Here is a 72,089-nt window from a genome sequence, read left to right as displayed (position 1 = left end):
TGTTACATAAGGTTAATTCAATGCCATTTAATTGAATCATTAACATTCTTAATTTTGTCCAAAACTATTATGTTTAATAATCCTAAAATGAAAGAAAAGTAATCAAGTTTAATTGATTAGTTTATTTATAGTGAATGCGTTCAAGAACTATTTTTACAACCTTTACAAATGTTATCTAACAAGAAAACCATTTACAAAATCTTTACTCTATAAAGACTCTTGCCCAAAGTAGTTGTTTTTTATTATTAAAACAACTTTAATTGTTGTTAGCAGGTCCTCACCCCAAGCACTTGCGCTCTACTCAACACAATGGTAACCTCCAAAAACACTAACATACCAGAAACTCTTTTAAATATAAAAATAAAAGAACATTAAACATTAACAACACTTTATTTCATAACATTTTATTTTAATACTTACTCTCACTATCCAGCCCTGTGCAAAGCATGATCGGAAGGGGAAATCCTGTTCTTAGTTTCTATACTGCTATTTTAACTAAAATAATTTATGTACTCTCAACTCAAATTAATTCTATAAAGTGGTTGAAAAGAATCATGTTGGGTTAATTTTAATTTACTTAAGTAAATTGAAAAAGCATCAAATGTTATTTTTGGCTTACTTAAAGCTGCAGTCCGCAACTTTTTTTGGTTAAAAATGATCCAAAATGAACTTTTGAACAAGTACATAAACAGCCAGTGTTCAAAACTATTGAATTATCTTGTCTCGATTCACGACGGTTAGCTTGTAATAATATTTTATAATAAGAGCGAACTGGCCGATTTGGGAAATTCAAACATGCAGCAGTTCCTCTGTGCGTCATTACGTCACGTCCGTAAACAGAAAGGAGTCCCATCGAGAGGCTCAGTTAAATCAAGTGAGGAAGCTGCCCGTAGCGGCACGTTTATAGCCTTTTCTCACAGCAGCTGAAATAATTAAACTTATCATTTTGATGGCGGATTGTAATCCAGAAAGGGTCAAAATGACAATCATCAGTGACAACTGGAAATTCACCTGTATTCAAAAAGCAAAAGACTTTGGACTGTGGAGTGGATACAGAAATTGAAATCTAACGCTAATACACACTAAATACACATAGTCACGCAGTGCTGATGTTGTTAACATTAACAATTTGAGAACAATATAACAGTAATAATAATTTGCACGGTTTGACGTGATCAGAGCTAAGCGATCGTTAGATTTAATCATCACTGGCAGCGCAATTTATTTTAGGCCTAATGCTTTTTTCCTCAGTTGGTCAGAACAAAAGCGGCAGACGTTACTTACTTGTTCAGATTATATTTTACAGTGAAAATTCTTATATTGGTCATACTTTCAAGACGTAGAATCTGTGATTCTGAAGTACAGTATCCACCGGTGCGATGACTGACAGCAAGCATTAGATTCATCCGTGCTGACAAGCTGTGCCGATGCACAACACACGTACAGATAACTGTTCCGCATATGACTGCAATTGCAGGTTTCAAACAAGAGATGGCGACAAAGAAGAAAAACTGCGGACAGCAGCTTTAATTGAAACGTTCTTTCAAAATGAAAATATTGAGTTGAGCCAAAACGCAACTGTTTTAAGTCAGTTTAACACAATGCAATTGTGTTTGAATGAGAAACCTAATACAATGATATTAAATGAAAAGGATATGAACAGTATCGTAAAATCATTGCCTTTTTTGGAGTGTCTATTTACACTAAGTGCAAATAGTGTCCCTTGTTGGCAAACGCTATTTACACTAGCTCCGCCCAGCAATGTCTGGTTGGGCCACTCATGTTTTAAAAAAGACGCACAGAATTCAATGTCTTCAGTGGTGCAACAGTAGCAAGTATACACTCTAAAAAATGCTGGGTTAAAAACAACCCAAGTTGGGTTGAAAATGGACAAACCCAGCGATTAGGTTGTTTTAACCCAGCGGTTGGGTTAAATGTTTGCCCAACCTGCTGGGTAGTTTTTATTTAAACCAACTATTATTTAAAAATTGCTATATGGCTAGCTTAAAATGAACCCAAAATAGTTGGGAAATTAAAAACCAGATGCAATTAGAGACAACAATAATAGAAAAAGGTGAATGTTTATTAATAAGCTTTAATGTTTTATTAATATAAATTTAATAGTTTAATAGTTTATTAATATAAATTTATTAATAAGCGATTTAATAAATGTTTATTGTTTAATAATTATTCATTGAACATTAATAAATGTTCATTTCCAACATACTTTGGGTTAATTTTAATTAAGCAATACAGTAATTTTTAAACAATAGTTGGTTTAAATAAAACTACCCAGCAGGTTGGGCAAACATTTAACCCAACCGCTGGGTTAAAACAACCCAATTGCTTTTGTTTTTAACCCAGCATTTTTTAGAGTGTACCTCACAGACCTGGCTTTTAACACGATCGACACGGGTTCAAATCCGCCTTTCGCCGAGCTCGTTCTTCTCCATTTTCCCATCACATATCACATCAGAAATGCATTTATTTTCAATAAAAATACTGCTTAATGAGTGTTTAATGATAGTAAAAGTATTTATTGGGTAGGGTTATGGGAAGGTGTAGGAAAGGTTTTTACTCTCCCAATAAGGCATATAATAATATAATCATTTACACTCTATGATATTTTTGAATCCTGTTAATGTACAAAAATATTGACGTGCAAACATTGCCAATATAAAGTATAGATAGCATCTAATTACTATTTACTCTTATTGCAAAGAACTGATACTTTTTACATGGTGTAAATAGAATCTAGCGCTATTTTCACCTAGTGTAAATAGAATATCGCTAAGAAAATGCAGCTATTGTCACTATGTGTAAATAGAATATATTTCTATTTTCACTTTTGCATAAATAGCATTTATCACTATTTGCACTCAGCTGCTGCCATTTTTTCTGAGTGTAGTCCAGGTTTAATGCAAGTTAAATGCAACTGACAGCATTTATGGTATAATGCCTATTACCAAATAATAAATAATTTCAAAGGTCAATTTTTGAAGGATTTTAAAAGCAGTATTCAGTAAAAGAAGTAGTATTTGAGCTGTATTGCTGCTTAAATAGGTGGCCATGGCAATGCATTGTTATGGAGGCAAAGTTGTGAAATTGAATTTGACTTGACACAGAAAATGTAATGTACTGTCACACAGTAACCCTTTTTTTTTTTTTTCAAATAAAATGAGGGAGAAGTGGAAATTAATTTTTGTGGTAATCAACATTATGCCACAAAAACTGTCAATTGGCAGCTTAACTTGTATTGAATCCATAATGTTTCTTTCATACACTGAGATTCTGTCCAAAACTACATAAAAACAGGATTTTATCTGATACACTGCAATTTCCATTCTTATTCCATTTGCTGTGCTCTAAATATGCTCTAACACATTCCTCAACTAAGCTGTTGCCAAGCTGCTTAGGGAACAGTACAAAACCATATACAATGTGTTATTTAACTTAAATATCATGGAAAGAATAATCTTTTCCAGATAAAGATCCAGTACATCTCAAATATAGATTAGGGAGTGTTTTTTTTATGATGAAACTAGAGATATATCCAGTGTTCTGGATTCATCCCATCTTAACAGCTTTTGGAACAAGCCGGTTGCCCCCACCCCCCCCCCACCCCCCCCATACATGCAGCATCCAGATCCCTTCTTTTTTCCCTGAACTTAAGTCTCAATCAAACTTGCTCTGTGCCTTATTTTTTTAATACAGAGTCTCAGCGGATTAATCGGGTTGCTGAACTGAGCATCAGCAGCTGCTCCTTATCCTTATCATCGCCGTAACGACCGGCCAGCCGTTGCCTCCGACAGAATCCTGCAGGGACCTGAATTAATACTCGGTATAATTCCACACAATCCCAAGAAAAATCTCGTCCTGCTGCCAGGCCACTTGACCCGTGTGTTCCAGTGGGCTCTGGGTGGCACCAGCAATCTCTGTAATCATTCAGTAAGCCTCTGTGCTGCTCAGTTCAGCCGCTTCTTCAGAGCATTTAAAAAAAGAGCAGAGCTGGGGTGCACTGTGTGTCAAACATGTATGTTTATCCTGTCCAGTAATTAAAATGGGGTTGCTTAACATGGCTCCCATATGTAAATACATGAATAGACATGCAAACAAACACACATATGGACCATGATCACCCCACACAAAATGAGTTATGGACACCATGTCTTTCAAAACCAGTTAAAGAATTAAACTAATTCATTAAGATCAGTGTGTTTTCAGTCATGTCAAAGAAAGTGTAAGGAAGGAAAATATCTTTTCATTTATTTGCATTTATTACAAGACAATAATATAGTTTTGAATGAACAGAAAATGTTATATTATTTAATAAAAAATTATATTTCTGCTGTTTATGATGTAGTTTAGAAATTTTATTTAAAATATATCATTTTATTTTAAATGTTTTGCTTGTGATTTCTTTCTTCAAAATGAATTTAAGGATGTAAGGAAATAATTCATACACTTTTAAGTGTGGGTTAACACTTTTTGGGGCTACAGTATATTATGCCGTATTCAAACACATAACATACACAATCCATCTTAGGTACAACATACAAAATCAGGGCAAAATGAAGACTTTTTGGCTGCTTTCAAAACAATTTGCAGACATAAGCCCATCCATCAAGATGATTCTGTTTCCAAATTAAACAATTTTAAAGGAAGTGTGGGAAAATGTTAGATTTGAAAAGTATTTTCTGCTCATTTACTTGACATTGTCCTTTTAAAACAATATTATACCGAACAGAAGCTGTATGAATGTGCCATCATCAAGAAACTGCTGTCAGATTTCCTAGGGCCTGTTTACACCTGGTATTAAGATGCGTTTTAGTCGATCGAATCATGAGTAGACGAGACATGCTGCGTCCCATTTTTTATACTACGCCTTAAAAGTACCTTGTCTTTTTGTGAAGAAAAAGCAGTATACTACTATTGTGTAGCGGTATACTGTCACGTCATAAAATTGCATCTTTAACGGACTTAAACTGGTCACCGTAAACAGTTAACATCGTCCACATTTTAATTAATTTATTTTTTATTTCCTTCCGTATTGGAGAGAAATGTAGTAGCATGTTGATCTGTCAGTCGTGGGTCTTTCATGCGGAGAACGCTTTGGGACACACTCATTCTAATCTCTCATACTATTTAGGATGGATAGTATGCACACTGGGATTTAGGGACATTCCCATTTACACCTGGTGTTTTAATCTGTCTCTTTTGTCCACTTTCAACCTGTCCTGATTTTTTTGAGGGGAGGGGTCTGTGGATGGGCTTTTTCAGATCTTTAGATCTGGACGAAATGATTCCTATCTAATGACCAGCAGCTTTTGTTTCTGCTCTGACAGCCGCAAGACCACACCGAACTTGGTTAGTGTGTGTTAGAAATCAGGAATGGAGAGAACACTGTGATTGGTACATTTTTTTGTCTTCAAACCAAACTTGGGTCTTGAGCTGAAAAAGTTTAAATAGGCACTAGGAGGTGGAGGTGGAGAGTAGGTGGTCTTTTGTGGCTGTTCAACCACATGAGCGTTTACACTACGAAAGCAACCCGGTTGATTGCATTTTCAGCCACCTCTGGAAGTGGAAGTGGACAAGCTCAACACATTTTAGGGTGCATTTACACAACAACAGATTTTTCATGTACAGGTGACAAGTTTTCAAAAACTAGCACTTTGAAACCCATTTTCAAAAATTTGCATTTTTTGGGCACCGTTGTTGTGTACATGTACAGCCAAAAAGTTAGTTAAAAACAGTGTTGTGTAAAGACTTAGACCCTGTTTACACCTAGTGTCATCCACTTGTGATCCAATCAACCAAAACAAATCTTAAGGTGTAAACAGTGCCCAAGTCTCCATAATGTCATCTAATGATATAGAACCATTTCAAGTGAGCTTAAGAGATAATTAAGTAAATGTTTAAATACTTATTTCTCATTATAAATTTAAAAAATGTTATGCAAACATTGGATTATTTTTGGCCATGATTTGGTGGTATTGATACAGACATGATTTTGATACAGTATTTCTTCCTCTTCTTCAGGTTTCTTTAAATAGTAATTTTTCTAGTATGTAACATCAAAACTATACAAAACCTTGATTTTTCTCCCTCCCTTTTTACATTTTTTTTTTTTTTTTTCAAATAGTTCCATGCAGTTTTATTCTGTTTGAATAGCTTCAGTGAGTGTATATATGCATTAGACAGCAGTATATAGTCACATATGTACAGGGGCAAACAGGCTATATATCTGACCTAAATGTATGTCTCCTGGTCAGGAGGAAGTGAAAATGAGAGTGTGGCTTTGTGTCTCGTCTCCGCTGTGACATAATCAAAGCCCCAGATTTATGAGCAACCAGATCCCTCCTAAGGCTTAGCACTGTAAACAACTTGGATCAGGCCACAGATTTAAGAACATGTACCACTTGCACTTGGTACTTTTGGTCAAAGAAGATTAGACATGACAATTTTTAATTTGTTTCTGAATCCGTTTTATAAGACGATAATGCCTCCACTGTCTTTTTATAGCATGGGGTCTGATATTCTTATAAGAAGAAGCCAAATCAGGGTTTGAGCAATCAGAGATGAGAACCACAAGAGAAGAGGATCATGGGAATCACTGGCACTTTACAAATTAAACTGGTGTAAATTAAGAATCCCTCAACAATGCTGTTGTTGCTCAAATTAAACTGTAAATCTGTACCACACATAAATAAAAAGACCATCACACCCGTTTAAGGCACACACACACACACACACACACACACACACACACACACACACACACACACACACACACACACACACACACACACACACACACACACATAATATAATACTTTTTAGTATTGATATTTATAATGATATTTAATATATACAATTATAAAATATATTAAAACATACTATTTCAGAGAATTATTACAATTAATATTTTACAATTTTATCTTTATAATTTATATACATACATACACACATACACACACACACACACACACACACACACATTAAATTATATATATATATATATATATATATATATATATATACAATATAATATAGATTAATGATACATAAAACATATAGAAATGTTTTTATGATTGTATCTTTATAATTAAAACATGTAAATTATATATTTTTGAAATATATATGTTGCCTCTACACACACACACATACATTACAAATTCAAATTTAAGTATTACTTAAATGTCTAAAAACTTGTGAATAATATTATTATAGTTTTATATTACATATAAAATAATATTTAATATATAAGATATTATATATAATATAAATATATATAGCTAATTATATGAAATGTATTGTACATAAATAATAGTACTATACGTATAAGTATACTTTTTTAATTATATATATATATATATATATATATATATATATATATATATATACTGTATATATAGATAATATATTTTTCAAATTATATATTGTAACGAAGGTTCTTTGTGTAATGGGAAGGAAGAGGACAGGAATCGGCTTTAGGGCTGCTGACAGTCTTTATTCTCACCAGAGAAAAAATATCCAACACATAAACAAAAAGACGGTGCAACGCACACTCAATAATTCCACATCCAAGGACGGGCTTCACTCCACGACACGAGCACAGCTCACTTAGTCCGACTGTCAGCAGTCCCTCTCTCTCTCACACGCTCCTGCTTCTCCTGGCGTTTTATCCTGTCTCCACGCCAGTTACTGGAACGAGAAACAGGTGTTCGTGATTTACATTCAACCCGTTCAATCACCGCACATCCCCAGACACTCCCTCCTGCCGCAGACCCCGCTAAACCACGCCCCCTCGCCACATACCCCCACCGCCCGACTCAGGCCGGGGAGCCGTCCGGCCTGCAGCCCCCCCCCCCCATTTCTGGAGAGGAAGTCGGCCACAGCCATCTGAACACCCGGCCTGTGGATCACTTTGAATTTAAAAGGCTGTAAAGCAAGATACCAACGAGTGATCCGCGCGTTGGTGTCCTTCATGCGGTGGAGCCACTGCAGAGGGGCATGGTCCGAACAGAGGGTGAATTCCCGCCCCAGGAGATAATAGCGGAGGGTGAGGACGGCCCACCTGATGGCTAAACACTCTTTCTCCACGGTGCTGTACTTAGCCTCTCTCTTAGAGAGCTTGCGGCTAATGTACAGCACCGGCCGCTCCTCACCCTCTATCTCCTGGGACAGGACCGCACCCAGCCCTCTGTCCGACGCGTCTGTCTGCAACAAAAAGGGGAGAGAGAAATCAGGGGAATGAAGTAACGGCCCGCCACATAAAGCAGCCTTCACCTGGGTGAAGGCCTGCTGGCACAGCTCCGTCCACTGGACCGTATCTGGTGCATCCTTTTTAGTCAGATCAGTCAACGGGCTGGTGAGGTCCGAATAATTAGGAACAAACCTTCTGTAATATCCCGCCAGCCCGAGGAACTGTCTTACCTCCTTTTTGGTCTTGGGACGCGGACAGGTTGCAACCGCTGCTGTCTTATCAATTTGGGGACGCACCTGTCCATATCCCAAGTGGAAGCCCAGATACCTTACTTCCACGCGCCCAATTGCGCACTTCTTCGGGTTGGCCGTGAGCCCAGCCCCTCTCAGCGATCTCAGGACAGCCCTCAAATGCTGCATATGCCGCTGCCAATCATTACTAAAAATAATAATGTCATCCAGATAGGCAGCCGCATACGCAGCATGGGGCCGTAAGATCTTGTCCATGAGTCGCTGAAAGGTAGCCGGTGCCCCGAACAGCCCGAACGGAAGGGTCACGAATTGGTGTAATCCAAACGGCGTCGTGAAAGCGGTCTTTTCTTTGGATAATGGAGACAAGGGGATCTGCCAATACCCTTTTGTTAAGTCCAGTGTCGAATAAAAGCGAGCTGTACCGAGCCGGTCAAGCAATTCGTCCACACGCGGCATTGGATACGCGTCGAATTTCGACACTGCATTCACCTTGCGATAATCCACACAGAACCGTACTGAGCCGTCTGTTTTGGGGACCAAAACTATCGGGCTCGCCCAGTTACTGCTGGATTCCTCTATTACCCCCATTTCAAGCATTGCCTCTAATTCTGCCTGAACCACTTTTTTTGTGTTCAGGTAACCTATACGGCCGGCTGCGAATCACCACGCCCGGCTCTGTCTCGATGTGGTGCTGAATGAGGTCAGTACGGCCCGGTAGGGGAGAGAACACGTCGGCAAATTCAGCCTGTAATTTGGAAACATCAGTGAGCTGTGAGGGCGAAAGGTGATCTCCCCCGGGGCCAGAGCGAGGGATTGGTTTTTACATTCGCCTCTGGCCCGAGATCATCCTCCCCGCTAATCACCGTCGCCAGCATCACTGATTCCGCCTCACTCCACTTTTTCAGGAGGTTGAGGTGATAAATTTGACGTGCCCCTCTCCTATCGGACCGTATTACTTCATAATCGAGATCACCAACTCGCCGTGTGACCTCAAATGGTCCTTGCCACTTCGCCAGTAATTTTGAGCTTGATGTGGGGAGTAATACGAGCACTTTCTCTCCCGGTGCAAATTTACGCAGATTAGTTCCCCTGTTATACAACCGGCACTGTCTGTCCTGGGCTTGTAACAAATTCTCCATAGATAGCCGCCCCAAAGTGTGGAGTTTTGTTCTCAAGTCCAGCACATACTGAATTTCATTTTTTGATTGAGACGGTCCGTCCTCCCAAGATTCTCTTAGGACATCCAACACCCCGCGGGGGTGGCGCCCAAAGAGAAGCTCGAAGGGGGAAAACCCCGTGGAGGCTTGCGGGACCTCTCGCACAGCGAACAACAGGGGTTCCAACCATTTATCCCAATTTTTGGCGTCTTCTTGAACGAACTTACGAATCATGGATTTAAGCGTGCGATTAAAACGTTCGACCAGCCCGTCCGTTTGTGGGTGAAAGACGCTGGTTCGAATCGAGTTAATGCCCAACAATTCGTACAGTTCGCGTAGCGTACGTGACATAAACGCCGTGCCTTGATCAGTGAGGATTTCTTTCGGAATCCCCACTCGGGAGATTAAACTGAAGAGGGCGTCCGCAACACTCTTAGCGGAAATGTTGCGGAGAGCCACTGCTTCTGGATATCGTGTTGCATAATCCACAATGACCAATGCAAAACGATGCCCTCTCGCTGATCGCTCTAATGGCCCGATGAGGTCCATGCCAATTCGTTCGAAGGGGACCTGCATTAATGGAAGGGGGCGCAAAGGCGCTTTTGGAGTGGCCGGAGGATTTACCCAGCTGACATTCACGACAAGACGCGCACCACCTGCGCACGTTCTCGTGAATGCCCGGCCAAAAGAATCGGGTCATGAGGCGATTTAGTGTCGCTGTTTGTCCTAAGTGTCCAGCCATTGGGTTGGAGTGAGCCGCATGGAAAAGCATTTCCCTGCGGCTCTTTGGTACTAACAACTGGGTTGTATCTTCCTTTGATTGAGTGTCTTGGGTCACTCGATACAACCTATCTTTAATAATCGCAAAATAGGGATAAGTTAGTGGTCGTCCAGGCTGGAGAGGCTGACCGTCAATCGTACTGACCCTCTCAAACGCATTTTTCAGCGTCTCATCGTGAGACTGCTCCAGGGGAAAATCATCACGGTCCGAGAGAATCAGTCTCCCGATCCCGCTCGGTTCCCCTGAGGCAGTCACCACTGGTCCCCGGTCAGTCTCCCCCGCCTGCACTCGCACTTCCCTTCCCCGCGTACACTTACTCCAAGAGGCACCCGAGCATAAATGCCCCAATAATTTATTAAATGCGGGCCAATTCGTCCCCAAAATTAACGGGTGCCGGAGGTGCGGATTAACTGCCACCTCCACACTATGCTTTTGACCCCTAAATAGAATCCCGACTGACACCAACGGATAACTCGCGATATCCCCGTGCACACACCGTACCTTAACCACGCGGCCTGTATCCAATGCCCCGGATGAAATCAGGCTTTGATGCACGGAGGTTTGGTTACAACCCGAGTCCACCAAAGCCTGATATGTACCCCCCCTTGATACTCACTGGTATCTGGTACTGACCAGCCTGACCGGGGGCGACCTGCAGGTCGTCCGGGACCCGGATCAATGTCCCCACCTCCATCACTGGACACCGGTCTATGAAGTGATCCGGGTCCCCGCAACGCCAACAGGCCGGCCCAGACCTGCCCGCCGCTCCAGTGGCGGAGAACGGGCCGAATGATTGGCGTGGAGAGAGGGGAGAAGCAGGCGCGGGGTCCAGCCCGGCGGTGGCCAGTCCCGCCCCTGGGCGGGGCTCTTGGCGCCACGAACTGCCGAGAATCCGTTCCACCCCGCCCTCGGGGGCGGAACACGAGGCGGGCCGGGCGGACGGGACCTAGGTAGAGGGACAGGTTTAGAGAGAGAGAGGGAAGAAGAGAGGGAGAGAGAGAGACAGATGGCAGGGATTCGCCGACCCCTGGGCACGCCACCAAGTGGTCCTCCGCCAATTGGATGGCCGAATCCAGCGACGTGGGCCGGTGGCACTGGACCCACTCGGCGGTCTTCTTTGGGAGCCGAGTGGTGAACTGTTCCAGCACCACGCGATCGATCATTTGCTCCGCGTCGCCTCCGTCGGCCATCAGCCATTTGCGGCACGAGTCCCGGAGCTGTTGGGCCAACACGAAGGGTCGGCCCGCCTCCCCCAGCTCCAGAGACCGGAAGCGCTGACGGTGCTGCTCGGGGGAGCGGCCGACCCGCTGCAGGATGGCCCTCTTGAGGTCGTTGAAGACCAGGAGGTTCTGGACGGGCAGCTGCTGTGCTGCCACCTGCGACTCGCCCGAGAGCAGCGGGACGAGCCGCATGGGCCACTGGTCCCGGGGCCAACCTGAGACCTCAGCAGCCTTTTCGAACAGGTCCAGGAAGGCCTCCGGGTCATCTTGCGGGCCCATCTTCTGCAGTGGCAGCTGGAAGGGGCCAGCAGCTTCCGCGCTGGTCGCCGTGGGAACCTCCCGGTCTATCCAGCTCCGGAACCTCTCACGGTCCTCGTGCTGGCCCTGGATGATCGCCTCGAAGCGGCGTTCCTGGTCACTCCGAAGATCCATCAGGGCCCGATGTTGTTCTTGATGCAGGACCGCGAGGGATGCAATGATGTCCGCAAACGGCTTTCCAGCGGCGGGGGATGCCTGCATGGCGGCGGCTTCCGTCTTCCTTCCCGGGTTTCGGCACCAGTGTAACGAAGGTTCTTTGTGTAATGGGAAGGAAGAGGACAGGAATCGGCTTTAGGGCTGCTGACAGTCTTTATTCTCACCAGAGAAAAAATATCCAACACATAAACAAAAAGACGGTGCAACGCACACTCAATAATTCCACATCCAAGGACGGGCTTCACTCCACGACACGAGCACAGCTCACTTAGTCCGACTGTCAGCAGTCCCTCTCTCTCTCACACGCTCCTGCTTCTCCTGGCGTTTTATCCTGTCTCCACGCCAGTTACTGGAACGAGAAACAGGTGTTCGTGATTTACATTCAACCCGTTCAATCACCGCACATCCCCAGACACTCCCTCCTGCCGCAGACCCCGCTAAACCACGCCCCCTCGCCACATATATATTATATTATATATATATATATATATATATACACACACACAATATAACATAATATATATAATTTTAAAAAAATACATACATACACACTAAATTATATATATATATATATATATATATATATATATATATATACACCGTAGTAATATATATACTGTAGTGTGTATATGTATGTACTGTATGTATGTATGTATGTTTGGCCATTGCTATACCATGTCTGATTCATATTCAAACAATATAAACACACAGACTCTTTGGATATGACCGCACTGTTCAGCTTTCTGACACGAAAGAACAGACCACTGTGAGTGTAAGTACAGAGAGCATGTGCTGCAGAAGTGAGACTTCAGTCTGTGCAACCCTGTCCTGAGACGCCCGTGATAGCTTATCTTGTAAACTTGAATCTCTGATCCATGCAGACAGAATTATTCAGCCCTGGCATGTATTTAAATGTCGCAAATCTCTCAGGGACCTTTCCCAGCTTTGCCCTCTGTCTCATAAACATTTTCTTATCCTGCATGAGCAGGAGCTGACATCCGATGAGTTTTTCATTAATAAGACCGGACTTAATCGCACTATAAACAGGAATAACACAAAATGACAATGACAATAATAATCATATTTCTGCAAGGATAAGGCAAGGAGAATAATCTTGGCGTGACACGAATGTAATCCCAGCTCTAGCACATTGTCTGTGAGGATCTAAAGCCCACACATGCACACAAAACCATCTAAATGCTGTGCAACAATTAAACTCTGCTAATGAGGGAAAAGTGTATGTCAGCGCCATTCAAATATGTGTTTCCATTAAAAATATTGGTTTCAAAATAAATATCCTTAATTAGTCTCCAGCTGAATAAAAGGAATGTTTTCTCTTTAACTGACCAAACTGATGTTATAATTCAAACATCAAATAAAAGACCCCAATCTGACACGACATCTCGTCACAAGCCCTAATATCCCGAGTACTTCTGAATGGCTGTTGTCAGGTATGTTTTTGACCACTGCCTGGCAACCTAATACAACTGATGAGACGTTTAACCTTGCCATCTTGCACCAGAAATTGTGCAGCTGACAAAGACGTGACTGCAGCTCCAGTCCAGATTTCCATTTTGGGTTAAATTAGAAAGGAGAGAGCCTTAAAGAAGAGAGGTTTCACGAAAACAAAATGGAAAATGTGAGACATGCATGTTCTGTCTTTATGGAAGGTAATTTTTCATTATAGCTGATTCTTAAAGGGATAGTTCACCCAAAAATGAAAATTCTGTCATCATTTATTCCCCCTCAAGTTGTTCCAAACCTGTATACATTTCTTTGTTCTGCTGAGAAGATATTTGGAAGACCAAGCATTGATTGCCATAGTATTTTTTTCCTACTATGGTAGTCAATGGGGGGGCGAGATCTGCACAAACATTCTTCCAAGTATCTTCCTTTGTGTTCAACAGGAGAAAAAAAAAAAGAAATTTATGCAGATTTGGAACAACTTGAGGGTGATTAAATGATGACAGAATTTTCATTTTTGGGTGAACACTTTAAGTTTCTGAACATATGGATCATTTCTCATTTCATTTGTGTATGTGTATATGTAGTTCCCATCAACTCAAGCGAATCCTTGAATGATGATGGGATTATGATGGAGATCATTTGCATGGTGTTGTAATAGGTACTGTTTTACGGTGAGGAGCGGCACACTCTCTTGCTGTTGCATTCCCATTTATTATGCAAATGAAGCACCGCTTCTTTCTCCTGTCAGGACAATGAGAACGGGCACAGAGGGAGGCATCATCTGGGTCATGCTGGGTTTAAAAGCTCTTGCTTTTGTTTGCTTTTTGGCACGGTCTTGATCTATCAGAGGGTCATTAAACAGTAAAGTAGGACATGCCGGAGCTCCGCCGCCGAGGAAGATGAACGGACCACTGGAGCTCTGCCCAGGTGGCTGAGTGGATGGTTAGAGATCACTCAATTAGCACATGCAGAAATTCATTTAAATCGGTGCTGACATTGTCAAAGAGCCGCATCGAGCGCTCTGTACGCGGCCTTCTGAGCTGAGTGGGTGACGGTGCATGTTCCTGACGTCTGGAGGTGGCAGAATAGGCGCAGATGCTATTAACCCTGAGCCTGTGGGTTCACAAGCCGCATCAGCCCGGACTCCTCCTCAGAAATGCCCATCGCCGTGTCTGCACACAAACTCCCCCACACAAACACGCCCAGTGAGGCACATTAAACAAGGGTGACAGGTCTGCTGGTCGGCAGCCAGGCTAATGGCTACACCGCCTGAGAATGCAATGCTTTGGCTCATATGCGGACTCTGAGTGTGTGAAATGCTCAAAACATTCTCCCATTACCATCTGAGTCGCAGTCACACAGAAGTGTTAGGACGGCCGAGCAGAAGGGATACGGCAGGCTGGAACATGAGAAATTAGCAGTGTAGGCCTATATGTTCATTTATCCGCTAATACTGCTTTTCGTTGAGGTTACATCTCAGTTCGTTTTTCTGAAACAGCTTATTTTATGTGATTACTAGCGAAAAATTTGCAATGGCGTTTATAGTGACTCAAAAAAATTCTAAAAATTGTATGTAGGTAAAGGGATAGTCTACCGAATGAAAATTCGTACCTAATTTTCTCACCCTCATCTCGTTCCAAACCTGTATGACTTTTTCTTCTGTGGAACGCAAAAGAAGATATTTTGAAGAATTTTGCTAACCAAACCGTTTCAGTCCCAATTGCTTCTGTTGTATATTTTTTGACATTACAGTGCAAGTGAATGTGAACCAAAAATTTGAACCATCATTCTTCAAAATATATTGTTTGTGTTCCAGAGAGGATGTCATACAGGTTTGGAAAGACATGAGGGTGAGTTAATGATGACAGAATTTTAATGTTTGGGTGGATTATCCCTAACATTAATTATATATGATTCGTTAATTATGAATAATTTGGTTTATTATTGAAATAGAAGGACTATCCAGCTTCTTTTTCAACGCGGAAGTAATGTTCGAGACTATTTATTAGCCGCGGAAATAACGAGAAGAATATCAAAGTGCAGTAAAACTGTTTGCGCTAGTACAAACCAGCGTGTTTATAATTAAGACAATACAATAAAATAATACGGTATGAAATACCAGTTTGCAATATCAAGCAGCATAACAAGCTGTTTTGTACAGCTAAAAATAACTGGAAGCGAATGACACCGGAAGCCAGACACATTAAAATTACAAATGGCCGCGCCCGGTCTTACCTGAAAAATAAGGTGTATATATATATGTGCTTTTGTGAGGTGAAATCCACAGATGAGAATGACTCCACATAATGGTTGCTATTCAGACATACTCCTGCAGGGGGCAGAAGTGAACAAAAAACACTTTGTGGAGAACATGAAAACAAATAGGTCTTCACATCCCATTACACTAAATGAGAAAGCATCACTAGAGCTGGCTTTTCAGCTAATGATCAGTGAAAGGGGGTGCCTGACATTTAGAAAATGCTGTTCGTCAGCCTGAGCTAGAAAGCAAAATATGGGACCTTTCTGAAAACATTTCAAATATGTGATTTACTTAAATTAAGTAAAATGTATACAAATAATACTTAAAAATGACAACCCACGTATAAATGGTTTAGTCTAAATTTAGCTATAGTGCAGTGAAGGACAGCTTTGTTTTGGATTAAATGTTGGTTTACAGGTATGGATGAAATTATAGGCTAATTAAAACATGTTTTTGACCATTATATCATATACTTTTCCTATAATGTGTAAAAACTGAGAAAATGGATTGAGATAATTTAATAAAATGAAGTTATGTCACAATATTTAAAAATGTTATCATTTACACATCTTACATGAACAGGAGCAAAAGGTGGACCACAACTCAAAATGACATATTTACATAAAAATGTAAATAAATAGCCTAAATAATTATGAATAACTCCAATTTATATTCAGCAGTGTCACTGATGTATGATTTTAACTGTTGATTAAATTGAGGAAAGTGCCTATTTGCACCAAATCCTTGCTGTACTTTGCAGGAGGCCTGGTTCCATCAGTAAGGTGGGCCATGGGACCCTCAGGGTGGGCTGAACAATTGGGGCAATGGGTGGTTGGTGGTTGCCAGGGTGGGCCAAGATCATAATTAGGCAGGCCAGTCCCACCCAGGCCTTACTGGAGCCAGGCCTGCTTGAAAAATCTGATGACACACAGTAAAACATTTCCAGCTGGTTAAACTTAGAAATGAAAGTTCACCTGCTGACTTAGAAAGTGAGTGAACTCAACTAAACATATATATATATATATATATTATTCAAATTATATTATAGAGATCTATTAAACTCTTTTACAGTGTCCCTTTTAAGAGTTTAAATGGCAACAGCTAAACTTACTGTTAATTGTTTCATCAGTATTAAGGGGTAAAATATTCATAATACACATCCCATGGAGACTGGAGATGCTAAAGGGTAAGGAGTGAGATCAACCATACACTCATCACATCAGAGGTCCACTGATTCACACCATTAAGCGCATCTGGGCCCCACCAGCACACCCGAGATCAAGGCCTTCACACCGAGGGCCTCGCCTGAAGACAATCCATAGGGTGGTAAATAAGTGCCCCTGGCCTTTGTAGCACAGAACCTAATGCATATGCAGCAGGGTCTATAGGCTATAGCTTTGGTCCACTTCTTGCTCAAAATGCGAAACATTTTAATGTGCTTCCATGAACCTTGGTTCAAGCAAGTGCATACTCTGTTTCAGCACTTCAGAGAGAGAGAGAGAGAAGCCAGCTAAACACTGACCTCCGCTGCTTTAACATCTCCCAGTCTGAATATTCAGCCCGTGGTGAATAAAAGATGAATTCGCTTTTATACTCTATGGTGCCGCTAAAATGTTTGGGGGGGAAAGGGGATCCAGAAAGCATGTGTATTAAAGAACCAGCAGTTATACACAACATGCCCCTTCCATATCTCAATAGACTGCCATCCATTCATTCACATTAACCTATGAAAGGGAAAGTAGACTGACCTGGACCTCTACAGCCCAGAATCAAGTTGTTGATTTTTTATCCTGCCACTCCACAAAGCATTTCTTTCTCAGTTTGGCACAGTGCACTCTAAAAAATTATTTTTTTACTCAGTATTTTTTACTTGTTTTGCAGTATACTAATATCTAAACATTCTTAAATGAAGATACACTCTAAAAAATGCTGGGTTAAAAACAACCCAAGTTGGGTTGAAAATGGACAAACCCAGCAATTGGGTTTTTTTAACCCAGTGGTTGGGTTAAATGTTTGCCCAACGTGCTGGGTAGTTTTATTTAACTCAACTGTTGTATAAAAATTACTGTATTGCTTGCTTAAAATGAACCCAAAATATGCTGGAAATTAACATTTATTAATATGTTTAATAAATGAGCATTTATTAATAAGATAATGAATAATAAACAATAAACATTTATTAAATTGCTTATTAATAAATGTACACCTTTTGATTATTATTGTTGCCTCTAGTAATTATGTGTCTGATTTTTAATTTCTCATTTTGGATTCATTTTAAGCCAGCCATATAGTCATTTTTAATCAGTAGTTGGGTTAAATAAAACTACCCAGCAGGTTGGGCAAACATTTAACCCAACCACTGGGTTAAAACAACCCAATTGCTGGGTTTGTCCATTTTCAACCCAACTTGGGTTGTTTTTAACCAAACATTTTTTAGAGTGTACATTTACCTAAACAGCAATCTTTTTTCTGAAAAAAGTGAGCTTATACTACAGCATGAAACGGAAGTTGCGATAGTCTTTTCTTCCCTATTGTGACTTATATAGAGTAAAATGGCTTATTGAACAAGAAAAAATGTAGGGTGGGACTTGACTTTGTCTATTGGAAATTGATTGGATCGTTGGGTCATTGTCATTTGCTGTTGCTGTGATGTCATATGACGTGAGTGACAGGTCCTTGTGCCAGTAAAGACAACATCAGAGAAGAGAAGCCATTGCAAGAGGGAGGGGAAGTTATTTTGATTAGTGCTGGGCAGGTACAGACAGGTTAGGATGCCTCCAGGGTGGATCAGGCAGTTCAGGGCGCCATGGCGGTGCGGACCCAAGGCTCGGCCACTATGGCTACAGGTAAATTTTCTTGGGAGGATCTATGGGTTTTTGGACTGGAGTGGAATCTTGAGTGGGCTCGGGGGCTGGAGCCATCACTGGAGCAGATTCAGGGGCTAGAGAAGACACTGTAGTTGGCCAAAGTGCTGGAACCATCTCTGTGCTCCAGGACATACCCTCCACCAAAATGCCTAAGGGCACAAGTGTGGTGGCCATGGCTCAGGAGTGGCAGCGGCCATCTTGACTGAGGGCTCAGGTGTGACGGCGGCCATCTTGAGGGTGGCAGCGGCCATCTTGACCGATGGGAGAGCTTGAGAAACTCCTCCACATACCTCTCCAAAGGATGACGACTCTGCCTCAATCCCCACAGGCGGTCCTCACCCAGGATCATTTCCTTTCTGTTACAGTTCATGGTGGTAGACAAAGCGCACAATGAAGGAGAATTCAATAAACAGACTTAATGAAAATGATCAGGAGTACAGGAGAAAACCAACCATAAACACAAATGCAAACAAGAACCAAGCAAGACTATATATATATATATATATATACACAAAGGAAACAGAGGAGCAAACGAGTAATTAACAAGACACACCTGAACTAAAGACAATAATCAGTCAGTAACTATGACAACAACATAATGGTGGAAAAAAACAGAACAAAGAAGGACATGTGACAAAGTGAACAGAAACCAAAATAGACAGACATGTGACAATGCATATATTTATATAATTTATACTTAAAGCTGCTGTCCGCGATGTTTGGCCCTCTAGCGGTTAATAAACAGAACTGCACTCATCTTGTGGAGGAAGGAACATTGTAGCCGGAGCTACTTTTCTCCATGTATGTCTATGGCGAGTCACGCAGTTACTGTGATACCCTGCGGCGAGTCCTACCAGTCTGGTCTGAAATAGTCCGAATATAAACACTTATTATAAGTGTACCATAATGATTCAGGGTAAGACAAAAACATGGTTTGGAAAATGGATTCATGTTGTATATTCTCATTATATAATTTTTGTAAATCTTTAACACAAAAAAAGTTGCGGACTGCAAATATTTTACATATAAATATACCAAATTTTTCTTACATGGATGTGTGTGTATTTATATATAGTGCATAATTATACAAAGTACACACACATATATTATGTAAACACAAACTTTTATTTTGGATGTGATTAATTGCGATTAATCATTTGCCTGGCATTAATTTTGATTAAAGATTACAAGGGCACGTGAATTGATGTGCATGGATAATAAATACGGCAATATTATATAAAAACAAGAAATGTTCATTTTGATTTCATGGTTTCATGACTTTAAAGGGTTAGTTCACCAAAAAAAAAAAATAATAATTCTGTCATTAATTACTCATCCTCATGTCGTTCCAAACCCATAAGACCTTTGTTCATCTTCGGAACACAACTGAAGACATTTTTGATGAAATCCATGAGGTTTCTTATCCCCCATAGAAAGCAACACAATTACCACGTTCAAGGTCCAGAAAGTTAGTAAAGACATTGTTAAAATAGTCCATGTGACTATAGGTTCAACCTTAATGTTATGAAGCAACAAGAATACCTAAAATCAAATCAAAAATAATGACTTTATTCAACAATTTCTTCTCTTCCTGGTCACTCTACTATGATGTTTACAATGTAGACACGGTTGCCAGGTCTTCACAACAAAACGCAGCCAATTGCTACTTAAAACCATTCTAAAACTATCCCAATTGCATTTAGGGTGCGTTCCAGGGGGATAAACTCCATGTTTCTGTTAAAATTTGCATGCAGGGGATAAATATCATGTTATTTGGGGTCGCTCCAACACGCGGACATGAAAAACAACCGTGTTAAAGTAGCACAATTTTGAGGTAAAACCGCAGACTTGGCAACACTGGTTGTAGACACAGTGCAGCGCTTCAGTGCACTACATCAGAACGCTGAGTCATTATTGGCCGGCTCCTTCGTCAGCATCACACACATACATCCTGCTGCTCACATGAACATGAACGCTACTCTGCGTTCTGACGTAGACTGTTTTAAAACGTAAAGAGTGTAATGACAGAGAAGAGAAGAAATTGTTGAAAAAAGTTATTTTTGCTTTGTTTTTTGCACAAAAAGTATTCTCATCGCTTCATAAGGTCATCACGTAAATGATGACCTTATACATTTACATAACGTAAATATTGCTTCATTAAGGTTGAACCACTGTTCACTATTTTAACGATGTCTTAGGGCTGTACGATCAAGGGCGTAGATTTGGTGTCAACATTGGGGGGGTTGAATGTATGCTGCCTGTTTGTTTTTTTGTTTTGTTTTTTATATTAAAAAATAATAACCTGTTTTATGTGTAGTGTTATTGGATAATCTATCTATCTATCTATCTATCTATCTATCTATCTATCTATCTATCTATCTATCTATCTATCTATCTATCTATCTATCTATCTATCTATCTATCTATCTATCTATCTATCAGAACTTTATGAAATGTATGTATAATCATTCATCAAATTCTAACATAACGGTGATTCTAAAAAGAAAGAAATTATGTTAAATATTGAAACCGCCAGTAGGCGGCAGCGATTCGCTTTTTTATTGAGTGAGTGAGTCACTTAAATCGTTCATTCAGCCAATTCGTTCAAAAGTCAGATTAATTTAGGAAGAAAACAAACACCGATGTGAATATTTTTGTCATTGATCATTACAGACACTATTGAAAAATGAACAAACAAAACAGACGGCTGTTTTGGTAACTGGTTACAGTTACACTGATAGTTATGGCTACATTGTAATGGATTAGCTAGCTAAAATATGAGTGTATTACAAAACATTCTCATACCTCCTTCTCAGTACATGATTTATTCTTTTTAACGGACCAGCGGTTTAATATAGTTGGCTGGGCAGCGGTTCTCTTCATTTTTGGTGCTACCCGCGCTGTCTCATTCAAACAGTACAGCTCCACTCCGTTGTTTTGGTGAAAGAGCGAGGCGCGTTGGTTGGGCGTTACCAATCGGTTCAATGGAGGGGGAGAATATTTTTGTCTAATTTATTATGACAAACTCATATTTGAATACAAACAAAATTATTGTTACAAAATAAATGAATTCTACATGTTTTTCATTTGATCTGCTGTGATTTTCATGTTGAAATATTGGGGGGGTTGTAACTGAAGCATTTGAATATTGGGGGGTGACCTCCCCCCCCCATCCCCCCCATCCCCCCCACAAACTACGCCCCTGTGTACGATTATGGCCTAAAATCAAAACCTCGATTAATTGAACATTTTACCTCGATTACGATTAATGAACGATTTATTTTTTTTTATTTTTTTGCCCTCATAGTTCACTGACAAGGTTTGTACTGTAAATATGATTGACTTTTAAAAGGTGGGATATTTTTTTCCTATTGAAAATGTGATCTTACATAACAGCTCACTTTCCGCAGTTATTTTATCTATGCTCGTAACATTTCTTACAGATTTCTGCTCGTTGTAAATCAGATAAAGATAAATTAGCACAGTACCAGTACAAGTGATTGCGTGTGAATTAGTCATACCGTCTCTCTGTTCATTGTGAAGCTGTGGGTTGTAAATGGTTACTTCAAAAGTAGAAAATATATGCTATAAGAAGTTGAGTTTCTAAGCTCCTTTAGTGATAAATCACAGGACAGCGCTGACTAGTTTCTGTGTTCCTCTCTGTGCGCGCGATCTTCACGTTTTGCGTAGCTACTGTTTGTATGAGTGTTCCTGCCACTATGCAGCTGCGCGAGCACGGTAGCTCGGAATAATAATACATCTCGTCTAATCGCTTGAATGTACAAACCTTAAAACAAACACAACTGACAAAAGACGCAAGGCTGACCGCTCACGCGCCATCACTGTGTTAAACCGGCGTTTATCTCCGTGTTTTGCTTTTATGCCACTGACTGTACGGGGCGGAGTCGTGGCTACGCACACGCGGTAACGTTTTTAAGGGGATAGTATTAACAGGATTAAAAAAAACGAAATAACCGACATGGGAAAATTACGTCGGTTAGAGGTTCTGAATTTCGGTTTCGGTTACTTTTCGATTAATCGTCCAGCCCTACGATGTCTTTACTACCTCTCTGGGCCATGAATGTGGTACTTATGCAGCTTTGGGGGATCAGAAACCTTTCAGATTTCATCAAAAATATCTTCATTTGTGCTCTGAAGATTAACGAAGGTCTTACGTGTGTGGAACGACATGAGTGTGAGTAATTAATGTCAGAAATTAAATTTTTGGGTGAACTAACCCTTTAAAATAGGAAAAAAGTACTTGCCATTGGGGTAAGGCAGAATATTTGTTATTGTTTTAAGCATAAAGGTCACTTGATTTTGATAAATATTATCAAGTAAATTTTTCTTTAGACTGTTTGCATATTTTACTGAAAAACAAGACAAAAATCATCTTGTGCAGTGTGGAGAGAACAAATGGTACAAGGGTGAATGAGAAAGACGCTTTCACAAGGCCAAGGCATGCAAGAGCTTGAAAAAACATTTCAGACGTGGCCGGAAACAAAGGCAGGCTGGGAAGTGTTGACTATCTGTGTGCATGCTCTGTGTCACAAGCGATGAAATAAACTAGCCTGCCTGAATAAAGCCTCCAGCCTGCTTTGTGCACTCATTTGACGGCTCATCAAAATGCAGTTACCTCTCGAGGTCTCCAAGCTAGGGCTGCCAACAGCACCTGTGGCAAGAGAAATTATAAAAACAAAACGACACGCTCGCTCAATATTTAACGCTGTGTGGACAGCGTGCTTAATGCGAAGTGAATCCCCTCAAAGCCTTCAAAATTCACAAAGAATTAAATCAGACTTTATCTATGAAGGAAGAGTGAGGGTCAAATGGAGTGTATGAGGTATAGTGTACTGTATAGTGACAAAATCAGAAAGGGGTTTGACTGCCTGTATGTATCGCACCATCTCCTCTGTACGCACACACACGGTAATTCATAATTAACCATGCATACTAGATACATTAATGCAGACATTCACAAATATTTAAACATGATGTTGCTTCCAGGCAAGACTGTCCAGTCAGCAACAGCTGCATGATGTCACCAGTAATAATGATCTAACTCTGCCTCAGAGCAGCACTTCCTTCAGAGGAATGGGAGTGTTGGAATGTTCTCTCGGCTTTTATTACTCCTAGTAATCGGTCTGTGCAACTTGCTATGTTTAGTTATTTGTTTCATCATTTGCAGTTACTGACAACTTAAGTTTTGACTCATATAGACATTGCAAGGCTTGGGGTATTTCCGTCTGTACAGAGTACTAATGCTGTAAAAAATGATTTTCTTCCACAGTATTTTTGTCATTTTTCAGTACAAATACCTGAACACGCTTAAATCAAAATGCAATTACTTGAGAAGCAAAAGACATAAGATAACAAGTCTTGTTTTCCGAAAAAAAGTATTAAAATTAAAGGTGCCCTAGAACTTTTTAAAAAAAGATGTAATATAAGTCTAAGGTGTCCCCTGAATGTGTCTGAAGTTTCAGCTCAAAATACCCCATAGATTTTTTTTTATTCATTTTTTTAACTGCCTACTTTGGGGCATCATTAAATGAGCCAATTCAGGGCTATTGGCCCTTTAATTCTCGTGCTCCACGCCCCAAGAACTCGCGCTTGCCTTGAACAGTGCATAAACAAAGTTTACACAGCTAACATAACCCTAAAATGGATCTTTACAAAGTGTTCGTCATGCATGCGGCATGCATGCGTCGGATTATGTGAGTATAGTATACTGTTATATTGTTTGTTTCTGAACGGATTTGAGGCTGTGCACCGTGGCTAACGGCTAATGCTACACTGTTGGAGAGATTTATAAAGAATGAAGTTGTGTTTATGAATTATACAGACTGCAAGTGTTTAAAAATGAAAATAGCGACGCTCTCATCTCCGTGAATACAGTAAGAAACAATGTTAACTTTAACCACATTTAACAGTTCATTAGCAACATGCTAACGAAACATTTAGAAAGACAATTTACAAATATCACTAAAAATATCATGATATCATTAACGTTAAAACAAGAAAAAATGTCTTCCAATGGGGTAAGAAAAATGAACTTTTTATGAAATAAAGTTTACTTTATTTTTCCCCTTTGTTTTAAGCATAAAGTCACCAAAGCTTGATCATTTTCTTTTCAGAAAACAAGACTTAAAGGGTTAGTTCACCCAAAAATGAAAATTCTGTCATTTATTATGTACCCTCATGTCGTTTCACGCCTGTAAGACCTTCGTTAATCTTCAGAACACAAATTAAGATATTTTAGTTGAAATCCGATGGCTCTGTGAGGCTTCCATAGGAGCAATGACACTTCCTCTCTCAAGATCCATAAGGGTACTAAAAACATAAGTCGATTTAAGTCGGTTCATGTGAGTACAGTGGTTCAATATTAATATTATAAAGTGATGAGAATATTTTTGGTGTGCCAAAAAAACAAAATAACGACTTATTTAGTGATGGCCGATTTCAAAACACTGCTTCAGGAAGATTCGGAGCACAAATGAATCAGTGTGTCGAATCATGATTCAGATCGCGTGTCAAACTGCCAACGGCTGAAATCATGTGACTTTGGCGCTCTGAACAGAAGATTCGATACACTGACTAATTTGTGCTCCGAGTCTTCCTGAAGCAGTGTTTTGAAATCAGCCATCACTAATAAGTCGTTATTTAGTTTTTTTTTTTTTTTGGCACTCCAAAAACATTCTCGTCGCTTTATAATATTAATATTGAGCCACTGTACTCACATGAACTGATTCAAATATGTTTTAGTACTGTTATGGATCTTGAGAGAGGAAGTGTCATTGATCCCTATGCAGGCCTCACGGAGCCATCGGATTTCAAATAAAATATCTTAAGTTTTGTTCCGAAGATTAATGAAGGTCTTACGGGTGTGAAACGACATGAGGGTACGTAATAAATGACAGAATTTTCATTTTTGAGTTAACTAACCCTTTAATATCTTCATAATTAAGTATTTTTTCTTCTCAAGTAAAAAAGTAAATCTTGATTTAAGAATGTTTAGATATTTGTATTGGGAAAACAAGACTGGGGAACAAAAACTCTCTCTTTCTCTCTTTTAATATAATTTATTTATTTTCAGAGAAAGAGAACGGCTGCTGTTGACCACTTGATGGTGCTGTCAAGCAGCCAATAGTGCTCTGTACTTTCAGAACTTGATAAAAGATTCATAAAACAGCATAGGGAAACCTAACCATTCAACTCTCAAGACATGAATGTGTTTGTGTTTCTGTGTCTCTGGACGGGTAACCACAGCATGATGTGGTGGATACAGTAGGAAAAGAATTGGACGATTGCTCACTGAGGCAGCAGAAGTGTTTCATGAAGTTTGAAAGAGAATGCATGGGTTCTGGAGCAAGATCAATGGAAAATACTGTATTTGGTTATACCTTGGACTCTTTATTGACCTACAGCAATCTGACTCTTGCACCATATGACATTCATCTTGCTCAAAAGCTGCTATTTATTTGCCAGAAAAGCATTTTATTTAGTTGGATCAAGAATAAACGCTCTTTGATTCGTTTGAGAAGACCTTCAAATTGTTTCCATTTGAATCAGTGCTTCACTTAAAACTAAAGGGAATGACTGTATCTTTAGACATATTTGGCCACCTTTTGTTTCCTAAACGTGTATCTGAAAGGTCTAAGAAACCTGTGAAAAACACAAATGTGAGGGTGGTTTGCTTGTTTTGATTTGATCTAAGTCTGCACCAATGTTTACTGTTGAAAACAATAAAGATTCATTAAAAAAGAAAGACAATGCATCCATTGTTCTCTACTTTCTAATGATAATTTACTCCTAGCTAAATTTAATTTACCCATACATTTGAAGCATTGAAGTCTTTGTTTAGAGGGCTTTGTAAAGAATGATACAATCAACAATTAAAAGCGAAAGAGGTCTGGTACAAAACATTTAAATGAACAATCAAAAGCCCATGACTACTAATAAAAAGAATAAGGTACGGATATATGTGTTGGGGTTAAAATAAAATAAAATAAAACAAATAAAAAGTCTCTTATGCTCACCGTGACTGCATTTATTTAATAATAATAATAGAAAAATACAGTAAAAAAAAGTAATATTGTGAAATATTATTACAATTTAAAATAACTGTTTTCTATTTTTATATATTTTAAATGTAATTTATTGATGACAAAGCTTAATTTTCAGCATCATTACTCCAGTCTTCAGTGTCACATGATCCTTCAGATATAACTCTAAAATGCTGATTTGGTGCTCAAGAAACCTTTATTATTATTATCAATTCTTTTTTCAGGATTCTTTGATGAATAGAAAGTTCAAAAGAGGAGTATTTATTAAAAAATAAATCTTTACTATAACTTCTGATCAATTTAATGCATGGCATACTGAAAAAACAGTTTACGCAAAATTATTAAGCATACAAATAGATAATATAACAGGAAGATAATAAGAATAAAGAGCAGCAAATCAGTTTAGAATGATTTCTGAAGGATCATGTGACCCTGAGGACTGCTGAAAATTCAGCTTTGCCATCACAAGAATAAATTACGTTTTAAAATATATTTAAATAGGAAACAGTTATTTTTAATTTGTAATATTTCACAATATTACTGTTTATACTGTATTTTTATCCAATAAATGCAGCCGTGGTGAACATAATAGACTTCTTTCAAAAACATAAAAAACAAACTTTTTAACTGTAGTGTATATTAAATAATATTATATTTAATATTTAATAATATCGAGATATTATCGATGACAAACTAAGCGATGCGTTTTGTGCGTAATGTAAACTACTGTTCAAGCGTCACGACGGTAAATGACAAGACGAAAGCCAATCAAATTGTGGGATTGTCTATCTGTAGTCTTTGCTGTCAGCAAAATAATCCAATTAGCAAACACGCCTTGTGGAGTTTTGGCCAATCATCGAGCCACTTGAAGAAACTATCCCTCCCCTCCATCAAGACGCACAAGACTCTGAACCAAAGGATATCTTGGCCTCCCTACAGAAGCTGATTATTCGGATCTATGTAATGATTTATCCCACACCATGATCCCATATTGATACGAAACTTAGAAAGATTTAGTCAATAAGTGGATAGATTTGTTCAGGGACATCTGCGTTGGCGTCAAACATGCGCAAAAATTCACGCTATCAAAGCAGAGAATCACCGTAAACGGAATGATCGTTTCTCACGTGAAGTCACCCTGATTGTTTGTTTTTAAAGGAAGCGACAAGCATACCGACTCCGAAAATATCCGCAACCAAGAGACCGAAGTGGAAACGAACGCTGACATCCTCAGTATATCTGGAAATGTAAGTATGGGGACGTGTGGGCCTCGGGTTTGTTCGACGAGAGCTCGTGCTAAGCTAACCAGCGCGAGCCTGCGCGTGATTTCATTGCTAAGTATGAGGCTTGTTGTGTAACGAGCGAGCTGACACACAAGCGCAGCTATAACGATATTAGACTGACATTACCGCCCACTTTCCGTTTGTACACAACAAAGAACCACTGTTGTTGTTATTGTGTGTAGGTTCCGAGTTTTATTGCTTTTGTTTGTCCAGCAGCAGCGGCAGACAAACAAGCTCGCGTCAGAAATAATCCTATCGGCTCGTGCTCACTGTTAGGAAGAATTCAGTGCATTATGTAATCACCTCGACTCTTGTCAGCTTTCCTTCTCTTTCTCTCATATGTTTGAAGCTTTTCTCACTCAAACTTGACGCTTCGTTTGTCCTTTAAACCTACAAAATGTGTTGGCTCACATTTCTCGTTGGTTTCAAGCTTAACGTGGTTACTTTGCAAGGATGGCCTGATTTATGCTGAAATCTTTGCAGTTTAGCTCTTGCAAGGCCTCTTTATTTATATTATTAACTTAAGTAATTGGTAACTGACATTAGGAAATAGCTAATGCTTGAATGGATGGATAGAATAAATTTGGTTCAACAATTTTACATTATATATCTGGCTTAATGTTGAATGGTGGCAAAAAGTTACTGTCTTGTTTTCCCATTACCTCAGTTTTGTGGCGCATGTACATTCATCTTTGTTTCTCTGATACAAGGGCACTTTCTGATTAGAAATTTGTCAGAGCATAATTGCATAATAGTACATAAATCTTAATTAATAATAAAGCAAACATCACTCAGGTCGAAGCATTGTGCATACATGCTTCAAAATGTATAGTTTAGTGGCCTCTTGCTAACTTTCTCAAGTGCCGTTTCATCTCACGTGTTACGACTTAGATTTGTTATCTTTTGCTTGACTAAATTTAACTGCATTGGTCATAACTTTTAAAGTTTCAGAATGTGTTCTCCGATACAAAGGTTTGGGCTCAGTAAGATTTATTTATTTATTTATTTTTTAAATAAGTTTTTATTCAGCAAGGATGCATTAAATTGATCAAAAGTGACAGTAAAGCCATAATGTTAGAGTAACTGAAACTTTGACACACAGCTCATCTGCAGAGAGATTAAAGGTCTGATTATAACTGTAGATAAAGGGCTTAGGTCATCACTTGTTAACCCAATCGGTACAACTGTGGACTGTAGACATGATGACAGCAGTTAACGTATTTTCTTTATCATGATTTAACACTGTGAAACTTTGACCAAGCCTGCTGTTCAGAGAGAGTGCTGAGTTTGCGGTTGTTCATCTGATGCTGATTGCTACAGGATGGATCAGCATGAGTCGGGAGGACAGCGTAAGAAAAGCAGATGAGGGGACCCCTTTCTTTGCTCAGTGGCTTCCTTTAAGTCCGTCCAGTTCTGTGACAGTCACAGAAGTACTGGCAGGAACGGAAGCACGAGTCTGCCATGCAGATCTCTTGTGATGGAGATGGAATGGCAAGCTCTGTGGGAAAATACTAGGGCACTGAGGGTGCACGCTTGTGAAACATTTATCACTTACTGGGTTTGTTAATGGGGTAGTTGATGTGAAAACGAAAATTGTCATCATTCACACTCCCTTTGTCGTTACAAAACGGTGTGATTGATTTTTTTTTCTGTGGAATACAAAACAAGATTTTAACAGTTTGTCACAATATCAATATCATAAGGGTGAGTAAGGCCCCGTCCCCACGGAGACACGTTTAGGTGTATACACACAATTTTTGTGTCGGATAGGCGTTTCGTCCAGACGTATCCGGCGTTTTCAGAAGGTGAATCCGATATTTTTTGAAACCGGGTTCAAGAGTGGATAAATCTGAAAATGACGCCCTTTGCGTTTTCGGGTGTACAGCCTATCTGCACAAAAAGGCAACAACAATAGCAGACTCTAGATGCTTGTGTTCATGCTGCAGAAGCTACTGAGCCAAAATAAAGCTTATTTCTAAGCTTTACTAAAGTTTGTATACAGCGCGCAAGGTTTATTCGCATGCTCCAAGTCATATTCTCTGTTTTTAAGTGTATCTCTGTGGCAGAATTACAGCGCCACATACTGGTCTGGCATGTATACTACATCATTTTGAACTCGTTTCAGCGGTTTTGTGTGTACGCAGATATTTCTTGAGACGAGGAAAAAAAAAAGATTGGATAGGGAAAGATCTGGCTTCGTGTGGACGGGGCCTAAATGGTGACACAATTTTCACTTTCAGGTTACTGCTATGTACTGCTGTGGGTTGTCATGGTACCAAAATTTCAATAGTCTGTACCAATACCAGTCAAATTTCATGGTTCTTGGTACCAATTTTTCAGATTTCAATCCTGATTTCACTCCTGAAACTTTTTGGCAGCATGAAAAATAACACTTTATTGAAATTATGATTGGGTTATATATAGAAAGTGAGCAAAGAGTGCTCTCTTTATATTCAATGAAGCTGATGTTACTTCAGTTCTAATCTCGTGTAGCCAGAGCTTCAGACTGATGGTAGACGGTCTGGACTCTAGCGCAGCTTTCATTGGCCAAGGACCCAGAGGACGTTTGACTGACATGTAACGCAACCAATCACAGTTTGTTTTAAGGGCGTGAAAATGTAAAGTGATGTCCCTGCAATAACAGACCAGCGTGCATCTAATAAATTAGTCATTCAAGAATGTTGTTCAAGTTTACTGCAACAATGGAGCCACGAACTTCACATACTTTTGAAAATCCAGCGTTTAGTTGATTCTGGTAAGCGCTTGTAAACACGACGACGTTCTTCTTCCACGAGGGGGTTTAGCGTCACTGCATTTGTTTCCAGGTGGACCGGTAAAGAATGCGACGCACATGTCTACCGGACATCCTGTATAATTCAACCAACCAGATGACGACTTAGAAACTCCTGAAGTGTTTCCAGTTAAGTGTGCCATATGCATCAGACGTTCAGCCAACGGTCCGTGGGCGTCTGAGGCTGAGACTACTTCAGTTCGGCCACAGCGCAAGTTCACTGAGTGAAAGCTCAGGTTATGATGATAAAAAAATCAGCCTATAATGCTCAATAAATTTCTATATTTACATCGTCTTTTTATTTTGTTGTTATAACGGAACTATTCGCGAGCGTGCAGAGCTCACACTGAATAAACTCTGGTGTATTCATAGTTTTCAGTCAGGCCTTTCCATTTCAAAGAAATAAAAATATGTGAACAAAATGCAAGTTTTGGGAACTTGTGATCCATATACAGCACCTGCTGCAACATTTCAGTCGCTAAATACAGCAGGACATTCTAAAACGCACAACGTGAAAACAAAGTACCTTAATGTACTAAAACATTGATATGAAAGCTTTGAATATGGTCTTAATGTCATTCTTATTATATTAGTTCTCAGTACAAACCTGGTAAAAATCAATTTTGGTCAATGTAGAAAAGCCTTGTTTTGCCCAGCAGGTGGGTGTTCCTATAAGGGTGTGACATCACGTGAAAAACTGTAGGCCGATTTATACTTCTGCGTCAGACCTATGTCGGAGCCTCTGCGCCATAGGTTATGCCGTATAATTTATACTTCTGTGTAGGTGTCCGTGTCGACGTGTAACATGCAGACCACTAGAAGGCAGTGTTCGCGGTCATGTTGAGTGTCAAGGCAAAAGCTGAAGAAGCAGCAGTTTGTCATGTACATTGTCAGAGAAGCTTCAGAGTGTTTTTTGAGTGTTTTTTTCATTCCTATGGAAGTTGAAAACGCTCTTCTCTGCTTGCTCCGCACCAGTTTTTTGAACTGAGGGAGGGGTTCTAGCTGGCCAATCTCAGTGCTTGCAGTTCACATAGAATTGGCGCATTGATATGGCATACACTTGACGCAGAAGTGTAAAACAGCCTTATGAATTGAGTGCATTGTGTTCGTGCGATCAAAAACATTTCTGTGATTGGCTGCAAAGGCACGTTGTAAATAGAAACCTTTGACGCTCTTCAAGAGTGCTCACACAAAAACGAGTTGAAAGCAGGCGCCTATCAGCGTGTACTGGATTAACCCGGTGCGCTGTACTACCGCGACTGCAGAAAGGCAGGTGCCATTGCTTTTTTTTTTTTATTTAAGTATCGACTTACCAAATAGGGCTGGGTAAAAAATATTGATATGAACAAAGTATCAATTTAAAATTCTGTCAATTTTATTAAATTTAAACAATGAATACTGTTTTGCCATTCTTTAATGTGGCGTGACTGTTCGCTTTTGCTGCCTCAGTTCAAGCGAAGCAGCAGTGTGAAGCAATCAGTATTTCAACAGCGAAAAGGCGATCGAAATCGAATCATGAATTGTCAATACCCAGCCCTAACACCAAAGTACCATTGCCTTGACAACCCTACCGCTGTGGCTGATGTGTGCATGCATTCATATTGGTTGGTGTCATTACATGGCAGCAGACAGAAGTGGTGGCAAAAAGTTAAGAATTACTATATACCATTCATATGTTGTCCTCGATTGGATTGAGACTATCATTTAAAGTGCTTATTAAATATGCATCATCAGAATGATAGTCACATGTAGCACTCCTAATTTTCTTGGCATGCTCTTAATATGCGAATGGGTCACAATCAGGTCTTGTGGATCGTCCTCTTATTGTTGTCATTGTGCTGTCCCCGCTGAAGCAGCTCTCCAGCTCACAGGCTAATGTCAGGGGATTAATGTCAGGAGGCCCGAATAGATGGTGCGTGAGGACCACGACAGTGTGTGAATACATAGATGTTTCCTATGCTTTGAGAGTATTTGTATGTTATATGGGTTTGGCAGGGTGGTGTTCAGAATGACTCAGGATTAACTCTTTCCTCACCACTTCCCTGTATGTGGGTGTGTGAGAGGCGTGTGTGCTTGTGATTGTGCTAAACGTCTGACGTAAAGAGGAGCTGTAGTTAGGCCTAGCCTCATATATATTCATATATTACTGTTAATCTCAATGTTACTTTTTACTGTGTTTTTGATCAAATAAATGCAGTCTTGATGAGCATAAGAGGCTTCTTTCTGAATCGTTTACAAATATTGACAGTAGTGTAGATTTGTAATTTTGAATTTGACTATTAATTGGTCATATCTTAATTTTAAAATTTCAGATTGTGTTCTTGGATACAAGTAATTGTATTTTTCACTGGATTCTTATGTTACAGTTTCAAGGTAAAAACTTCAGCCTTGTTTGTTGGTTGGATTTCAGATGGCTTGGTCCATTGCTTTACATCTTAATGGAATCCACCAGCTGTGTTTTGAGAGCCGTAGGTTGTGGATTATTTCTGAGTTGGCTTTATGGGTGGTTCAGTAAAAGCGATAGCGCAGATAGCTATAAAAAGCAGGTTCAGGCCACCCTGCCTTTGATAAGCAATGATGGTAAATTCACTAATGGATGTTAAGTAGCCTAACCATGTTCGAAATCAATAATCATTTCTTATGCAGATCATTTGATTCATAGCAATGCTACTACAGGGTTTATCCCAGTTGATACTTTTATTGAATGAAACTGTTCTGCTTTGTCTTAAGTAGTTCGTATAGACTTAATAAGTGGATATTTTTGCAAGTAACATCAGGCTTGCTTGGTTGACTGGTAGGGCTGGACGATATGGCCAAAATTTATATCACGATATAATTCTTAATTTCGGTCGATACGATATAATTCCGATATCGATATGAACTATGTAATAGCCTCAGAAAAACTGCCAAGAATGGCCACAACGTCTGAAAAATGAATTTGCCAAATCTATGAAATCTCTTCCTATAAAACTATATAATATTTAAGAAATAAAAACAGTACAAATAAATTTATGTTCAGCTTTTATTTGTATTTAGCCTTCATACAAACATAAAAAATAAACATAAGACTCACTCACTTTTGTAATATTAATATCTTTAACAATAAACTATAACGTAGGCTGATTTTATTATCCTTAATATAGATTAAAACAAAAGTGCTTCAGCCAAGATAAAGATTGTGAAAAGTAAAAACAGAAAAAAAACAGTGAGAAACAACAAAAACACATTGCTGGGCCAGGAACATTGTTGAGTGTTGATGACACTAGGGGTGCAATGGTTCAAATTGCTCATGGTTCGGTTCGTATCACGGTTTTAGGGTCACGGTTTTGGTACAGTTCGGTATGTGCTATTAGCACGTACCGAAACCGTGACCCTAAAAATAAGACTACTGTCAAATAAAAATAAAGAAAATAAGAACAAACGATCAAACTACAAGCAAATAAGCACATCACAAATAAGTACAATAAAGCAAATATTCAAATAAAATAAACAGTGCTTTTCAGGTTTTCAGGTATCTAACAGCAGTTTTCAGGTACAGAATGGATAAAGTAATCATATATAAAATAACACTGCATATTATCTTTACTGTATAAAATAAATAGTATTAATCATTATTGAAGTTACAAAAACTATTCAGTCAAGAGCAGTGAGTGATTTCTTTGTTATTTGTTGTTTGATTTAACATTAAAACAGGCAGCAGGAATAGTTTTTTTCCCTTTAAGACATGCACGATCCAGTAGCTACATATACTGTTACACATGCGATGTCTTTCTCGACTGTTATACGTTCACTTAAGACATAACCGACTATGTTTGCTAGGATACTCGCCAAGACGGGCATGTTGACTTAATTTTTGTATGAATTTGTCCTCCGAAGCGCAAGACTTGAAAGAGAAGTCAGTATTTGCGTGCTGACTGAAATAAGCGTGTGCGCGCGTCGAATGAGCGCACACAAATCTTCTCACAGCGCGTGCGAGTTCTCTTTTGCGTCTTGTTCTTGGTTTAAATCAGCAAAGCTTAAATGAGTTTAGTTTAAACAGATAGCAGCATCGTGTGCTGTTCAGGTCTCACCTGCGCTCGTGCTATCAATACCCGGGTGATGACGGCGTAACTGGACATTAGAGCAGACGGCACTAGCTGTTAACAGTTTACAAAGAATGACTGTTTTGTCCACGCTTTCTGATTATCGTTGTTGTAACGTTTTGTGCATCCATCGACTGAAACATACATTATCTGAACTCTGTCTGTTTTCCACGTTGCTATTTTAAACAAACCATATTAACCAATAGATACGCTGATGGCAGCGTGTCTCTGTGGTGTACATCATCACGCAAATAGCCAATCGCGTTCTGCTCTTTCTAACGGCTGCGCCTCAAGTAAGTGAGAAATGTTGTAATGTATATATCGAAATACCGGAAATGTGTTTAAAAATCATATCATCGTTATCGAAAAAAATTATATCGCGATATATATTGATATTGAATTATTGTCCAGCCCTATTGACTGGCTGATGCCAATTATATGGACTTTTTTCATTAGACCTTGATTCAGAAGTTACATTGGTTACTAAAATAATCTCTTCACATTAGCTTGGCCTCTTTTAGTAAATCTATACACCTTTAAGTTATAGGGTAGTTCACCCAAAACTGGATATTACCATTATTTATTTGCTCACCCTCATGTCTTTCCAAATCTGAACGACTTTCTTTTTTTCTGTGGAACATAATATTTTTTGAGAAATGTCTGCTTTTTCCCCCCACCTGTACAATAGAAGTCAAGATTCTTTGTTTGCCAAGATTCTAAACCATTATGAACTTTCCTTGATTTTTTTATTTTTTATTTATTTTTTTAATTCTTTGACAGTGGTTGAAATTATGAATATTATGATGAAATATTGCCTTTACACTTTTGTCAAAATTTAGAGCAAGTAGCAGATTATTGCAGTGCTTATAAGAGAATGTAAGCATCGCTGGTTTTGGGATGCATTTGCGATGGCGTCTTCATGACTCCTTTATCAGGATCTTAAATGGTCTTGTGTGTCGTGCAAACAAAGTTTCTCTTTCTTCTTTCTTACAGTGCACAGTTGTCTGTTTCTCTGTTCATGTTGTCTTTTTCTTCCCCACCAAACCATAGGTTCACATAGGAACTTCTCCTTTGCGTGCCTGAGCACCACCATTGTGGCGAGAAGGAAACGAGCGTCTGCTGCAAGTGTGTCTGAAAGATTCGCAAGGTGCAGAATTTTTGAGGGAATTTGAGGATGCCGTGTTTTGAACTTTAACAACTTTTGAGGACTTATCAGCAATGTTTGTTCACGTCGCAGTTTGTATTCCAAATGGAGCTTCTGTTTGCACTACCATTGCAACAAGTTGCTTTGGCTCACTTTCTGTTTTGTGTGGCTAACGTCAAAGACATTTAGCGAAGTAAGACTAAGAAAGCTGTATTTTAAAGAAATGTTGCATTGTTTAATCTGTAGCAGTGCTGCTAGGTATCTGTTTCTGATCTTACTGTAGTCAAACCCTCAGGCGTTACGCCCACAGATTGTCTGATGCATATTGCATACAAAAATGGCAAGAGCTCATCGCTACCAATCTTGATTGGCTTCTGCACAATTTCTTGGAGTGAATTTGAGCTGATAGTTGGAAATCTTTCTACGTGAAACTAGCAGTACTGAGGTCAGTGAAAACAATAAAAATGAAAAGCACATGTGGTCAATATGCAATTGCAAAAGAAAAGTGAATTTTTGCTTTAAGTATTGTCATTTTGGGACAAAAAAGTCACAACTTTAATGTTTTTTGAATCATAGCTACACAGTTTGCATTGAACTTTAGCTCAAATGTCTCCAGCTCCCACTCAAATATGTGTTGCTTTGCTGTAACATCAGCAGGACTCAGTATTGCATGTTTGTTGTACCTCTATATACCTTTTTGTTCACATGCTGTGATCGCAACTGCTGCTCCTGCGGAGACCAGCGATTCCCACAAGATGATGCTTGTCTCTTGAGTCTTTCAAAGATTTCAAATAAAACCTGGTTTTGCTGAGTCTCCAGTATGAAAGAGTTTTAGGTAGTTAATTGTCATTAATTTTGAACTTTCCCTTTTTTTTTTTTTTTTACCCTTGATTGTCTCTCATTCGCCTTGAACAGACCTTTTTAGACCTTCTAGCGAGTAGACTGTCAGCTCACACCCTCGGTGGTTGTGTAAGCCTGCCAAAATCCACTTCCCTCTTATGCTGATACAATGTATTTTGGCTGTTTTTTTGCAGCACAAGCCTATGCTTCAGGTTTCACCGTGCGGTTTTGATACAAGTGACTGGCCAGTGACAACAGTTTCGAGGGGAAAGATGGCGAGAGTTTGCGGTTCCAACTGTGATAGGGCGGTGTGGGAGTTACAGTGCGTCTGTGAGGGGGCGGATAATTCGTACAGTAGGTCTATGTGAGAGCTCTTCTGTGCTTTACATGTGTGCATGGGGAGAGGAACCCGACGTCGCATCTTTCATCCTGCCTCCAGAAGAGCAGAGGCCACATATGGTGTGAGTGATAGAAGAGGGTTAGGTTGTCATTCTCCAAACTCTGTGTTTACTCAGCTGAGGCTAGCTGGACAGATATAGCTCTCCATACAGGGCCTCATGCTCTTCTTTTGTTTTGGTGCCTTGGTAATGCAACACATCTTCCTTTAGCTAAGGGAGTGCCCTGAAACCATATGATCTGGGTCCTTTGTTACACTCTAACCACAGAAACGCCTCTTTGTAACGGTTCTTGTGTGCTATTTGTGAACCTCTGTCAGAACTGCCCCATGTCTCCACTGACTTGATAACCAAACAATGATGACGTAACTGATTTTGCCTATAAATGCACATCATGCATCATAATCTGTTTGTAAACCTTTCAAAAATTTAATATGAAATGTTATTTTAGTTGGACAGGGAACATAAAGTAGCTGGAGCCACTGTACAGCACTTCATACAGAGGGCGACGTCTACCAAATTGGCATCAGACGTTGTTTACAGTGAAACATCTTGAGTTTCACATTCACATTTCAGCTTTAAGCTCAGCTTCCATTGGAATGAATTAAAAACGCTCCAAAAAAAAAAATCTGCACCATTATTGTGGTGCTCGTCTGGAGAAAGGGAGAACGTGCATAAAGCGGAAAGGTCTTGAATGAAGCATGTTTGGCTTTAGATAGAACTACATGATGCCAGCTCATCATTGTGATGTCTGTCAGCCATTGGCGATGGATGATGTCATCGTCTGTCGGCCCAACCCTAATACAGAGGACTGCATTAGATGTTTTCAGTGATTGATTTTAAGGTTATTGGTCTAGTTCTGTGTCAGTCTAGCCAGTTTAAATTTGCGGTCACATTAACAAAATTTTGAAGGCAAAATAGGTCCATTGTCTGTTCAGTAGTGTAGCGATTGTATAAAGCACAGCTCACACCAAAATCGCTTTCAAACCAAGCAGCTTTCTGTTGGTCAACATGGCAAATCCACGTGACCAACTTGAACCTGTTCCAATATCTTATATATCTGAAAAAAGAGCCAATTGCTAATTGGTAAAGTTATTGCGTCACTGCAGCTGCTGTTAGAAGCTCTGTAGAAACCATCAATGGTCTTAAACGCACGCTTAGGACTGACGGTTGTTGTCAGATTTCATTGATAATTTCAAATATGAAATTAAATCATAAGGCAACCGGTATTGGAATCGCCCAATTTGCTTGTTTAAAAAAATCATGGCCATGACGAATCATGATCGGTGCATCACAACTGTTAAGAGTTCTAAAGAGAAACTGAATTTGGGATTGCATGCTGTCTGAAAGCAGCTTTCTGTGTGTGCACGCCTCGGTACTGTCACTATTGTTCATCATATCAAAACAGAAAGCTAAGTGGTTTAGTCAGAATCCCGTCAGTAGCTCACTCTATACCAGAGGTTAAGTTCCAAGTCTGTTTTCATGCAGAGCTAAAGCGGAAATGTGTGGGGGTCATTTCTTGTCCCAAGAAGATGCAGAGCTTGCAGCTAGGTCACTGAATGAAGCTAAGCCCTGTTTAGAGCATGGCACTGGAGTTGCTTGGTGACGCCACATTGTTTACTTTATTTTTAGAATGGAGTCTTGTATAGAAAATGGGGGGGAGAAGTCATAATTGTGCCTCAACAAGATTGGAGGGTTGGAGGAGGTTATGACATCAATTTGGACCTTTAAAAGGACCTTTAAAATGTCTGTGTACTTGTACACTTGGTCTAATTAGGCTAAGAAAAAATACCCCCCTTAGCATCAGAATATATCACTTCATTTATTTTCAACATCCTTATGAATTATCAGTTATTCTTATGAATCCTTATTGTGTGCTACAGTGTTTCCTACATAATTCTTTAATGCATATGTGTGGTTTTGTTGTGCTATTTATTTGAATTTTTATCACGCATTTAGTTTATGCAAAGCCTGTCCTTAATTGCGTGTCTTATACAGAACATGTAGTTACACAGATTAGTTTTATGAACCTTTAGTAGGACTAAGTAAAATATTTTCAAATTAATTCTTCTTAAAATCTCATTACTGTTTTACTGTATTTTCAGTGGCTATGTGAAAATGTTTTTTATAGTGCATCTTGTCGTTCAGATGCCTACAGAATTATCACTCTACTGCATAGTTTGGCCTTTCAATTTTTTTAAATTAATATTTTCATAATCGACCATGTTTTCTGCACCGCATTTTAGCAGCTGTTTTTTTAGGGCCATGGTAAAAAAATTTGAATTCTTTACTGTAAAACCTGTCACAAAATAAGGCAAGAAACATCTTTCTATTGAATTGTTGGAATTGAATCCATAAAATCAAATGAGGAAATCTACATAACCACAGATAACTAGGGGTGGGAATTGCCAGAGGCCCCACGATACGATGTTTTCATGATACAGTTTTCATGAATTCAGTTTTTTACAATAAATATTGTTTTAAAGGAGACCTTTAATGCCCCTTTTACAAGATGTAATATAAGTCTCTGGTGTCCCCAGAATATGTCTGAAGTTTAAACTCAAAATACCCCATAGATCATTTATTATAGCTTGTCAAATTTTTCCCTATTTGGGTGTGAGCAAAAACACGCCGTTTTTGTGTGTCCCTTTAAATGCAAATGAGCTGCTGCTCCCAGCCCGCTTTCTAGAAGAGGGCAGAGCTTTAGCAGCTCGTGCTTCATGTAAATCTTGTGTAAATCCAGTGTTGAACTGACCCTCGTTTGTGAAGCAGTCCGGCGTAAAATGACGGCATGGTAACAACACTACTACAACAACTCTTCCTCTTCTCTACAGCTGAGTTCAGACTGCACGATTTTAGCCCCGATTTTGGCTCGCCGACAGGTTTTGAGAAATCGCAGACAAATGCCCGAAATCACAGGCAAATCGGTGCTCGTTCACGCGAGTGACAATCACGCAGTGTGAATGAGTCGCCGACACCCGTGAGATATTTGGCATGCTAAATATCTGGACCTGTCGGTGATTCAAAATCCTGCTGTGTGAAAAGCGTTCTGACTGAAAACTACATCGGCGATGACCGACAGCCAATGAGAGAGCAAGATACAGAGCAGCGGGGAGTTCGGGGAGGAGTTATAGACCACAATATCAGCAAGCATGGCTTCGTTTCAGATAAACCTTACAATTCTATCAAACAGAAACAAAGCACAAACATTTGTTTGACCATCCGCAACTGCAGCACATTGAAAAGTTATGTATTTAGCTCTAACTGTCATTGCAGAACACACAATCCTTGTTCTTCACGTCTCCCCAAACATTTCCTCCTCCATATTCTTTTTTTTATGTTGTTTTCGCTGCAAATCAGCGCACAGGTAATTCGTATTTCAAGCTTCTTGCGGGCTACTATTTTTAATAATAATCCCACCGTGTGTCTCAATCAGCTCCCTAGTTCAGTAGTCAGGGCACTGATCAGGGTATCAGCCACATTTACTTTCATTATGTACTGATTCACGACCTAGGGAGCTAGGGAGCTGATTGAGACGCAGGGCCAGTCTCACTTGAGAACTCCGGTCTTGAACGCGTGATATCGCGTTGTTTCCTTGTCACATCTCCAGTGTGTTTGGTTGTGAAACGTAGTTTGCGTGCCAGAGTTGTCGGCGATTCTTCCTATTGTAAAGTCATGCAGTGTGAAACCTTCTGTCACCGATCCATCGTGCAGTTTGAACACAGCAGCGACTGAATGCTGGCCAAGATTGTTCTTTTCACACTGCATGACTGTGACCCGACTACTTTGAAAATCGTGCAGTCTGAACTCGGCATAAAGCATCCCAACATGGCCTCGTCCCCTTTGTTGCATGTTCCTGGGGGCAGGATTTATGTAAATTTTAGGGTTAGTGATGTCACCAACCCAGGAAGAAGCTTGTTGTCCTTACCAGCCGTTTGTTGTAGTCCTTAAAAACTGATTTCTGTAAAAGAAAATCTCCCTTTGCACTGAACTTTGAACATCATAACTCATAACATACAGATGTTGTTTATACTGACAGCAACATTACACACTAACTAAAGTAAAAAAAAAAAAAATAACCAATGACCCTTTTAAGCAGTTTTACAAAGAACAACCTTACTAACACCCTAATGAACAAATCGAAGGTGACCGTATTCAGTTATGAAATGTTATTATGTGATTGTGCTGAATCATATTGTTATAGGAAAATGCATAAATTTGCCATTAACAGCATGTAACTTGGATGCTGGATGGCGCTATGGAGTTCTTTTCGTTGGGAAAAAAAAGCCTACACAAAAACTAAAGATTTCAAAATAGTATAGCAGTATCACTGACTGTATGTAACAGTAATGTAACAGGTGACCTCCCAGGCTGTTTTAAGTATTCTTCACCCTCTCATAGCATTAGACACATTTTACTGCTTCTTTGTCAATCTTGTTTTTGTATTATGAACGAGTGCGCTGGCAGTGTAGATGTGGCATTATATAGACAGCTTCTTTGATTCTAATCTTGGTGCTTTATACTTGAGTAATGTTGGTTTTGAGTGTGTGCTGCTGGCGACTAACAACGAACTCTTGCTTGTATATGCTCGTGTATTGTACATTCATTTTTTTTTTTCTTCCTCATCGTTCATTCGTCATCTTCGCTTTATTTTTGGCAAAGCTTTATTTTGCTTTCCTTTTAAGAAAAAGAGACGTCCGCTCTTGCATTGCATATGTTTGTTCATTTTGTGGGCAGAGCAGTGAAGGGAGGGGTGTGTTTGTTTGGGTTGATTTCAAATATCAGCAATGTTCAACAGTGATTCTCAGAAATTGCTTGCTGCACTTTTAAGTACACTTAACTTGCTTCATTGTTCATTGGGAAATTATATAAATAAATCTTAAATAAAACCTGTAATCTATAGCACTTCCAGCCAGGATTAATACATCCGTGTTTATACATAACATTTGCAATAAATTCTATTTGAATTGAAAATAATTTCTTTCATTTAGTTGTACCAGACATGCATGTTTAATCTTGCCTCTAGTGTGTGTTGAGAAGATAAAGGTAAACTGTCCAGTTTCAACCATTTCTTCCTCAGGTCCACATCAAGCCACCTTTCCAAACCCCCCTCATTTCCTGCTGTCGTGCCTGTTTATTAACGTTTGATCTGATATGTTTGTGCATTTAATGCACCTGGTCTTGTGCTGTTTTTTTGAAGCCCAAGCATTAACAAAGCTTCCTCTCGATTGTATCTGCCATGCTAATGGCAGGGTTTGATCAAAGCGAACGCTGCATGATGGATCAGCCCATTTACTGCTGACAGAGATCATCCCAGCCTCAAGGCCTTGGAAAGAAGAGGATCTGACAAGGACGTCTGAACATGAATGTTGGAAGAAGCCCCGCATGAATGACAGCCATAAGGATGCAGCACTCCGACCCTGCCCGCTTTCAGAAGCAAGTAACCCAATCTGGGTTTGAAGGGATATAAATAGAGCCATGCTCAGAGGGGGAGGACTGGCCAAACAGACAGCCTGGCCAGCCGAGCCATGACACTGCACAACAACCTGTGCCCTCATCCAACCACACACACGCGCGCACACACTAGCTCCCAACCACCTTTTTTGGTTACATGCCTTCCATGCCTGTCGTGTGTGGAGTAGTGAGCAAAAAGCTGTCTGTGGGCACCACCCCTCTGGGTAAGTCTAGCTTAGTCCCTGATGGGCCACATGCTCGGGTTTGGACGATCCTCTGAATGCTGGAACTTTCACTGGATCCCGGCCCTGCTGACCACTGCCAGATCTCATTCTCCCAATATATAAACAGACCTGCGAAGAGGGACGCTTCAAGAGAATGAGAGAAACCGTAATTTGACCTATCCCATGACCCTGCCTGTATCTATTGGCAAACCTTGACTTACTGCTAGTTAGTAGCCTACTGGGTTTTTTTTGGGTTTGCTAGGTCAAGGTCCCAAGCTGTGATCGCATAGCTTACGAGGCGGCTTCCATTCCATTTGTCTAATGGCTTATTTGGGCTTGTAATACATTTCAGTGGCTATTCCTGGAGTCATGTAATGGTCTTATGGTTGAGGTTTGCCCAAAGCGGCTTAAAGCTGCTCCACACTTTCTAATCCTGCATTCAGATTGGCAATCAGACTTATGCCTTCTGTCTTGGTAGTAATCAATAATACATTATTCCTCTGGCTTTCTAAGTTCTGCTAACCTCCTTTTAAAGAGCGTTTTGAGTGCATGCAGTGGTTGTGCGATGCACACATTCATTTGATGTCTGTGTGTGCTTGTCCTGACGATGAGGTAAAGATAGCCAAAGCCAGTTTGTTTCGTTTTTTTTTTTTTTTTTTTTTTTTTTTTTTACCCCAAGCGTGGTTCATGGTAGAAATGACACTCGAGATGAAATGTGATGCAGGAGCTTGAGTTACAGTCCGGACACACCCCATCTATCTGTGTAGCTTATGTGTCCAGAAGTCCTTATGCTTTCATTTAGGCGCTGCTTCTCTTATAATACTATGAGGAGTTGGATCCAGCTTTTGACAGGAAACTTTCATTCATGCTATTTCTCTGAGCAGCCCATTCACTGAAATCCATGCTCACAACTTGTTGTTTGAGAATGAAGATTGACCAATATTGTTTACACTAACAGATATGCAGAATCACTACTATTCAAATGATTTTAGAACTTAACTGTTCAAAATTGGACTGGAGTAATGTCTTCTGAACGTTCAGCTTTGCCATCATTGGAAAATTCTGGCATTAATTACTCACCCTCATGTTGTTCCACAGCCGTAATCCCTTTGTTCATCTTCGGAACACAAATTAAGATATTTTTGAAGTAATCCGAGAGGTATCTGACTCCATAGACAGCAATTTAACCAACACTTTCAAGGTCCAGAAAGGTACTAAAGACATTGTTAAAATGGTCGACGTGGCTACAGTGGTTCAACCTTAATTTTATGAAGCGACGAGAATAATGTTTGTGCTCAAAAACAAAACAAAAATAACTTTATTCAACTATCTCTTCTCTTCCCTGGCATTATCCTTACACGGTTGACACCGCAAGCACAGTGAAGGCTTCCGTGTTTACGTCCAAATGCCTGCTGAGCATTGGCCAAAGGATGATGAGCATGATGTCTTTAGTACCTTTCTGGACCTTGAAAGTGGTTATATTTTTGTCTATGGACAAGTCTGTGGACAAGTCATATACCTCTTGGATTTCATAAAAACATCTTAATTTGTGTTCCAAAGATGAAGGAAGGTCTTACGGGTGTGGAATGACATGAGGGTGAGTAATTAATGACAGAATTTTCATTTTTGGGTGAACTAACCCTTTAAATTTTTTTTTTTTTTTTTTCACAATAATACTGTTTTTAGTGTAATTTTAACACATAAATGCAGCATTGTTGAGCAGAAGACTTCTGAGAAAATTCTTTCTGACCCTAACTTATCTCCATTTGAACACACCTACTCCACGTCCACCAATTTTACATTGAATAAAAAAAATAGGTGTTTCCTAGTGCCTTTCATGGTGGGTTATGACGAAATGAGTCAAGATAACCAGTGACAAGTCAATGTGTTCCACTTTTGCAAAGAATTTCTCATTTAGCGCCTTGTTAAATGTTTCAAATATACACTATTAAATGTTATTTATTTTGCTGCCTACACAGTAAATTTATGACTGATGTAGTTCTCTAATACTTGTATGCTCATTGTATTTAATTAGTCTTGATGGACATAATTGCTGAGGCTTGTTTGAAATATCTAGTTGCTTTTGATGAGTTTTTGGCAGTTTGTCTGTTATTATCTTCGTATCTGCTGTTACAGTAGCCTTTAGATCACATCAAGATCTGTCAGTAACTCAGTAGGCAGTTGTCACTTTCATAGCCTTCATTCTCATACGTTTGTACATGCACTGTTGAACAAAAGAGGATTGATGGCTTTGTGTAATAATAAAGAACACTGTTGTCAGTGCTACGGCTTTGCTGGTATGCTCAAGTGTTTGTTTGGCTGATGTCCTAAAAAGCCCAACCTGTGTTTGTGCATTAAATTGCCAGTAAATCATTTAGTATAACATAGCATGATATTGTTAAAGGGTTAGTTCACCCAAAAATTCTATCATCATTTACTTGTCTTATGTCATCTTTAAAACACCAATTAAGATATTTTTAAAGAAAACTGAGAGGTTTCAGGTTTCATTTAAAATATATTAAAGGGATTGTTCACCCAAAAATGAAAATTATCCCACGATTGCCTTTAACCTCTCAAAATGCACGTTGTTGTAATACTTAAAGGTGCTCTAAGTGATGTCACGTGTTTTTAGGCCAAAACATTTTTTGTCACAAACAGCAAACATCTCCCCACTATCCACTAGCTGCCTGTCCCCTGAACACACTGTAAAAAAACGCGGTCTCTGTAGTCGCCACAAGCTCCGAAAACGCCAATAAAAACAAACTGGTGCAGCCTGGACCACGAAACATAATAAACATGCTCCAGCCAATAACCGACAAGAATGATTTTAAATGCGCGTTCATGACTGTTTCAACAGGAAGTTACTCCACCCAAGATCAGTTGGCGCACCTTTAAGCATCATACATTGCTTATTGTCATGTAAAGCAACTTTGCATCACCTTTTCTCTTTCAGACGGTGTCCTGAGCCATGGGGGCCTTCTTGGACAAACCGAAGACAGAGAAACACAATGCTCATGGGGCGGGCAACGGTCTGCACTTTGGCCTTAGCAGCATGCAGGGCTGGCGGGTAGAGATGGAGGACGCACACACGGCCGTAGTGGGTCTGCCGCATGGCCTGGACGACTGGTCCTTCTTTGCGGTGTACGACGGTCACGCTGGCTCCCGTGTGGCCAACTATTGCTCCAAACACCTGCTCGAGCACATCATAACCAGCAGCGAGGACTTCCGTTCAGGCCCTGACTCTGTGGAGGGTGTTAAAAGTGGCATTCGTTCCGGCTTCCTGAAGATCGACGAGTACATGCGCAACTTCTCGGATCTACGTAATGGCATGGACCGTAGTGGCTCCACGGCGGTCGGTGTGCTGGTGTCCCCCGAGCACCTCTATTTCATCAACTGTGGAGACTCCCGTGCCGTGCTAAGTCGTGCCAGTCAGGTCCGGTTCTCCACGCAAGACCACAAGCCGTGTAACCCACGTGAAAAAGAGCGCATTCAGAACGCAGGAGGTTCTGTGATGATCCAAAGGGTGAATGGTTCTCTGGCTGTGTCACGCGCCCTGGGGGACTATGACTACAAGTGTGTGGATGGAAAGGGCCCCACTGAGCAGCTGGTATCTCCGGAACCGGAGGTGTTTGAAATCCCACGCGTTTCAGAAGAGGATGAATTTGTGGTGCTCGCCTGCGATGGCATCTGGGACGTGATGAGCAATGAGGAGCTGTGTGATTTTGTCCGTTCTCGGCTCGAGGTGTGGGATGATTTGGAGAAGGTCTGCAACTCTGTGGTGGACACCTGTTTACATAAGGTAAGGAGATCTCAATAGATGTCTTAAAAGTATAATTTATACAAAATTTTAATTTGTTTACTCGCCCTCATTAACATTTACTTACCTTACTTTTAGCAGCCAAATGACTTGTTTTATTTATTAAACTATAGATAAAGAAGATTGTTTATAAGCACTTCTGTCTCAAGTGATTATTGTCAAAAAAAAAGATGGTTTTTAGAAGAACATAACATTATGTTTTGTTTCAACTTACAATACAATATATTGTATAATTTTTTTATTTTTATTTTATAAAATATTTAATTTTATACGATGGTCTGTCTGAATGCTTTTATACACTGTGTATAATAATTTCGTATCTTCCTTTTTGGAGGCTAATTTTATTCAGTAAATGTCTTTCCATTGTAGTTTATTTTCTTATTGAGTAAAATATTCATCCGACTCAATTGAGCGCATACGTTTTTATGCACATTTTGGCATTTCCATCCAGGTTTTTTTTCTTCTTTTTTTTCTTTTTTTAAAATGCGCATAAAAATAGGTGGATGGAAAAATGGCTAATGCTGCCTCGTGACTACAGTAGCTTCACTACTGAATCACTACATTATATTTCTCTGCAACGAGGTGGAAACGTTGCTGCTTTTGTAGTAATTAAACTCACAGCTTCATTGTTAGTAAAGAAATGCTGCACAGATGCAGGTAATTTACACAAGCGCTCTCTCTCTTCATTTCCTTCAAATAACTGTAATCTTTATCTCTTGTCTTATTTAAAGCATGCAGAATGCTAACTTTAATGAGCTATAACTGACAAAAATGTCATAATTTTTACTCTTCCAGTCAAATTTTGCACTGCATACCTCAATAAAAGCTTTAACTTGTCACTGCTGGCAACAGTGTGATCATGATATAAGCGGGATAATCAATGGCTAGGTGTGCATTATTAATTAATACTATTTTTTTTTACAACAAAATGTTTTGAATGAGTCAGTTGTAGCTCTGAATGATGCACTGACTAACTTGCAATCAAGTACAGGTCCGTTTAGTGAATCTTTTTGTCTGACTCAATAAAAAAAAAAAAAAAAATTCTCTAATAGGACATCATGGCTTGTGCTGTACTTCAAACTGCTAACTTGCAAGCAAGTTCGAGGCTGTTGCTTGAATCTTTTTGATTGACTTATTAAAAAAAACTGTTGACAATCAGTAATTACAAATTGGATATCACAGTTTGTGAGGTTTGCTGTGTAAAATTGAGTAAATAATGACATTTTTGTGTGTCTCCCCCTTGTTTTTATCCTAATGGTGTACCCTCTTAGTCTATTTGTTCTGTTTTACATTAGTTGTACAGCTTTATGAAGTTGAATAATTGAGTCTTTACATAATCACTATAGTCTCATTAGACAGACCAGCTGTGTGTAACTCATGATTCTATAAAAACAATCCCCACTCCCCTTTTCCACAGTGCATTTAAGTGTTTCATTGTTTTTTTTGTTTTTTGTTTTTTTTGGTCCCATGGCATTCATGAATCCAAAACCCCTCCAATACCCTTTTTGAAAAACACATGAGCCCTCTGCCTGTGTTGACACCAGCTCTCCAGATGATCTGACAGAGCCAGGGACCTAGTGAGTGAGGTCACAGCTCTGGATCTGGCATGGATTTGCTCAAGTTGATGTCAGGGCTTTCCGTATTAATCTGTAACCTTCTTCATGCTTGCTTTTTCATGATGTATGGCTCATATATACATTGGAAACTAAGCTTTATTCCCCCCCTTCCTCTTGGAAGATGATTCTCTTCGATGGTCTGCTTAGTGTCTAAGTATGAATAGTTGTCACAAAGTTCCATCTGAGATAAATATTGGCAAAATTGGAAGCGGTCTAGATTTATAGTGGTTTACAATAGAAGCTTGTGGTGTTATAAACACTTGCTTGACAGGTTGGATTTTTGTCCAGTGCACTGCCTTTTTTTAACTTACCATCTCTCTTTTTTTCCCCCCTAACCAGGGAAGCCGTGACAACATGAGTGTTGTTCTAGTATGTTTCCCCAATGCACCGAAGGTATCAGAGGAGGCTGTCAAGAGAGAGGCCGAGTTGGACAAGTTCCTGGAGGCTCGTGTGGAAGGTAAGAGGCGGCACCTGTTCATTTATCAGCCAGTTTTCTGCATTGTCCATCCAGCGTTGTGGAAATGGCTATCTTGTAATTCAAATAGTCCTAATACTAAGACCTTAGCTTCAACCATGTGGTTTGAAAATGCTCTCTGTGTAAGTGCTGTTTAGATTGCAGTACTATTCTCCCTCTGTTTATTCTTTCAACATCCTGGCATGTTCTGAACTGTCTGGAGGCTCGTAGGATCTTTCCTGGATGGGGAATATATTAATTCTGAAAAAAATTATTGTATTTTCCACTAGATATGTAGTCAGGACAGCTGTGATGAAATCGTTTTGGCGTTCTTTCTCCAGCTGGATGATATTTTTTTTTTTTTTTCACACTGTGTCTATAAGTGGGATGACTGATCCAATGCCTACACCATTTTCACAGCAGTAGTCATGGTGGGAGAAATGCTCCAGGCTTCCATTTGCACAATCTTCTATTATCCCACATTTGTAATATAATTGTCTCCCTCTGCAGAAATCATGGAGAAGTCAGGGGAGGAAGGCATCCCAGATCTAAGCCACATCATGCACAACCTCCGCCCTGAGAGTATCCCCAACCTGCCACCTGGAGGTGGTCTCGCTAGCAAGTACGAATCCAAAATGAAGTAACATTTGTCAATTTCTGCTGATCAAAGCCATTTTGTAACTGCCCTATTATTGTATTAGGAGTGGGAATCAGCAGACGCTTGGCGATACAATATTATATTGATATGATGAGTAGAAATCTTAGTGTGACCTTAGTGTACATGATTATCTATTTCTTTTATTGTAAACATATGTTAGACTAATGGTAATGTTGTGATGCCTAAATTCAGTTGTATCATTCAAAACGATTGAGTTTAGTTTTATTTTTGTTTTTTCTCATTGATTTAGATGCAATAGTATAGAGTTTTAATTTGACCTATTGTCCATAACATGAAAATAATTATAGGCATACTGGTATCATCCAATGTGTATTGTGAATTGTGTATTAATTACATATTAAATGTGAAAATTATTTATTAAATTAATAATAATTATTAATTAAATTATTTTTTTTATGATATTGCTGTATATCAAATTATATTTATGTGAAAATTAAAGATATTCATTCTTGGTGTGAGAATACAACTGTAAAATGAATATCGGTAACACTTTAAAATAAGGTTAATTAGTTAACATTAGTTAACATGAACTAATAATGAATTGGACTTCTACAGCATTTATTAATCTTTGTTAATTACAACATTTACTAATACATTATTAAAATCAAGAGTTGTGTTTGTTAACATCAGTTAATGCACTGTGAACTAGCATGAACAAACTATGAACAGCTGTATTTTTATTAACTAATGTTTTAAGATTAACAAATGTATTGCTCATGGTTAGTTCATGTTAGTTAGTACATTTTAATGTTAACAAATGAACCTTATTGTAAAGTGTTAACGGAATATCAGGTAATGTGTAGGAATATATAAGAAAGTCCTTTTTATTACTCTCCTTTATAATGTGTATAGAAAGTGATTTATGCTAAATTTAAACATCTTCCTTTGAGTTTTTAGAGTTCTTTCTCTTTTCTCTTCTCTTCCAGACGTAGTGTAATTGAAGCAGTTTACAACAGGCTAAACCCACACAGAGAAGAAGATGGGGTGAGTGTTTTCCTTACTTTTTTGTTCATATAAGAATTAAAAAGAAAAGGTCACTTGAGTCTTCTTGCTTAGACTTGAGTCCATCCATTTACTCATCATCTTTTAATGCATCACACCTGCAAATATTTTGACTTGCTGACGCTACCTCTTTTATGCATACATTTACTCCCTTGATCATTTGAGAAATGATACATTTAGTAAGTGATTAGCAAATGTCCTACTTAGGCAAGTGTAACTGGTACTCCGAGATAGCTTTATATATAGGGCAGATTAAAGATCCAAACTCCACTATCCTTAAGAGCAGTGCCTCTGCATTTAAGATGTAAATGCAAGGCTTTTTTGCAGGCCTTGGCTTTGTTTGTCCGTCTGTGCTTGTGCCACTCTGTAACGGTTTGTATTTGTGTGTCCGCATCTTGGTAATGCTACTTCAGCAAGTTTATTGCTCCTAAGACTTGTGAGAAGAGACCAGTGTTGACAAGCTCCTGCATCTTTTGTACATTCGCGCGCACACACAGACGAACACACATTCGCCACCACTTACAGCTTATTTTGTCGCTCCTCAAGCGTGCTTCTTTCTAAATGAAAGGGCAATGTAAGGTCATGGGCAGGTGGCCCGCTCTAAGCGGGGTCTCTTAACCTGCTCTGTCCACTGACACTGGCGTCTTGCACCAGGACAGCCAGGCAGGAGCAGCCGGCGGTGAGGACGAAGAAGGCAGCTCCGCCGCCGCCCAACTGCTGGAGGCGCTGCGACAGTTCCGGCTCAGTCACCGGGGCGAATACCGCCAAGTGCTGGAGCAGGCGCTCTCCACTTACCGGCTGTCCTGTGGGACGGGTGCCACGACACGGACCGACCCCCAGGAGGAACCTCGCTCACCCCCACCGTCCCCGGCCACTGAACCCCTCGGCTCTGAGGAGGGACAGGACGAAGCTGCCACGTCGCCATCTCTGGACAAGATCTCTGACGCTCCCACTGCATGACCCTAATTAGGACCCACTAAACCCAGCCCTGCTATATCAAACCCTTTTCCCTAGATTGCTAGGTTGCTTTTGGCAATGTTCCTCCTTAGGGCAGTTTCAGTGCAGGTTTTTGGTTGTCTTTATGGATTTGTAATAGCACTTTGGGTGTTTTTTTTTTTTTTTTTTGGTTGGTGTAGTGAGCTCTGCACACAGTAAAAGTCGCATACAGAGGAAGTTTTGCGCAAAATTCTAATCACTAAAAACCTGCTCTGCAACTGCAAGTGAGGTTAACCTTGGCATATCCCAGCTCTGTCTGCAGTAAGCACTTTCTTGTATCTCTGCACTTCCTAGTGTTTTTAAAATGAGACCTGGATGTGTAATCTGTTGAAGGGTTGAAGGGATAGTTCACCCAAACGTAAAAAAATTCTGTCACTTAGACACACTCATGTCATTCCAAACCAGTATGACTTTGTTCTGTGGAACACAAAAGAAAATATTTTGGAAAATTGACTAAGTTTTTAGTTTTGTTTAGTGATTTGTTTTTGTTGTTTAGTGTTTTTGTTTAGTGTTTTGTTTGGATTTTTTTTTTTTTTTTTTTTTGTCCACATGAGTCATGTTTTGGTATCATTTGACTTTCATTGCATAGATAAAAAACATTCTTAGAAATATCTTTCTGCAGAAGAAAGTCATGCAGGTTTGTAATGACCTGAAGGTGAGTAAATGATGAGTTTTCATTTTTGGGTGATCTGTCCTTTTAAGGAGATTTGAATACTGTCACACACGCCTGAATGATTTGACCATGACCGTTTCACACCCAAAGAGTTTACCCATGTAAGTAGTTTGGAGTGGGAATGGTTTAAGTGGGCAATCTGGGCTGTGCCAAGAATACACAAAACTGTTTGCTCTCGTGCCATGCGACGCATGTGTACTCCTTATCCTGGGTTGTCTCGTGGTTGATCATAGTTATAGGATATTAACGTACTGTAGTAAACATCAGGTACAGCTTGATTTGTGCTCTTTATGTAGTGTGCTTGTGTGTGTGTTTGTGTGTGAATCAAATGTTTGAAATGCGATTTATGAGAGATTAACTGATCAAAAGCAATTCTTTCACCATTTAAAAGGGAACTCTAATACTGTGTGTATATATATATCTTCCTCTCTCTCCATATCTCTTCCATATCGATTTATAATTTGAGCTGACCTCTTGAATATGATTGTCCTGTGTCTGCTCTTTGAGTGTTCACAGTTAATTTTACTATCCAGGTGTGTCCTTGAGGAAAAAGCACAAAATGGAAATGCACTGGCTTTATAAGCATGGACCATATGAGATTACAGAACCTTACACAATCATATGTTCTTGCGAACTCTCATTTCTCCTGTTGTGCTGTTCTATTCAATCACTTTACATTTGCATTGTAAAAGGCATTTGTTAAAGGGGACAATACAGACTGCATTACATAGGAGAACTTACTGCAATCTACACATTAGGCAACGCTGCTACATGATCATTTATGAATGTCTGTACTCTGCAGTATTTGCACAGGGCTTCTTATTGCACATCTTATTCTTATGACCCAGGTTTTTGGAAAACAATCTAAATTCTGTCCACATGGATTGTGTCATATCACAAGAAATCTGTTCCTAACTGCTTTTGTGTTGTTTTCTTTGGCTGATTTATCAAGCCATTTGAAGCTGATTACTTTGTTGATTTGGAAGTTAATGCATAATACAAACTGTGTAATCTTCTTAATAGTTAGAGTAAGTGCATGCATAATGCTGCCATTGTTATATTAAAGTCATGTTACTAATATACCCCCTCAGCATTATCGAAGAGCTTTACTTAATTGTCCATAGAGCAGTATTTCCAGGGCAAAGGTTTACATTTGTTTTGTTTCACGCTGAAGTTCTTTGAACAAAATAAATCAAATTCAACTATTGATATCTGTCTTGGCTGCCATTTATTAAATGTCATTACTTTAGTGGAGTCATTTCTGAGATGACACATCACACAGAACACAGTTGATACAGTCTTGTGAATCTTGTAAGGACTTGTGCGCTATTAACTATAATTCATACTCCGATATTTCGTATGTACTCCCATATGGCTAATGTTTGTACTCATAAGCTCAGTGGAAGTTTGAGGCTTGAGGTAAGTGAGCTTCAAATGTGCATTAATCCGTTTTCAGGCTGGGGGAAATTAGTTTTCTTTTCAGATGGAAATGCATCTTTAAATCATAAAGGAAAAAAAAAATTGTGGGTTTTTTTTTTTTTTTTCACCCATTTTGTTTGTAATTTTTACATTTTCAATTAAGTGTATTATGTTTATTGAGATTTTTTTTTTTTATGAATGAATCCTACCATTATTTTAGTTGTATGCTGTTTTTGTTATTGGTAAGCTTTTTTTGTTTTGTTTTGTTTTCTGCCTACATTGGGGTGTCACCTGCAGGTTTGAAGGCACCAACACTTACTGTTCAAAGGTTTTTGGGGTCTGTAAAAATTTTTAATGTGTTCAAAGAAATGTCTTATACTCACCAAGGGTGCATTTATTTGATCAAACAGTAATTTTGTGAACATTTTATTACAATTTAAAATGTGTTTTTTATTCAACTGTATTTTAAAATGTAATTTATTCCTGTGATTGCAAATCTGAATTTTCAGCAGCCATTACTCCAGTGTTGAGTGTCACATGATCCTTCAGAAAACATTCTAATATGCTGGTTTGCTGCTAAAGAAACATTTGTTTTTATTTATTTATTTATTTTTGGAAACAAATTTGAAACTTTTTTTTTTTTTTTTTTTTAAATGAATAGAAATTTCCAAAGAATGGCATACATTTGAAATAGAAATCTTTTGTAATGTTATAAATGTCTTTACTGTTACTTTCGATCAGTTTAATGCATCCTTATGATAAAAGTATTATTTTAAAAAACGGAAACAAAAACATACTGACCTGAAACTTTTGAACAGTAATTTATTTTCTATCAGAAGTACATAAAACTACGTAGTTAGTGGGTAAATTGTGTTTCCGTTACATGGAATTATTAAACCATTAATAAGTCTTCCTTTCTGTCCTGTTCTTGTCTTTCACACCCTAACACGTTTCATTCTGTTTCTTTTATTTCCCCAATTCTCACTAGTGAGTGCTCTACCCTTTTTAATTTTTCTCTGTTTGCTCATTTCTTTCCCTTTCTTGTTTTCTCCTTGTCGCAGAGCGGAGGTGACCTAGACGACCCCTGGTAGCCCGAGCAGCCGACGGCTTCTGAATCCACACGAGAATGTCCTCAATTCACACAAGAAAACCCTTGCTCACACACTTTTTTTGGTTTCGATTCGGAGAGCGTCATAGGAAATGTTAAACAACGAGTCTGGGAATACATACGCTTGTTTTTAAAGATGAGAAAACTACAAAAATGTTTTTTTGTTTTTTTTGTTTTGTTTTTTTTAGAACTGCAATGTATGGTAGAGAGATTTATTTTTACTTCCCCATCCCCCTCCCTCCTGAAATCTGTGTCGATTATTAGCAGTGACAAGACTGCTTGAGCAAAAGTTGCTGGATGCTAATTTGGAGGCATGAACTCTGAACTCAGCTGGAGGAGGGCAGGGCCAGCGGGCTCCGAGAGGGACAGGGACCCTCGTTCAGACGCGGCTCTCTTTTAACCTCTTCACACCACGCATGTGCAGCTTTTTGGAGGCATGATCTCTTGTTCACCGTTTCTGCCGCCCTCTATTTTAACCCCGCGACTCTTACAGGCTCTACCCGACTAGCTGGACAGCAGCCACAGAAATGTAATGTATCTGTTGTATCTGGATTTTTCTTTTTCTCTTTTGGGGCATAGGCGACTTTCTTCTTGTCATTCATTTTGGTGCTTGCTGTTAAACACGAAAATTAAAAAAGAAAAAAAAGAAAAAAGGACACTCATTTTGACAGCAGGAGATTATGGCAAACCCAGAACTTTATTTGGAGGAACTTGTCACGGTGACTTCCTTATAGTCGCCCCAGAGACATTACATAAAAACTGAACTCCTCTTCTTCTGCTCCGTACTCTTCGTACCTAGCTCTCCCCACCGAGTTTCTCCCATCAGCTTGCCTTCTGGTTTGTGGTTTTCTCTAACAAAATAGTTGAATTTAAAATGGTTTCCCCCTCTTTCATTTTGACTCAGCATTTTTAATTTTTTTTTTTTTTTATTATTACAGATTATATGACGTAATTGGTATTGTTTGATTGCACTCACATTTGATTATGAAAAACAAAAATACTAAAAAACTATATGAAAGAGAACTATGAGAAGGTAGTTAGAGTATTTCTAAAGTGAAACTGCAGAAATATGTATGTGTATATAGCTATATATATTTTTTTTTTCTCCTTTAACAGCAGAGTGAAAGAGTGGGAGGGGACGCTCTCTCCTCAGACTGGCTGATAGGTACTTGAATATTCATTATGAGTGGTTCTGATTTTTTTTTTTTTATCCTTTAATGTAGGATTGTTTTTGAACCGTGCCTGTAAAAGGTGAACCATGCTGTAAGGGTGTACTTACAGGACAGTTGGCTATGGATGAATGTACCCCTTATTCACACTGATACACATTACATATACCTTCACGCACCCATTTGTACATGCTCATGCGTAACACTTTCATATGTGCATTTATCGTTTGATTAGCTTCATCGTATACATTCACGTTCTTACTCCATTTACTTGACATGTAAGATTATTTTTTTATTTTTATTTTTTTCTGCCCTGTCCGTACATCTGACACAGACATGCTCTGGAGGCCTTCTTTTCTTCCTCCCTTTATTTTGTTGTTTATTCATTGACTTCACCTGCTCTGGTGTGTAGCTTTAAAATGAGTGTGTAATTGAATTTTATGAGATGGTTGTTTATGTATGTATATATATTTTTGCAGTTTTCCCCTCTTCTGGTACACATAATTTGTAGCCATATGCTGGAAAGCTTAATTTTAAGATAAATAGATCGAGTCCGTTTCCAGTTTTGAAATGGTAAAGAGATATATTTTGTGCTGTGAGTGCTCAAGGACATTCATTTGCGTTGTGTATATCAACAATTATTGATGCATAGAATAATTGAGACAAAGTATTTTATTTATTCCTGTTGGCTTAAGAAGAGAGGGTTTCACCGGAGGGGGAAACTACTGTCCCGTGTGTTTTGGAGAGTGTGATCAAATTCTCTTGCTCTCACGTCCTTCCTCTATTTCTCTCTTGGTTCTCTCTAACCACCCGACAAGCCCATGTAATGAACGTCCCCAGTATGATGTTGTGATGTTTCAGTAGCAAACAGTGAATATGATCTGTTCTCCTCAATAAAGGATTGCTAAAGTTTGATGTTAACACAATGACTTGTTTAAAATGTGTTATCTCGCAATACTCCAGGAGGGGAATGAAGGATTCACACCATGAATCATTCGCTGAAAGTGATATTACAGTGTGTGTTGTTTTTTTTTTGTTTTTTTTTGTTTTTGGTTTCTCAGGAAACCCCTATCCACCTTATTTTCAACGCAGAAGCTGTTTTCTGTGAAAGTGTGAGACTTCTGATTCAATAGCAGCCGTTGAGTGCAACAGTGTCTTGGTTCTTGAAGTTTTTTCCCCAATCATTTTCCCCATAGGGATTTTTAAAAAGTCTTTGCTAAAGACTTAAACCATCGGCCAAACCAACCAGCTACCATGTGATTCATAGCATTGGAAACTTGAAGCAAAAAAGTAAAAAGACAAAAAGACAAAGGTACAAGACTGTGCTTGGCGACTTTAATGAGAAAGAACTACAATTGATTGTGTATGTTAGTCTATTGTATATACAGAGTATATACACTGTAAAAAAAAAAAAAAAAAAATTCATGATTTATCACAACATTTTTTCTTTTGTCAAATCAACTTAAATAATGTTGTTCAGATAACACAATATTTATTTTGTTGTTTAAACCAATTGCCTTCATTGTATTAACTCAAATTTTAATTTAAATGAACTCAAAATTAAGGCAACCAGGTACCTACCTTTTTTTTAAGTTAAACCAACAATTCTTTTTTTAAATTTTTTATACAGTGTACAAATATTTAAGTAGTTTATAGGGTGTCTCTAAGTCATTCACAGTACTTAATGGGATTAGGCGGGTGCTAAAGAGTTCTGCCATTTTACTTCTGGAATCCATTTGTTGCACTCTATAGGAAAGTGCAGTTTGTTTACGATAATGAATTGAAATATCACAAATATTTTGCAATATCAAGCCGCATAACTGTTTTTTGTGTTGATAAAATAACTGGAAGTGGCTGACACCGGAACATTCAAGTAAAAAAAAAAAAAAAAAAAACTTCTGATGTGCTCAATACTGTTAATGAGGTGTGAACTGTTATGTCAGTGGATTGACACAAGAGGGCGTGATAACTGAGTTGAAGTCAGACTTTCATTATAGTAGATGTGAGTGCTGAATAAGAAAGCATGCTGTGATCCACCAATTTCTTTAGCAGTATCTTGTTTTCTTGGAAGTCCTCAGTCTTTTCTTTGACTCAAAGCCATAAAAAATGAGTTGATTTTAACATAGAACTAGAAACTGTGGTTTAGGTTTAGAAGGGCAGCAATGTATTTCCTCTTGGTGGAAAAAAAAACAAACAATTGTCCTTTTGAATCTGAAAAGATTCTGTTCCATTAAGAGGATGTATGTCACTTTAGCCATGTAGTCTGTGTGAGTGACATAAGAAAAGAGGAGGAACAGTGTGCATTACACCACAGCTGACTGCACATGCTCACCTGACTGTAGGGTGTTGAAAGGTCATCACCTTTCACCCCTTCTGCTAATCAACAACAAATGGGGTAGAGACATCCTGAACTTTTTTTTCTTTTACTACACATCTGTACCTCATTATAGTGTCTCCCACTGCAAAGCCTAAATCCTCTTAATGATCTAGTATAGACCCACCCCATCTAAAAAGTGTCTCAGCATGGTTACACAGTATTGTTTCCCATGGATCAGGATGCCAAACGTGTGGATTAAGGAAATCCACACTCTTCAGGCTGAAGCGGTGGGGAACTTGACTAGATTGCGCACAGCCTCTCAGGTTTGTGGATTGGGAGATTAAGGCAGGGTAGATGATGGTTAAATGGTCTGAAACGGGTTATATTGGGAAGAGGGTTTAGTCAAAACACCAGTTGACTAAGGGGGGAGATGCATGTTTTAAAATTTGAACTTCTTTTAACTTGCGCTCCACGTTTTTAGAAAGCTGTGTCATGTTCGAGATGCTGAAAAAGATGTGAGAGGTGAGCACAATGGTCAAACGCATCCATATAAAGTATGTTTTCATAGAATAACAATGAAAAAGTAGTGCAGTGAGTGGAATGGAAAAACACACTGTAAACCCAAATAAGTTGGCAAAACTAAAAAAAAAAAAACATAATTTATTTATTTTATTTTTTTTAAATTAAGAAGTTCCAAATTGAAGTAAGCAGAACTGGCAGATTTCAATTTTGTACTTGTACAGCAAGCTGGGAAATAGAGATCCCAGCCCAGTTTCAGGTAAATTTAAGTTTGTCTAAATGACAAGAAAGAACTCAAATCAATGAAACAATTCAGATACTTAAAATTTGTCAGTTTCATGAATTCAAAGGAAAAAGAAAGTTCTAAATATAGTAGTCAACATTTGAAGTGGATCAAAAAAAAGTTAGTTGTCCTAAGAACGTTTTGATCCACTTCAAATGTTGACTACTGTACTTTAAGTTGATTGAACTAATTTGTTTAATTTGAGTTTGCTCTACTCAAAAACCAATCAATTATTTTGCGCATTAAGGTTTACCGTTGAACGGCCACTAACATGGTATAAAATGCTTAACTTCAAATCAAACGCCTAGCAGCTCGGTTCCAGACGGAAATCTCATTTAAGAAGATTCACACTAGAAAAACAAACGGATAACCGTTGTAGCAGATGTTTTAGCTATTTAGCTAACAAATTGCCTCAATGTGTAGCTAAAAAGTCTTTTAATTGTTTAGCTCACCTCTGAATTGGTTACTTGTGCTCTTTTAAACATCCAGTATATAAAGCTGGCATCATAGTTTGTAACGGCCTTCTAAAATACCTTAGCTCGTGTGTATGGAGTTAGCAGTGGGGGTCTGAGCGGTTGATCGGGAGGGTGGGCGTGGGGGGTGTTAGGGATTACCCTCATTTCCAAAGCCTAGTTACATTGCAGAAGTAAATGAGCTGTTGAAAGAATGCATCCCGGGCAGGAACAGCCGTACGTCCTGGGGGCCGAAGCTTAACCGCCGCCCGATTGGTGGGATTACAGAGGAAATGAGAGGACAGAGCAGGGGACCGAGGACCAGGTAATTCAGCTCTAATTAACCACATTCACCAACCTGCATGTATTCTTCCCCACCTTTTCTTCATTCCTGCAGGATTTGTTCCTACCTGTTGAGACATACTGTTGCCCTGTGCGTTCTCAGACATCATTGTTTGGGAGCAGATTGCTGCACGTTTGGCTTGAGGCAAGTTTACTTTATCTAGTTTCACAGATGACCGTCAAAGATAGTAGCTCTTGGGACCAGCAGGTGTTGTACGGCTAATGTATTTGTGTGATAAACTTTCTCTTTAGTCTCATCTGACTTCGTATTTGTCAAGTGACATTAATTACGACTCTCCCCTGCTATGTCTTTCTCCGTTTCTCCCTCTCTGAGCTGTCACCTCTGTGTCAGTGGATATCCCTGAGTCTCAGCATGCAGCGTCCATTGGAGCTGAATGCGCCCTCCCTCTCAGCCACCAGCCCACCAGCCGGCGCTGTCCTGACATGACAGCCCATTGTGTTTGTCCAGCCAGGCCGAAACCCCTGGCCGCAGGAAGGAATTAAGAAAGGATAGGAGGGGAGAAGTAATTATGTTTAGTCACTGAATTCTGTAGATCCCTGTGTTAATTATGCGATTCACCACAAAACACTGTCAAGTCAAGTGAAAAGAGCAGGAATGCCGGTGAGAGCGGATCAGAACATGACACCTCGGAGCCCCTGCGAGGTCAGGGCAGGACCGTGTTTGTAAGGGTAGGATAAGCTGCTCACGTACACCAGGCTCCAATTACAGGCCTGCCCATTCAAATGCGTCTCTGCTCGGTTCGTCTGGTTTGTCAGCAATTTTTTTGCAATTAATAGGGCGTGAGAAGCTATATGCTGTAACATGCGTCTGAAGAGTAAAAGACACACTGTCTGTTTTGTAACCGCTCTGCAGTACATTAAACTAGATCAGGATCCCCGGTGTTCTCTGCAACTTGTTTTTAAGAGTCTCAAATTGGGGCCCAGGGACGCATTTTGGGGTCTGCAGAAAATGTAAAGGGGAAAAAATCTATATAGATTATACATATAAAAATTAGATATAGATATGTATATATAGATATGTATAGATGTATAGAGAGAGAGATACAGATCAGAAGAAGTCTCATGCTCACCAAGGCTGCATTTATTGATCCAAAACACAGAAAAAAAACTCTCTTTTTACAGTTTAAAATTAACTGTGTTTTCTATTTTAATATATTTTAAAAAGTAATTTATTCCTGTGGTGGCAAAGCTGAATTTTCAGCAGCCATTACTCCAGTCTTTAGTGTCACATGATGCTTCAGAATTTTTTTTTTTTTTTTTTTAAATGTAAAAATTAAAAAAAAAAAATTTTTATATATATATATATATATATATATATATATATATATATATATATATATATATATATATATATATATATATATATATATATATATATATATATATATATATATATATAATATTATTTTTAATATTTTATTTTTAATATTTTATTATTTTAATATTATGTTGAAAACGGTGTACATTTTTTTTCAGTGTTCTTTGATGAATAGAAAGTTTAAAAAAAGCAGCATTTATCTAAAATAGAAAGCTTTTGTAAAACTACCATTTAAATGTTTGGGATCATTCAAATGTTTTGGAAATAAATTATTTTATTCAAAAAGGATGCATTAAATTGATCAAAAGTGACAGTAAAGACATTTATAATGTTTCAGAAGCTTTCTATTTTAGATAAATACTGTTCTTTTGAACTTTCTATTCATCAAAGAATACTGAAAAAAATGTACAGTTGTTTTCTACATTGATGATGATAATAATAATAATAATAATAATAATAATAAATTATTAGCAGCAAATTATTAGCTTATTAGAATAGTTATTGAAATATGTTATAATAACTGTATGTGTATTTCAATTATGCATTTTGGCTTTAGAACAAAGACAAATGGCTAATCAAGCTTTTAAAGGGTTAGTTCATCCAAAAATGAAAATTCTGTCATTAATTACTCACCCTCATGTCGTTCCATATACTCTTATGACATAATGAAGCCTAGTTTAGTGAAATCACATGACTTTGGCAGTTTGTTACACACTCCGAACCACTGATTTGAAAAAAAAAAAAAAGATTCATAACAAAAGATTTGTAAAGCTTCGAAGCTTCATGAAATAGTGTTTTGAAATTGCCCATCACTCAATATTGTTGAATAAAGTCGTTATTTAGTTTTTTTTTGGTGCGCAAAAAGTATTTTTGTCGCTTCATAACATTGAACCACTGTAGTCACATGAACTGTTTTTAATACGTCTTTAGTACCTTTCTGGGCATTTGAAAGTGTTAATTATCTTGCTGTCAATGGAGGCCTCACTGAGCCATCGGATTTCATCAAAAATATCTTAATTTGGGTGAACTAACCCTTTAATTCAATAATTAAGATTTAAAAAAAATAAATCTGCTTTTTAATACAAAGCTTGGTGTGTTTTATTATGTATAAAACGTATGGTCTACTTGAAAATACATAGCTGCCTTTTTAGGAAGAGGTTATTTGAGGAGCCTTGGTTTCAAAAAGTTCGAAAAGGCATGCTGTATTCATCCTATAGTATCAGTGAACATGCTATTGTATAAAATGTATTTATACTCTCCTTCACAGATGTGCTCTAGCCTGGGGAGCCAGACCAATGTGCTCCTAATATCTGTCTCCATATTATGGCTTCTCTTTTGTAAGTGAGGAGAGAGAGGCAGATACGATCAGGTGCGGGAGCCTCGGTCTGCGGGCTAGACCAGGCTCTGGAGGAGACAGGAGAGAAGAGGAGGAAGTCATTTATGTGCTGAGCATGTTTCATGCCTCAGAAGCCATGTTGAATTAAATAGAGTAATCACTGCTTGAGGCCACCCTCTCTCCGGTTCACTCTCTCTTTCGCTCTTTGTACCTCATTTGCGGCTGAGAGGAGTGGATTATCACCAGATCACCGCAGAGGCCGGCCAAACAATTGCGCACACACTTTACTTCACCACAACGTGCGTTTAAAAACGCTGAGGCCTGGTCTACTTCACTTTTTTTTCCGCACTTTTCAGTCACTCACTTTTGTTTAGCCAATCAAAATCTCGCAATCAAGTTTCATTGCGTTTGATTTGCCCACCAACCTGTTAGCCATTTGACCCTGTGCATGTCCTCCAGCCAACCGAAGGAGAAGAACCACAAGGTCAGAGAGATAAAAATAGTTTTGATTCAGATCAACTGAAGCGTTTAATTCTGGAGGTGCCCTCAGGCCACTTCCGTGAATGCTCTTAATCCACTTCTATAATGCACATTGCCCAATTGTGTATGTGCATTATCTGGACGCAATGTGCGCTCCTTTGGGCGGTCATTGTGAAACACAATGTTGAGTGTCTCCCGTGAGCCGTATGAATTTAGACGATGACAGCTGAGCATGGAGACAAGGCCATATATCTTATTTATGGGGCGGAGGGAAAGGTAGCAGCAGGACATAGGTGTCATATTGAGAGATTGTGATGAGGAAGCAAAGAGAATGAATGTGAACCGCTTCCGCCAGCATAAGTTAAAGATGTCAAAGAATGGCCAAGCGGGGATGGTTTTAACACTTTTTTTTTTTTTTTTTTTACCGTTTGTAACTCCAATGTTTTTTTTTTTTGTTTGTTTTTTTGTGCTGCTTACCGTTTGATTTAATTTTCCTATGCGTATTTGTTATCAGTTACGGTTTGTTTAAATGTACAACGTATTCCTAAACTGTACATTGTTGGAGAGACTCAATAAGAACGAAGATGTGTTTATGAATTATTATAAAGTCTGCAAGCGTTTTCGGGTTAAAAATGAAAATAACGACATGGCTCTGGTCTCCGTGAATACAGTAAAGGGGCTCGCACACCGGACGCGAAGCTCAGCGCCGCGCAGCGCCACGACACGTTTTTAAAATTCGAACACATTATTTTCTATGAGTGTACGCACACCGGCGGCGACATTCGGCGCCTGTTCGCGGCGCCCAGAAAACAATAGAAAACAATGTTAAGACATGTCGTGGCGCTGAGCTTCGCGTCCGGTGTGTGAGCACCTTCAGAAACAATGATAACTTTAGCCACATTTAACAGTACATTAGCAACGTGTTAACGAAACATTAAGACAATTTACAAACATCACAAAATATATATGAAATTGGATCATGAACAGTTGGTATCGATCCATCTTTGAGAATCAACTTCCTGTGTAAATCATGTGTTTTACTGACCATCGTGTGCAAAGCAGTCGCTTGTGAAAACAAAATGGCGCTGTGGGTGGAAACATACAGATTAAGGGGCGGTAATATTATAATAAGATCCCCTTCCTACATCACAAGGGGAGCGAAATCAGAGCGGCTCATTTTTTTCACATGCTTGAAGAGAGAGGCTTACCAAAACAAAGTTACTGGGTTGTCTTTTGTCACGTTTTCTGGGTTGGTAGATGCACCAGGGACCCGATTATAGCACTTAAAGGTGCTGTAGAACGTCTTTTTCAAAGATGTAATATAAGTTTAAGGTGTCCTCTGATTGTGTCTGTGAAGTTTCAGCTCAAAATACCTCATAGATTTTTGGTTATTTTTTTAACTGCCTATTTTAGGGCATCATTAAATATGAGCCGATTTAGGCTGCGGCCCCTTTAAATGCTCACGCTCCCCGCCCACAGAGCTCACACTTGCCTTTAACAGCATAAACAAAGTTCACACAGCTAATATAACCCTCAAAATGGATCTTTACAAAGTATTCGTCATGCAACATGTCTAATCGCATAAGTGTGGTACTTATTTGGATGTTTATATTTGATTCTGAATGAGTTTGATAGTGCTCTGTGGCTAAAGCTAACATTACACACTGTTGGAGAAAGTTATAAAGAATGAAGTTGTTTATGAATTATACAGACTGCAAGTTTTTTTTATAATGAAAATAGCGACGGCTCTTGTCTCCGTGAATACAGTAGAAAAGATGGTAACTTTAATCATGGATCATGTCAGTTATTATTGCTCCATCTGTCATTTTTCGATGTTGTCCTTGCTTGCTTACCTAGTCTGATGATTCAGCTGTGCACATCCAGGCGTCCTTCCCTTGTCTAATGCTTGAACATAGACTGGCATATGCAAATATTGGGGGCGTACATATTAATGATATGTGTTATGTTGAGATTCGCCTGTTCGTCAGAGGTCTTTTAAACAAATGAGATTTATATGAGAAGGAGGAAACAATGGAGTTTGAGACTCACTGTATGTCATTTCCATGTACTGAACTCTTGTTATTTAACTATGCCAAGATAAATTACATTTTTAATTCAAGGGCACCTTTAAACGTGGAATGACATGTCCCCTTTAAAGGTGGACTGTTACTATTTTTATTTTTTTTTTTTTTCAAAATTAACAATTCAAATGTCAATATACCATCAATCCATCTTCCAAAATGTGTTTTTGTCTTACCCTAATTTATGGTAAGCCCATTATAAGTGTTTATATTTTAAACTGGGCCAGATGCTTTTCATGTAAAATCGCGTATTTACATCACTCATCTGTGAGTGTTGTCATATCCGTAAATGGAGAAAAGTTGCTCCGGCTACTTTGACGCATGTGGGAGTGGCATAGGTTAGTTGTCACAACGAGTGATGAAAGGTTGACATGGAGCAGCTAAATGTCAAACCTCGGGGGGGAAAAAACGCAGAGTTCGTAATAAATTGAGAATCAACACTGGCTTGGTTTTTTGGAGATGGCAAGAGCTCAGGGATTTGAAATGTAAAAGGAACGTGGAAATGGCGTTTTTGTTACTCAACAGGTGAGTAAGGTATTTTATTGAACAGATAAATTACCATATGTAGCTCTCTAACAGAGTTCATTGTAAAGCATTATCTGTTGTGTCTGGGTCATTTCATTATGGTTGTTGTAGCGCTGTGCTGGAACTTATTTTCAACCATGTCTTTTAGTGGGTATAACTAAAGGTAGCTTAAGATCCTTTCTATCTAAGCTGGTTATATCTCTTAAGCATAGCAGTGAATGTTTTATGCGCAGTAGGATAACCATAATCATCCACACAGTCATGCAGAGCCGAAGCACGTTCTTCTGCAAAATGCATGCAGTTTTGTTTTTTAACAGTCAGAGGACCAAAAGTTACATAGTGTACCTTTAATAAAATAGTACTTGTTCAGATTTGTTTTATACCTTCCTCCTACTTAAACTTTAATCTTAATTTAATTTCGTAAAGAAATTATTTTATTCAGCAAGGATGCATTATATTGTTCAAAACTGTCAGTAAAGATTTTGCTGTACATTGTTACAAAAAAATGTCTATTTCAAGCAAATGCTGTTCTTCTGAACTTTCTTTTCATTAAAGAATCCTGAAAAATACCACAGTTTTCACAAAAATAAAGATAATATATGTTTCTTGAGCATCAAATCAGCATATTAGAATGATTTCTGAAGGATCATGTGACACTGAAGACTGGAGTAATGTTGCTGATTTATAGAAATATATTACATTTTAAAATATATTAAGATAGTTATTTCAAATTTCACAATATTACTATTTTACTGTATTTTTTGATCAAATAAATAGTCTTGCTGAGCATAAGAGCCTTACTGACCCCAACTTGGTAGTTGTATATCAAAATAAATGAAACTTGGTAGTGTATACCAAATTTAACAAGAAAATCTCTTGATACAGATAATACTCTCAATTAACATTTAGGCCTATTAACATGGTCACAAATGAAATTACAAATCAACGAAAAGGTGATGTTCTTCACGCACGGTAAATCCTTTTATATCTGTATAACTTCCGAAGGATGGAGGAAACCCTGTACCTCATTTAAACGGTTGGTGTTACAACTATCTCCACCCTCCTCGACTTATAGACCAGCGAAAATTTTATTCATTACATATAGAACCATGTACAACCAACCTCACACTTAAGTTTCAGTTTTGAAATTTGTAACATAACTTTTATTCCTATGTATTAAACATAAATGTAATAGTCCTATGTGAACAGCAGTACTGCACAATCACTTGGGCCTCTTTCTGGCCATATCTCTATTTACACAATTGGATTGGCCACAGTAAGCAGTGTTAATTGCACTTACCAGTAGCCTGTGGGCTTCAAGGGGATTATCGACCTGGATCATATTAGTGAAGATTCCCAATGATCGGGACATTTACGGATCTGTGGCTTTGAGTGTTTTATCCTGCTTTACTGTTCAGTGTGGAATGTTTTAATCCAATAACAGACACTATGCTGACAGAAGTACATGCCGCATCGCTGTCACACCGCCTGCCACCAGTGGGTGGCAGCAGTCTCCACTTTTTGCACGAGGAGCTTATTTAGGGGTCCTCTGGTTTTCTTTGAGAACCTCACAGCTCCTGTCAGTAAGTGTCCTGTAAACATGCAACATTTAGAGATTCTAATTTAGGCTTTTAGCTGCGAGCTCATTTGCAGGGTGCCTCAAAGCAAAAGCAATCTTGTCAGAGGAAAGTTTACTTTAAGACTGAGGCGCAAAACACACTTACTGAATTACCAAGGGAGTGTTTATGTGAGTATTTTTTAATGTGTGCGTCTGATTTAAGCGACAGTTTATTAAAGAAAGAAAAATTCGGTCATTATTTATTTATTTTTTATTTATTTTTTTTGTCGTTCTAAACCTGCATGACGGAACAGAGCGTGTAATATATTTTGAAGAACTTGTACAATAAAACGCCAATGAGGTCCAAAACAAAATTGGACTCCATTTTGACTTTCATTGTATGGAAAGAAAATAAATAAATACAATTTCATTACACTTTTTATTCATAGACATAATATGACTGCAACCTTAGACAGCAATGACATATACAACTGTGAAATATTTTCCTTATATTGTAATCATTATGATCGCAATTTGTAGTAATTGCCTAACATGTTCGTTATGTATGTTTAATGTTTTATGTTGAATACATGAGGTTTAGTAACCACATAATCGATATTATCTTAGCTGTATATTACTGACATGTCTATATTTTAAAGGTGTTCTTTTGTGTTCCTCAGAAGAAAGTAAGTCATTCAGGCTTGGAACAACATGAGGGTAAGTAAATGATTTTCATTTTTGGGTGACCTTTCCTATTAAGTTTCTGTACTGTGGTGGACAGTGGCAGGCACCACTGAATAACCAGATGACTGAGGTGTAGTTAATGCATATGGAAGTAATACTAAAGCCCTCTACTCCCAGACCTGTTCACACAGCCCTCAAGAGGGGATTTATAACTCCTCTCATCACCATTCCACCTGTTACCTTACTCTCTCTTCCACGGACAAAATGCTTCTCTTTCTCGCTTTAATCCCTGAACTTTGTCACCTTCTAAAATCTCCATCTCCCCTCCTTTTCCTCTCTCCTCTTCCCTCAGATACACCTGTGGCAGCCTTATCTGGGCCTGTGCTGTGTGAGTGTGGTATTATGAGATTAAGGATGGAGCTCTGATGATCGGATGCAGGTCTTAATTGGAGTGGAAGGTGTGCTTGGCTCCAGCCAGTGATTTTGGCTCAGGGATATGACAGTCGAGTAGGGCTCAGAGCACTGATATGGGACCTGGTTGGTGGAAGGATGTCAATATAATTCTCTAATCATTTCTGATTGGTCCAGGGAGCTCGGTTGGGATAGACGGATAAGGAGAATGACTCCCTGCTCTCTAGTATTTCGACATCTTAGCACTCTCTTCGTATCCACAAGCTTAATGGCCCGCTGTCCATCATAATGCAATCATAACTAAAAGGTGTTCCCAATCAGGATTGAGGATTAAGAGATTACACTCGCATTGTCGGTGCCCATTGTGAGGGGTCAAGCCCACGTAATTTCGGTGATGGAGGACTGGTGTGTTTCCGTGCACCATTACCCAGGTCACCCTGACGGTTTGTGGCAGGTGTGGCCTTTCTAATGACAAAAGACCATATTGATATAATTGCTCTCTTTTTGTGATTAATTTCATATTGTAATGGGACGGGATTTAGAAAAGCTCCCCTCAAAACTCTGAAGCTTCTCATTACAGAAAGAGCTCTGTCGTAGCATCTCAATGCAATGTTAATATAGGTCATTGTAGTAATTGAGCGCCCATTAAGTTATTGTATTTCATTTGTCTTTTAGAGGTGCGGCAAAACAGCCCAAATTAGGGTAAAGGCCCGTCCACGCCAAGAGCGATAACTATGACTTTACAGTTTTAATTCTACAAGAGCAGGGAAGTCCACAACACACCAATAACGATAATGATACAACGAAACAAAGTCTTTTTCCGAGCCATTTTTTTTTTTTCCAGATGATTAACACTGACAGCCAATCAGAATACAAAGGATGTTAAAGGGTTAATATCTAGCTTCCGCCAGACCGCCTTACGTATTCAACTTACGCTTTTTTCGTAAATTGAATATGGAAGGCGAAGGACGTAGCGTAAGCGGTTTGAACTGCGAGAGGCGTTACACTTTCTTCCTAAGCTGAATACGGAAGGCGGTCTGGTGCAAGCTAGATATTTTACTTTATAACTTGTTAAATATTGATTTTTTTTTTTTCACATCACTTCACTTCAGATGGCCTTTATTAACATATTTATTAATATAACTCCAATTGTGTTCGTCAGAAAGAAGAAAGTCATATACACCTAGGATGGTTTGAGGGAGAGTAAAGCTTGACGTAATTTTCATTTTAAAGTGAACTAATACTTTAAAGAGCGCATACTTATAATAAACAGAACGTTATCATGATATAGTTATTGTTATACACTCAAAAAAATGATGGGTTAAAAACAACCCAAATTGGGCTGAAAATGGACAAACCCAGCGAATTGGTTGTTTTAACCCAGTGGTTGGGTTAAATGTTTGCCCAACCTTTTTGGGTAGTTTTATTTAACTCAACTATTGTTTAAAAATGACTGTATTGCTTGCTTAAAATGAACACAAAGTATCTTGGAAATTAACATTTCTTAAAATGTTTAATAAATGAACGTTTAATTAATAATAATTAAACAATGAACATTTCGTCGCCTTGGAATTATAAGGTTCTATCTGACATTTTTGTCAAAATTAAATTATTCACATATTCTTATTCTGTGACAAATTATTTACATTATGTGATATTTTGGTAATGTTGAGTACGTTTGGTGACTTTTTATTTAGAAAACAATAAGGTTCTATCTACAAAGTCCAATGGAATGCAAAAACTTTGAAGTTCAATATCTCAGAACTGCTCAGAATGCAGAGAGAACCATATAATTCCAAGGGATTTGTTAAATTGCTTATTAATAAATGTTCACCTTTTGATTGTTATTGTTGCCTCTGATTTTTAGTTTACCATATAGTAATTTTTAAACAATAGTTGGGTTAAATAAAACTGCCCAGCGTGTTGGGCGAACATTTAACCCAACTGCTGGGTTTGTCCACTTTCAACCCAACTTGGGTTGTTTTTAACCTAGCATTTTTTAGATTGCAGTTATCTTTATAATTATCGTTTTTGGTGTGAACGGCCCTTAAGAGGCTCATGGGAAGATTAAAAACCAGAGTGGGTCCCTTTCGTCACTTCTGCATGCCCAACCAGTCCCCGGTTGATGCGTTCTGAGACTCGGGGACCGTATCGAGCAGGTGTTCTGACGGCACAGATTGAGCTTGCTGCGGGGCATCCTGCGAGCATCCGCGGAGCCCTCTAAAAGCCTGAATTAGAGCCTCTGAATATTACATGCATGTAATGGAGTTTTAATTTTGGAGATCACCAGTATTGTTCATTATTCAATGGGGCATTTTACACTAGCGATCACAGCCGAGTTCCACCTGAGGATAAAAAGCCCTGCAGGTAAAAATTGGATCGTAATTACAGCGTGACCTCCTATCAGCTGGTCAATCCTATTCACTTTGCTGTGTGGATTGTGAAAGCATGAGGCATTGTCAGTTTGGGAGGCCGTTAACTGAAATGGCCTTTGACAAGACCCCCTTGTCGCCACGCACTGCTTATTGGGCCTTTTTTGCCCTGTGCGTTACGCTTTCCTCCATTGCTCTCCATTCATTCCTCCCTCCTCAGCAGGCCTTCATAAAGAAACAGGCCCAGCCGTTGACCCAGCCATTCAGACCAGGGCTCTCTGCTGTGCCCAGCATGCCGTCTAACAGGCATTCTCGGTGCCCCATTTCTGATGGCTAGAATTGCACGGGACCCTCGGGGTCAAATGTGGGCCTGGCATATGCCCCTAATTCGCACCAGCCTGGAGTAGGAACACCTGAACCTCTTGCCCTCTATAATCAGTTGTCAAATGCAAGTTACTTTCCAGAGATTCCAGAATTCATCTAGATGGGATGAACTGAGCTAATCGCAAAAGGATCTACTAATGAAAGCGCATAAGTCACTTTTAAAAAAAAGTTCTATGCTCTGTCAAAGCCACGACGTGCCTGTTGCGTCCCTTCAAAAAGGCGCTGTGTGAAGACATTACTCAATTATTGCTCTTAAGTGCCTCTTAAAATTTAAGTGCTGCACTGTCTGTCAAGCTGCCATTATGTTTAAAGGCTGTTCCCCTTGTGTCTGTTCATCTTATCAGTTTTAGGGCAATTTCATAACGGAGCAATTTAATCCACTGTGTGGTTTCAATCCATCGAGTTCTCCAGCAGTATCACTGGAAGTAGACACACATATGCACACATGCAGCGAAGCAGGAGAACACAGTGTTTTCCACAGTATGTTGATGGCCGGTGAGGTCACTCTCTCTCTCTCTCTGATAGTGAAGAGAGGAAGATGAGCAGGTCTCTGTGGAGTGAATAAATGTGTAAATGCAGGTCGTTCTTCTCTAATCCACAGAGGTGGAAAAGCACTGAGCCGTTAAATAAGCAGAGAGCTGAGCCGCTTTGCTCTTCGCCTGCATATTGACCAGAGACTTAAGATGATTAATGCAGCACTTTAGCGCTGCAGAGTGGAGAGAGTGTGTGTGTGAAAAAGACAGAGAGATGGATAGTGAGAAAGAATAGAGATGTTGAGAATTTTTAATTGTTTTGTTTTAACGATAATGACTGCATGAAGTCTGAGATGATAGATTTGTCTCTTTTTGTTTTTTTCCAGTAAACATATTTGAAAATCATATTTGTTTAAGGATAAATTTTGTCAGTTTGTCAGGCTTATTCTTAAAAAGACAAGAAAATTACATAAGAAAAATACATTTTCATTCATTATACATTCTCAAAAAAATCACATAACTTGGGCTCTATGCACTGCAAAAAAAATCTTATTTCTTATGTATCTTATATTATTACACACACAAAAAATCATTACTTGTGCACTATTCAGTGCAAAAATATATATATAAAATATATTTTG

At 39.0% G+C, this 72,089-nt stretch overlaps 1 protein-coding gene across 4 annotated transcripts; it reads left to right on the top strand.

The window, feature by feature from the left end:
* The first annotated feature begins 27,644 nt into the window (after positions 1-27,644).
* On the top strand, positions 27,645-56,833 carry ppm1bb (protein phosphatase, Mg2+/Mn2+ dependent, 1Bb). Of its 4 annotated transcripts, none has more exons than XM_067369317.1 (6): positions 27,645-27,993; positions 45,913-46,758; positions 48,732-48,849; positions 49,357-49,468; positions 50,452-50,509; positions 54,677-56,833. In XM_067369317.1, exons 2-6 carry the CDS (start codon positions 45,928-45,930, stop codon positions 54,704-54,706), a joined length of 1,149 nt encoding a protein of 382 aa, XP_067225418.1. In that variant the 5' UTR covers positions 27,645-27,993; positions 45,913-45,927; the 3' UTR covers positions 54,707-56,833. The 4 variants fall into 4 exon arrangements, with proteins under 4 accessions (XP_067225418.1, XP_067225419.1, XP_067225416.1 ...); XM_067369318.1 differs by lacking the exon at positions 54,677-56,833 and adding an exon at positions 54,604-54,659; XM_067369315.1 differs by lacking the exon at positions 54,677-56,833 and adding an exon at positions 51,182-51,720.
* The last annotated feature ends 15,256 nt before the right edge of the window (positions 56,834-72,089 follow it).

This window comes from Chanodichthys erythropterus, chromosome 19 (assembly GCF_024489055.1).
Source record: "Chanodichthys erythropterus isolate Z2021 chromosome 19, ASM2448905v1, whole genome shotgun sequence".
Taxonomy (NCBI): Eukaryota; Metazoa; Chordata; class Actinopteri; order Cypriniformes; family Xenocyprididae; genus Chanodichthys; species Chanodichthys erythropterus.
Note: the sequence above shows the minus strand (reverse complement) of the source record. Positions and strands in the feature narration are given on the sequence as shown.

What these genes read in the sequence shown, in the direction of transcription:
- ppm1bb (XM_067369315.1), top strand. Translation starts at nt 45,928, where the DNA reads ATGGGGGCCTTCTTGGACAAACCGAAGACAGAGAAACACAATGCTCAT. An exon ending in CCTGGAGGCTCGTGTGGAAG is followed by an intron (nt 48,850 to 49,356) that starts GTAAGAGGCGGC and finishes CTCCCTCTGCAG; the next exon opens with AAATCATGGAGAAGTCAGGG. An exon ending in GGAGGTGGTCTCGCTAGCAA is followed by an intron (nt 49,469 to 50,451) that starts GTACGAATCCAA and finishes CTTCTCTTCCAG; the next exon opens with ACGTAGTGTAATTGAAGCAG.